The sequence below is a fragment of the Coenobita brevimanus genome, chromosome 77, assembly GCF_032717465.1.
Source record: "Coenobita brevimanus isolate Jiangsu-jjx chromosome 77, ASM3271746v2, whole genome shotgun sequence".
In the NCBI taxonomy this organism is placed as follows: domain Eukaryota; kingdom Metazoa; phylum Arthropoda; class Malacostraca; order Decapoda; family Coenobitidae; genus Coenobita; species Coenobita brevimanus.
The window spans coordinates 18966050-19038138 of NC_137030.1; positions in this window are offsets into that span (position 1 = coordinate 18966050).

The window sequence follows — 72089 nt, forward strand, 5'->3', positions numbered from 1 at the left end:
CACACCTTTCTCCCTCCTTCCCCTTCTCCCAGTCTTCCTTTCCTCCTTCCTCCTAAATGCCCAATCTCCTTAACCTCATACCTTCCATCCCTCCCTCCTTCCTTCTCTCCCTACCTCCCCACGCCATCATCTCTCTCTCTCTCTCTCTCTCTCTCTCTTCCATTACTTTCCTCCCACCCATACATTTATATATATACCTAGCCCTCCCTCCTCACCACATTTTCCCGTCTTACCTCTCTCCCTCCCTAACTTCTCTCCCTTCCTTCCCTCCTCCTACCTGCTTCTCCAGCATTTATTGGGCTGAGAGGTGTCACACGAGGCTAATATTGTCATCATCATTTTGGCTCTATATTTTGGGTCTCTACATTTCCTTCCTACCCGGGGATAACAGGACTTATTTTCACGGTTTTAGTAGCCCGCCTGACACCTCTCCCTTCCCTGTTTATTTCCAGATTTAGTGCGCTCAAATTTTCTTGGGTTTATGACGTTCTCTGTCACCTGACACTAACCAGTTTATATCCACTTATAGGACATCCTTGTTATCGTGGTTTTAGGAGGCTCCATAACACCTCTTCTTTGCCAATATTTTCCCGCGAATATTGTTCATTCACATTGAAATGGCTTTAGCCAGATCACTGGCACCTCTTGCTGAACGCTTCGCTTCTGAATATGACATATTTATAATTTTTGTGTTACAGACCTTTAAAAATCATGCCTAACAGAAAAAAGCATATTGGTAGAACATGAAACTGTATTTTTCCCATGTACATTATCTATACAATAATGAACCATCGTCTGTCTGTATCAGGGTTTATCCATCTACTCCTCCCAGAAACGTGGACCTATTTTGATGAAGCTTTGCAGTAACATTCCCTAAGGTCCCCATTTTTTTTTTTTAAGTTCCGAAAATTATTTTATTTGCAAAATAATTATACTTAACCCGCAATACTTTCTTTTCCGTAATGAAGCCAAAGGAACCAAGTCCAGTTTCTTTGAGCCTTAATGAGCTTGTTTATTCATACATATATTGTTTATTTCAAAGTTCCGAAGAATAAACTAAGGATGACGGACGAAACGAGCGTATGACGTCATGGGCTGCCTTACGCTAATCTACAAAAGAAAAATAATATTGATTTTACCGAGTATGAAGTTGTTAATGTATACCAAGAAATACTAGGGAAACCATATCTCTGCTACAGACGGCTCTCTTTGATGTTGAAAAACCATCTGACATTAGCTAGAATAAAATCAATAACACTTTGATGTGTTCAAGGAATTTGCTTCTATTACAGCTACTGCGAGGAATCTATCTATATTACACAGATTTTTTTTTTTCCTCACATGAAGTGGTTTTAGATGGCTTTAACATTCTGAAGGTGACATGACCATTTAACTGATTAAATATCTGAATGGAAAAATGCTTTAAGTCTTGCCATCTCCTAAGGATTAATTTACATTAGTTAAGAAATTTTATTCGACCATTTATACTATCCCTCAACCTTCTCCCAGGCCTCTCCCTTCCTCTCATTCCCTCCTGTTATGATCTCTATGTCTTAATCATTACGCATTCTCTCCATATGGCCACACCACTTTAACATACCTTGCCCTGCCCTTTCCCTCAGGGTAGCTATATATTCGTATGCTTCCACACCTCGCTCAAACAGTGTCGTTTCACTCCGTCACACCATCTTGCTCAACATACAGAGCAAAGAAACCTTATCTACCTCTACCCTTTTCTTGTCCTGCTATATTCAGAGCCCACACCTGGCATCCATGCAGCATTGTTGGTATCAAGTACCCATCTCTTGAACAGACACTGATCATTCCTTCCACACATTTCTCAATGCCTACTTTTGCTCTCATATCTCTATTCTATCTAATTAATCTCATCTATCTTATACTCCATCAGGTCAAATGACTGGCTTCTCTGTCGTCGATGTAATATGCAAAATGAATATCGAAAGAAGAGGTCTGAAAATATCATATGAGTCAACAAGACGGTCTGCAAACTCATCATTCATCGCCATCGCCTCCTGTCTAACCCTTTGTGATTTTTGGCCCTCGGCCGATTGTGTCTGTGGCAGATTCAGCCTTGTAGACATTGAGCGCACTTCCACGCAGCAATATTTGTACTTAATTGGCCACTGTACACTAACTTATTATGGTAGACTAATGAATCTGGTACTGTTTTAAAGCTGAATAGTTGCCCTTTATCGTAGTATTGTTCGAAAAAGCAAATACGATAGCTAAAAGGCCAATAGAACGAGTAGAAGTCAGCCGAAAAGGAAAAATCGCACACCTTTCCGTAGAAAAATATTTGTAAAAAATAAAGTATTAGAGTTACGTGAAATTTGATAGCACCATGTCAATCTACAGTTAATTCCCTTTCTGTTGATATATAGGTTATGGCAATTTATGTTACTTTTCACGGAGAAAAGCGAAAGCTCTCGGTGTCACGCAGGCAAATATCCATGCTGGTAATACCGATATTATTCATGGTAAGAAGCTATTTATTATGCATATCTATCTGATGTACTCGTCACTGTAAAAACAGATAGTTGGAAAAGGATAAACAAAATGGTGTATGTGGAACAAGGCCAGACAGGAGATGAAAAACAAGCAAAAAGAAAATATTGTTTCGTATGACTCGAATTCTAGTCATCAGAAACTCAACGGTTGGATTTACGATGACTCGAAATCGCGTCATCGGAATCTCAAAGGGCTAATATCCCAATGGTCATGAAACAGGCCATGTATGTATAAAGATGAATAATAATGTGGTATCACGTTCGCCTACCTATCTGCGGTGCATACTAAGGCAGAAGTAAACCTTGACGGGCAGTTAACATAGACGCTGTAGTTCATTCCCTTTAACTTGGATCAAATTTTCATCCTTTTGCAGCTGACTTCATGTGCCTCGGGGGCAGAAAAACTAATCCTGTGGGTCTACATCTTTTCTGTAGCACTTCTTCGTGACTAGTATCATATTTTGGTGTTAATCTATTGTTACAACACAAAATTCAAGATGAAAGGATTGCAGCTTTAGTCCAAGGTAAACAGAGTATTATAGTTCTATATTTCCGTTCATATGTTTCCACACATTTACACCCTCTTCATTCACATTGACGAAATACAGTATAATCGACACAGACATAATCAATGCAGCCCCTCGATACTCACACGCACATCTCCCATTGCAGATACCACTTGTCGACTTCTATATCTCCAGTGTGGGAGAGGATTAGTTCTGGCTACGACTCTCCCTCCCAAGAGAAGGTGAGATCCTGTCGTAGATCTCGTGTGGTATGATACAAGTAACACTACAACTTTCTGACCACTCTGCTTATGGCATCTTTCTTCAATATATTAACCTTTTCTCTTTAGTACTGTATCATTTTCTGTGTCTCGTTTCGTTGCCTAAGTCACTTAAGTAAAATTACAATTTTTATTCTGACAATTTATACTCCTATGTGGCGAGGATGCAAAGCAAGAGACTAACAAGGAGAGTGTATGTAAGTGTGGTGGAGGGGGGAGAGGAAGGGAAAGGCAGAGAATGAGATGGAGGGATGGAGTGGAGAGATATATGAGAGAGGGTGGGTGTGAGCTTGGAGAAGGGCAGTGAAATTACATGGCACAGGGCTACATGGAGATCATTTATTTGCGACCACCCCTTAGGGGTTTCAGGCATCTGGCAATGGACAGATAGACGATGTATAGTGAAAAGATTAGGACCAAGCATAAAATGGCTGTAAACAATATATAATTATCCTCGTAAATTTGATAGCCAATAACCTCAGCCCCCTTGTTCTTCCTACAACTAAACTATTTTACTTTGTTTTGGTTATCTTCTTTGTAGTGAGGGACATGAAGCCTCTTTTTCTCTTTACCCTCCCCCATTTATATTACTCCCATCCTCTCCTTCCTCCCTCGCACTTCTCCCCATCTACCTTCTTTAACTATATGCAACATGACCTCATCCAACAGTACTTTTTCCCTCCCCTGACTATTTCCTCGCTCTCCATCTATCTGCTTCTCTATTCACCAGTTTCCCTTTTTCTCGTTATGTTATTCCCTTCATCTCTTCTTTCCCTCACTTTTCTCCCTCTTGACCTTTATAGTTTACCTGTCTTCATGCTGCAGTACTTCCCCTTCCTTGTATATTTCCTTCCCCTCCTTGTAGTTGCTTTACTAATCTTCCCACTTCCCTCTCCTCCTGTCTAGTAAATAATTCTGTCTTACCTACCTCCTTCAGCCATCTTCTTTCCTTACTACCTGTTCCTGTCCTTTTTCTTTCACACCTGTCTTTCTTCTCTCCTTAATTTTCTCCCTCCTTTAAATCTCCCTCCTCTAACCTGCTTTCCTGATCTTACAGTATTTTCATTACTCACCTCCCTTCACCACTTCCTTCCCCTCCCTCCAGTCCTCTCTCTCTCTCTCTCTCTCTCTATCTATCTATCTATCTATCTATCTCTCCAGCAGACAACCTCGTCATCGGACAACAGGCTTCCTCTTATCTATATTTCCAACGTGTTCCTATGTACTCCCACACTCTCTCCTTCTCTTCCTCTCTCACTTGCTCCTTCCTTTCTATCCCACTCCCTCTTCCCTTTCCTGCGTCCCCTTCCATTTCCTTCTACCCTATCTTCCTCATTTCCTTGCTTTCCCCTTCCTCCAACATCTTCCTTCCTTTCCACCTTCGGCCTTTCTTCCCTCACTCCTTACCCTTCCTCCTCTCATCTCTCATTATCCCCCTTCCCTTCTTCTGTTATTCCTTCCCTTCTCTTATTGCCCTTATCTTTTCATATCTCTTTATCCACCTTCCCTCCTTCTCTCCTTACCTCCTTCAGTCCCTTCTGGCATTCCCTTTCTTCCCTCTTTATCTCCTATTTATTTTCCTAATTTGTTTTCCTTGTCCTTTTCACTATCACTACACTTTTTCTTCCCTGCTACCCGATCTGCTTTGCTTCTTTCCTTACCTTCTTCCATCACTTCTTCTTTTCCCTCCATCTTCTGCTTCCTCCGTTTTTCCTCCTTACTTCCCTTCCTACCTTCTACCTTTCCCTCCCTCAGTACCTCCCTTTCCTCGTACCTATTTCCCTGATCTCCCTCATTTCCTTACCACCCTACCTCTTTCCTCCCACGCCTCTTTCCCGCCCATATTACCTTTTTTCTTCTTCCTTCACTTCATCCTCCAGACCATCCATTCTCTTCTTCCTTACGTTTCCTCCACCCTGTTATCTCTTATCTCCCTCCTGTCCTTACATTGCTTACTCCTTCAACTCTTACTTCCATCTCTCTCCCTCTTCTTTATCAGTTTCATTCCATTTTTCCGAATCATTTTCTATCAATTTTCCTGTTTTTACTCAACCTACGAATCCTCTCCATATCTCCCTCTTCCCAGTCCCTCCATTTCTGCCTTCCTTCCTTCCATCTCTTCCTCCAAGCTGCTTCTCTTACTTTCATTCTTTCCCCATTTTCCTCGGTCTCACACATTCCATCTACCTCTCCCTCCGTCCCTTCACCACCCATTCCTTCTACCTTCTTTTCCTTTCCTGACTCTCTCTCATACCTTTACACCGCTCTTCTCTCCATTACCTCTCCCCTGTTTTCCTGTTCCTCTTACCTTCTTCCCTTCCATTCTCTGTCTCTGTCCCTGTCTTTGTCTCTGTCTGTCTGTCTGTCCGTCTGTCTGTCCGTCTGTCTGTCTGTCTGTCTGTCTGTCTGTCTCTGTCTCTCTCTGTCTCTGTCTCTCTCTCTCTCTGTCTCTCTCTCTCTCTCCACACACACACACACACACACACACACACACTATATATATATATATATATATATATATATATATATATATATATATATATATATATATACTGTATAAACTTATATATATTTAACCCATTGGAGCCCGGTGTCCGGAATATTGGACAGAACTGGGATTTTTCAAGTGTTTGTAAAGTAGGGAACCCCCGGGCAGGGACCTATGAGCTTCGCGACTATGAGCCGATGGACGGAGGGCGGTACGCTTAGTACCCACCAGGCGCCATGCCTCGCCCAGCACCCCTGGGATCCAAAGGGATATATATATATATATATATATATATATATATATATATATATATATATATATATATATATATATATATATATATATATATATATATATATATATATATATATATATATATATATATATATATATATATATATATATATATATATATATATTAATAACAGAACAGAGGAAGGAAAAACAAATCTATAAACTAAAATAATCCACACACCAGATTACAGGTGTCGTCCAGTCATAAAACATCTGTAACAGTTGGACTTGAACAGCCGTAGGTTGAAGTCTGGGGGGAAATCACTCTGGGGAAGCGAGTTTCAAAGAGATGCAGTTCGAGGGTTAAAGGAATTCTGATATGACAGTGTAATAGTCCAGTCATCAGCGCTACCAGTTGCCCGTGTAGCGCGGGGGAAGGCATGGAGAGGTGGCACAATGGATGCAACTTCGTCTGATATTTACTATAAAAGTATCTGCTAAATAATGCGAGGGAGGCAACATTCCTTCTTCCTTTTAGGGAAGGTAGTTCATTTGTGATAGTAGGGCTGTTAATATTCTAGCAGCTTTGTTCTAAATTTTGTCTAGTTGTTTTAATGCAACTTCTCCACATCCATTCCACAAGGGTGAGCAATATTCCAACTGAGAGCGCACATGACTTGTGAATTATAGGTAACTGCTGGTTAACGAAGAAGTTACTAACTCTACAAGAATCCAAGTTTCTTTGAAGCGGTTATAGCAGGTGTTTTAACATGGAAGGTCCAGCTGAGGGCATTGTTATGTGAAACACCGAGAATATCGATGCTTTTAGAGATAGGAATATTGGTAGCATTGAAGGTAATATAGGAATCAGGCAATATCTGTCTATTAGTAAACTGTATATACTGTTTTTGGTTTTACCATCATTAAATGAGACAATGATATTGTGTAGAAAGCAGCGAAGACTGCGACAATAGATACTGAGAAAAGTCAATTGCAGAGTACAGGGTACAAAATTAGCAGGATACAAAACTTAAGCATGAGTAATAAGCAACTGGCCAGCTTCGATGTTGTTTCATTATTTATTAATGTACCTGCTGATACGGCCATTAATGTATTGAGTAATGTACTGTCTGAAGATTAGTTTACCTGATCTCTGTGTTTCTAACTGTTGTTTCACTTTTAGTGATAAATATCATAGAAAAGAACAGAGATGACAGCTGAGTTTCCCCCCCGGACAGTTTTAGATTATTTATTTTTAGAACACCTAGAAACTACTACTTTTAACGACCTAGTTCCTAGAAGGGTAGTTTTGTTAGGTACATAGACGATGTACTTGTGATAGCTCCTCATAGGCTAGATTTGAGCAGGCTTTTAGATTAGGTAAATACTGTAGAGTCGAAAATAGTACGGTATAAAATTTATGGTAGAACATAAGAATGATAATAGGTTATCTTACCCGAATGTACTCTTATTAAGAGAATATAACAGGTTGAAGTGAGCATGGAAGTGAAAAAGTTACTACATGACAGTATTGTGATACCAACTCTAACGTACGGAAGTGAAGCTTGGACGTTGTTGGAAGGACACAAGTCAAGAGTGAGAGCAGTGGAAATGAGTTATTTAAGAGGAGCCTGTGGAGTCACATGGAGAGACAGGCTGACGAATGAGGATATAAAGGAGCGTTGTGGTGTTGATGTGGATGTGATAGGAAGCGTTATGAGGAACACACTGAGGTGGTTTGGCCATGTGGAGAGGATGGAGGGTGAAAGACTGACGAAGAGAGTGTATGTGAGTGAGGTGGAGGGGGAAAGAGGGAGGGGGAGGCCGAGGATGAGATGGAGAGATGGGGTGGAGAGGTATATGAGAGAGAGGGGTGTGAGTTGGGAGCAGGGGAGTGAAATGGCGGGGGACAGGGCGACTTGGAGGCGATTTGTTTGTGGCCACCCCAAACGGGATTGAGACGTCTGGCAATAGATAGATAGAACAGGTTGAAGTTTAAATTTTTTAGGAAAAATATTTCTACGAATGATTATATACATTTTTATTCTGCGCGGATCACAAAACTAAATTAGGCATTGACAGTGGTTTTAATTTTCGAAGCTTGAGTATATGTTCGAAAGAAGAGCTAAGGAGGAATATAAGAATAATTTTAATCCTATCATTGAGATGAAATTCCCTCATTACTTTATCATAAAGGCTAGAAAGAAGGCTGAAAATATGCATACAAGAAAAGAGAGAAGAGAGAAATGTGACAAGAGGATCAATCAATCATTTCCTGTGGCACCCTCGGGGATGCATAGGGCCTCGATGAACTTACACCACCACATCCTATCTTGTGCTAACTCCTCAAGATCTCCCCAACACTCATCTCCAGCTTCCCGTCTCATTGTCCTCACCCACGTCTCTTTTGGCCTTCCTCTACCTCTCCTACCAAGTGCCACCCACCCTGGTGTACCTCGTACTATTCCCTGTCTCCTATACACATGTCCTAGCCACTTCCATCGTGAGAACCTAACATATTCATCGACCGGCTGCACTCCCGTTAATTCTCTAATTCTACTATTTGGTATCCTTTCCCACCACGTAACTCCTAATATTCTTCTAAGTGCTTTTCTTTCAAACACCAAGAATTTATTTTCCATAGTCACTGTGCTGTACCAAGACTCGTGTCCATAAATTAAGATACTCCAAACCATTACCTTATAAAGTTTGATTTTTGTATGCACAGAAAATTGTTATTGTTCCAAATATTTTTAAGCAGTCCCATTGCCTGATTAGCCTTCTTTAACCTTTCCTCGAATTCAAAGTTCAAAGAACCATCCTTGGCTAAATAAGTACCTAAATATTTAAACCTATCAACTTGCTTTACAACCATACCTCCAATTACACATTCCTGCGCATTTTCCATATTCATATTGATTATTTCAGTTTTTCCACAATTAATAACCAAACCCACCTTGCGACCTTCACTCACCAAACAGTCCAACACTCCCTGCATCTCTTCTGGCCCATCACAAATCAAAACTATATCATCTGCATAATCTAAATCCAAAAGTTTCCTGTTCTCTCCCCAAAGTATACCTGCACCTGTTTCTGTTCCAACGCGTTTCATAATGTAATCAATGACCAATATAAATAGTAAAGGCGATAGAACACCACCTTGAATTACTCCGGACTTGACTTCAAACGAATCACTCAGACAACCATCAACCATCACTTTACAAAATGTGTCCTCATGCATGTTCATAATGACCCTCACAAACTCCTCTGGTATTCCATAATGTTTCATGATCTTCCCCATAGTCTCTCTCGAAACACTATCAAAAGCCTTTTCAAAATCAACAAAACAAAGACTTAACGGTACTCTCATTTCATTAACTTGCTGCATCAAATGCCTAACTATAAAGATCTGATCATTGCAACTACGTCCCTTTCTAAAACCAGCCTGTTCATCCCTCAGAATACCCTCAACCACCGGCTCCAACCTATTTATCAACACTCTACTGAAAACTTTCAAAGCTATCGGTGACAAAGAGATTCCCCTCCAATTACCACATTCACTCGGGTCTCCCTTCTTCGGAACTTTAACAATTACACCTCTCCTCCAAACTGATGGTAGTAACTCCGTCACCCATATCTTATTGAATAGCTTGGTCAAGATCATTATTAATCTATCCCCCTCCACTTTAAACATTTCCGGAAATAAACCATCCTCCCCTGGTGCCTTATTATTCTTTAACTGTTTTACTGCTTTCTCCACTTCTGCAAGCCTCAACTCTCCTGTTTCTATATTTAAATCTTCCTGAGCAGACGGTATATCCTCTTCTGGTGGTATTGGTCTATTAAGAACTGTCTCAAAATGCTCTTTCCATCTATTTTTAATATCTCCATCTTTGGTCAATAAATTTCCTTCCCTGTCTCTAACTGGTATTTCCTTGCGTTTACCTGCATTACCACTCAGTTCTCTAATCGATTCATATGCTATTCTTTGACTCTGTCCATCATTTTTGTTTATTAAGATTTCAGTCTCTGCAACCTTTTCATCCACACATCTTCTTTTATCTCTCCTAGCTAACCTTCTTACTTCTGAATTCAAACTCCAGTACGCAGCTCTTGCTAATTCAATCTCTCATGCATCAACGCATTGCATCTCACTCCTCAATTTAGCCTCACCTCTCTTTTTTATCATATCCCACGTTTCCTCTGACATCCATTTCTTTCTCCTGAATCTATGTCTCTTTCCAATCGTACATTCAGCAGTCTCATGCAAAACTTTGTTCACATCCTCCCACATCTCATCTACACTTCTCTCCCCCTCTTCCAACGTTTCCAACACCAAAAACCTATTTCTGCATTCTAATCTGAATTCCTCCTTTTCTTCTCCTTCCCTTCTAAGCTTAACAATATCGTATCTACCAACACCAGATTTTTTCCTTCTTCTGATTTTTAAGTTTAAACCTTATTTTTGCAATGCTGAGTTGATGGTCACTACCAATATCCGCTCCCCGTTTAACATGAACATCTAGCAGAGAACTTCTATGCCTCCTACTGATAGCGATGTGATCAATCTGATTTTTATATTTTCCACACGGCGACACCCAAGTTGTCTTGTGTATATTGCAATGCTGAAAGAGTGTGCCCCCGATGACTAAGTCATTTGCTAGACAGAAGCTTCCAAACCTCACTCCGTTTTCACTCATCCTACTACCAACTCCCATCTTACCCATACATGCCTCAAATCCCTCATTTGAACAGCCCATTACTGCATTAAAGTCTCCAACGCAGATCAAAACATCATGTCTAGGTACCCTTCCTACTCCTTCTTGCAACTTTTCATAAAATGTGTCTTTCCTTTCATCGAGTGCATCATTAGTAGGTGCATAACACACAAACAGACTGATGTTGACATGATTTGATTTAAACCGTGCGTATAACAATCGCTCATCTATAGGATCCCACTCACATAAAGCCTTATTTGCCTTACAACCCAGCAACAATCCTACTCCCTGATAATGCATTCCGTCCTGTCGGCCAGATATCCATAAACGTATACCATCCTCCAAATCCAACTTATCGACTCCAGTTAATCTAGTTTCTGTCAGAGCACAAACATCAAGTCCGTAATTTTGAAAAACCTTCACTAACTCATCGATTTTACCGTCATGATTTAGCGTTCTCACATTCCAGTTACCAATTTTAATTGTATTTTTTGCATTAACAAAGGAATTAGATTGTAATTGAGGCAACCGTGATATTCTTAGCACCCCCTGCCCATTTAAGGGCTGCACGGGACTGGGGGCCATTATTGTTCTTTCAGAGTCCATCAAGGTTTCTTTGGCTAACTTCCTGAACACGTCGCCATTGTGTTGCAGTCGCAGTAGGCAGCTAACTTGCCTGATTGCCCACACCCGAAAGACCCAGCTATGCTGTAGCCAGTCACGTGCCGGCATGCTTCCCAGCCATTTCACTCTCAAGGAGTTCCTCTGCCTGAGAAAGCAACCACCCCCCTGCTCCCGAGGGCTTTTGATCTGTGTAGGTAGAGGGCGATCACTCCCTCACTAGCCTCACAAGAGGATCATGTTACTTAATATCTCAGTAGCTTGTAATGTTTCCCCACTATTAAATAAAGTCGGTATCAGTGTTGTGGGAATAGGTTCTATAACAGTGGGCAACTTACTGAAATAGAAAAAGAGTAGACAGGATGCACGTTGCTGGAGTTTATAGTGTATCTTGTTCAGGATGTAATAAAATATGTGTTGGAGAAACATTTCGAGGTTTAGAGAAACGAGTGATGGAACACAAATATGACATGAAGTGTTTCAATATGAATAATGCGATTGTGAAACATAGGATTGACACAGGCCATAATGCCGACTGGCAAGATCCTGAAATGACTAAATATGTTGATAGCACCATAAAACATAGATGTTATGAGTTCGCCTTCATTGCAAATGTAATATCAACCAAAATAATGGATTATTTAAGTTAGCGAAGCCATTGGCATACCCCTTCACGAGCAGACAGCCAGGTTAGCCACTTAGTGTGATTGTTTATTCGTTGTGTTTAGGTCACCAGCCAGGCTTGGGACTTTTTAAGGAGTGGAGTGTTGTCCACTGATACCATTCCTGAAGAAGCTCTGGAGGGAGAAACGTTGAAATAAACTGGATCCTGTACTCTGCATTTGGCCTTGCTCCTTGTATGAGACAATGTTAGTTTGTCCCCCATTTAGTGATCTTAGTCTTGATTGAAGGAGATTGTTGTACTGAGTTGTGAGTTAGAGATATCAAACTTTGTGAATGGATGTTTAAGTGTGAATGAACTATAAAGTGTTGAGTCATCTGCATGTGAATGGATGAGATTATGAGTGACAGATAAGAGATCATTATTATGAATTAGGAATGGGGTTGTAGCCAGAACTGATCCTTATGGCAAGCCGGCTTTAATTGAGTGGAAATTTTAATATACATCTACTTTTATCTTTCTGTCACTGAGAGATGAGAAAATCAAAGGAACAGAAGATGATAGGCCATTAGAAGGGAGTTTGGATACAAGGGAACGGTGCCACACTCTGTCAAAAGCTTTAGAAATATCAAGGGCTACTGCATGACTGATGGATGGTATGAGTCAAGAGATTGAGTATATCGGCAGTGGATCGATCGTGGCGAAAACCATGCTGTCTATCATTAATTAAGCTGTTGGATTCAGGATATTTAATTATATGCCCATTAATTACGGTCTCAAATACTTTAGCAAGAGAATATGTGATAGCTGTTGATTTGTAATCAGAGGGGTCAGAGGAACTTCGTTTCTCCGGAGCTGGGTGGATCTTGGCTTCATTCCAAGAATTAGAGAATGAAGATTTTTTTTTTTTTTTATGCGAGGAAGAAGGAACCAAAGGCTAGGAGCCCGCAAACAGTTACGTCCAAGAAAAAAACAAAACATATACAAAAGAGAGACAAATTCAAGATCATTTCGAGATGCCAGGACACACTGCGTTTGAAAGACTGTAGATCATAGGAAGTAGAAAATACAGACAGAGGGAGACAGTTCCAGAGCTGACCTGTTGCATAAATGAAGGACTGGGAGTAACTGTTAACTCTTGCATTAGAGAGTTGGACAGAAAAGGGATGAGAGTTTGTTGCTAGACGGGTGCTAAGCACCCGTAGTAGAGGTGGAGGGATGCAAGTGGACAGTTCAGAGGAGCAGTGACCATGGGAGTAGCGATAGAAATGAGATAACGAGGCAACAGTGCAGCGAAGAGACAGAGGTTAAAGGGAGCCAGTAAGAGGAGGAGAGTTAATGAGACGAAAAGCCTTTGCCTTCATCCTATTGAGAAGAGCTGTATGTGGGGAGCCTTCCCACACGTGAGAGTTGTACTCCACACAGGGGCGAATAAATCCCGTGTATAAAGTCAACAACTGTGCAGGGGTAAAGAAGGTACAGAATCGGTTTAGCACACCTAATCTCTTGGAAAGAGATTTTACCAGAGATGTAATATGATATTTCCAAGATAAATCCCAAGTGAATGAAACCCCAAGCATGTTCAAGGATGATGCTGAATTGAGCTGGATATTATTAAACATTAGTGGGTACTCCTTTACATATGAATGTCTGAATAATTTAGCTAAAACAGAAGCAACTTCTGGGGAACACTTTCAAAGTAATAGGAGGAATCACATCTGGACCTGGAGCTTTACTGGTTGGTAAATTAGTGAGAATCGTAAGTGGAGCAATTTCGAGAGAGTCAAGTTCCAGTACAGGGACGCTTTGGCTGATTTCCTCTAAGGTAGAAGTTCTGGCAAATATACTGGCAAGGATGTCCACTTTACCACATTGTTCATTTATAGTGTTACCATCTGAAGATTTTAGTGGGGTAATAGGTGATGACTTATTAAAGTTATTACTGAAAAAAATTGAGAGTTGACCAGAATATTCCATTGTTCTTAGGACTGTTTAATACTTTGGATGCTTGCTTGTGAAGAAAATCTGATTTAGCGAGAATTATTACTATTATTAGTTGTATCTTTATCTCTTTATTTTAAAATATGCATTTAGTTATTGTTGCTTTTTGGTTTATTACTATTTGTTACCCGTCCCCGCCCCGGAAGGGCTCGAGGACGGGTATTTTTTTCACTCAGTTTGTCTGTTTGTTTGTTTCTTTGTCTGTCTGTCTGTCTGTCTGTCTGTTAACAACTTTACGCGAAAAGTACTGGTGTGATTTTGACTAGTATTACAGGGATGATGGGCTATGACTTTCTGATCACCTGATTAAATCTTCGGCCAAATTGGGCCAAGGCCTAGGCAGTAGGGCCAGAAAATGTAAAAAAACAAAAAATGGGGGGGGAGGTAAAAATCGTGTTCTCGCCATAACTCCTTTCAAATTCGTCATATCGACATGAAACCAAAACCTAAAGGTTCATCTTTCAAATCTTCATCCTATAACATGCCTCATTACATCAGGGGGGTCACCCCCCAGTTAGCGATAAGGGGATCAGTGTCAGGTGGGTCGGGCCTAAAATTTCAAATGGGCATAAAATCGTCAATTTTCTCCCGATATACTCCAAGTTTGATCTGTGACATATTTGACTAGATATCCTGCTGTGTTTATAAGTCAGCATTAAAATGACTGCCGGGGACGGGTTTGCTGTGCCTTGGCACCGCTTCTTGTTTATTTATTGTTTATTTGTTTATTTATTAGTAGCAGTGGTAGTAGTTGTAGTAGTAGTAGTATCAGCAGTAGTAGTAATAGTACTAGCAGTAGTACTATAATTATTTATTATATATTATGTATATTATATTTTTCAATATACAAGGAGAGAGAGAGAGAGAGAGAGAGAGAGAGAGAGAAGTAATCTCTCTCTCTCTCTCTCTCTCTCTCTTGTCCTGCCATCAAAGCTTTTTTCGTCCTTACTTCTCTTTCCCATCCTCCTATCTAAGCTGTTTTCTCCCTTCCTTCTGTTTTCTCCCTCCCCTCCCGCTTCCTTCTCACTTCCTCGCGCTTAACACTCTCCCTCCACTTCCTTCCTCCTTCTCTTCCTTCACCGACCTAAAGTAAAAATTAAAGCTTATTTTTAGTCTCAATCCTAATCTTGATCTTAAGTTTAAAGTTTCGCTTAACATTAAATAATTCTTCATAATAATTTTAAGAACATAATACTGATATTAAACTAAGTCTTATTCTTAATCTTAAAGTTAATCTTAATCTTAAACTTATTCTTAATTTTAATCTTGAACTTAGTCTTAATTTTGGGCTTAAACATAAACATATTCTTAACTTTCATTTAAATCGTGAACATACTTAACTTTCATGTGGGGATAACTAAGCCCACCCTCATACTTAAAGCGAAACTCTCTCTCTCTCTCTCTCTCTCTCTCTCTCTCTCTCCTTACTTTCTTAATTTCACATCCTCCATACAGCTTTATCTCTCTCTCCACACTTTCTTTCTCCTTACCCTCCTCCCAGTCTTCCTTTCCTCCTTTATCCTAAATGCCCAGATCTCCCTCCCTCCGTATCTGTTATCCCTCCCTCCCTCCCCATTCCACCATCCCTTCTTACCTTCTGTCTGTCTGTCTGTCTGTCTGTCTGTCTGTCTGTCTGTCTCTCTCTCTCTCTCTCTCTCTCTCTCTCTCCATCCACCAGTCTCCCTTCCTTCACTTTCCTCATACCCATACATTTATATATATACCTCGCCCTCTCTCCTCACCACATCCTCCCTTCTTACCTCTCTCTCTCCTTACCTTCTCTCCCTTCCTCCCCTCCTCTTACCTGTCTCTCCAGCATTTATTGGGCTGAGAGGTGTCACACGTGGCTAATATTGTCATCATCATTTTGGCTCTATATTTTGGGCCTCTAGATTTCCTTCTTACCCGGGGATAACAGGACCTATTTTCACGGTTTTAGGACCCCCCTTGACACCTCTCCCTTCCCTGTTTATTTCCACATATATTGCGCTCAATTTTTTTTGGGTTTATGACATTCTCTGGCACATGATCTTATCCAGTTTATATCCTCCTATACAACTTTCTTATCGTGGTTTTAGGAAGTTCAATGACTCCTCTTCCTTGCCAGCTTTTCCCCCTACATTTTTTTTTTTTTTAATAACAGAGCGGAGGAAGGAAAAACAAATAGGGAAAAAAAAAATAATCCATACACCAGATTACTGGTGTCCTCTATTCATAAAATATCTGTAACAGTTAGACTTGAACAGTTGTGGGTTGAAATTTGGAGGAAAACAACTCTGGGGAAGCGAGTTCCAGAGAGATGCAGTTCGGGGAATGAAAGAATTCTGATAGGCAGAAGTTCTGCAATATGGCTGAGTGACATTCCAGTCATGAGCGCTACCAGATGCCCGTGTAGCACGAGGGAAGGCATGGAGAGGTGGCACCATGGACGCAACTTCGTCTGAGCATTTGCCAAAAAATATCTGTAAAATAATGCAAGGGAGGCAACATTCCTTCTTACTTGCAGGGGAGGTAGTTTATATGTAATGGCAGGGTTGTTAATGATTCTAACAGCTTTATTCTGAATTTTGTCTAGTTGTCTTAATGCAACCTCTCCACAGCCATTCCACAAGGGTGAGCAATATTCAAGCTGAGAGCGCACATGATTCCTATAAATTATAGCTAACTGCTCATCGGTGAAGAAGTTACGGACTCTGTACAATAATCCAAGTTTCTTTGAGGTGGTTTTAGCAAGTGATCTGACATGAGAGGTCCAGCTGAGGGCACTGTTAAGTGAGACACAAAGAATTTCAATACTTTTGGAGATGGGAATATTAGTAGCACTGAAAGTAATGTACGAATCTGGCATTATCTGTCTATTAGTAAACTGTATATATTTAGTTTTACTAGCATTAAAAGAGACAAGGTGTTTTTGTCCCCATTCACTGATTGTAGATAGATCTTGATTTATGGAGATGGCTGTACTGAATTGAGAGGTAGAGATATTAGACTTTGTAAATGGATGTCTGAGTGTGAATGAACTATGTAGTGTTGAGTCATCTGCATATGAGTGAACGGGATTGTGAGTGACAGATAAGAGATCATTAATATGAACCAGAAATAGGGTTGGCGCCAGAACTGATCCCTGCGGCACGCCGGCGTTAATTGAGTGGAAATTCGAATATACATCATCTACTTTTACTCTTATTTTCCTGTCACTAAGATAAGAAGAAATCAAAGGAACAAAAGACGTTAGTCCATAGCAAGGGAGTTTGGACAGCAGGGAACGGTGCCATATTCTGTCGAAAGCTTTAGAGATATCAAGAGCTACTGCATGAGTTTCTCCAAAAAGATCAATTGATTGATGGATGGTATGAGTTAAGAGATTGAGTATGTCAATGGTGGATCTTTCGTGGTGAAAACCATATTGTCTATCACTAATTAAGTTGTTGGATTCAAGATGTTTAACAATATGATTATTAATTAAAGTTTCAAATACCTTACCACAAGAAGATATGACAGCTATTGGTCTGTAATTGGAGGGGTCAGACGAACTTCCTTTCTTCGGAAGTGGGTGGATATTGGCTTCTTTCCATGAATTTGGGAATAAAGATGTACGTATGCATAGTCTGAATAATTTGGCTAGGACTGAGGCAAGTTCAGGGGAACACTTTTTCAAAACAATTGGCGGAATTCCATCTGGGCCTCAAGCTTTGTTGGTAGGTAAATTGTCTAGGGTGGATTTTACGAATCTTGTCTGTATTTTAAGTGGGTCAATTTTGGCAGAATCAAGTTCCAGTACTGAGACATTCTGGCTGGTATCATCTATGGTAGAGTTTCTTGCAAAGGTACTAACAAAGATATCTGCTTTCCCACGTGGGTCATTTGTAATATTGCCATATGAAGATTTTAGTGGGGGAATGGAAGATGACTTGTTAAAGTTATTATTGAAAGAATTAAGAGTTGACCAGAATATTCTATTTTCATTAGGGTTGTTAACCCGCCCCATCCCGTCAACGTATGGGTACGTTGCAACGATTTGCATTTGCCAGTCCCAGCGACGTACCAGTACGTCGTGCAATTGCAAGGTCTCTAATTTGCACAATTTTCAATTTTCTCACGTGATTTTTCGTATGTATACACGGGACACCTTCCTCTATTCCTCTACAAGATGCCAAGCAGGGACAATGCCTTACACTGCATAACCTCCCCCCTCCCCCCTCACGACATTGTCTTGGCAAAGGACCTGTTACCAGTGACCTGACTAGTAAAGATATTCAGGGCCAGAGTGATTCCCCAATCGATGACAATGTGGAGGACAATGTTTACATAGCATTAGAAGAAGAAACAGCCAGAAATAATGATCAGGTAATGTGGCAAAAATAGGTCAGGTATGGTGATTAGTTAGTGAGTGAAACAATGCTTATAATGCCTTTATTACTGCTTGAAAACCAATATACTCTCATACTACATATACATTCGTACCAAGTAAATAAATAAATACCATTTATGAGTGGATAAAATAGTTACCCTCCCATAGAACTCGTTTTCTTTGGTGCCAGCATGTTGGAAAACCCACTCAGGTAAGGAGGAACTCCTACCTGGATTGGGCACTTTAAACCTCAGGTGAGCGATTTCTCTATGAATTTTCGATATTTCTCACCAAAAGCGAAGGTTTTAGCCAAAAAAAAAAAATCGAAAATACCTCGGGACTGGGGGATGTCGGAGGTGTGGAAAACCTCGGGACGTGATGGGTTAAGTAGTTTTGATGCTTGCTTTTGAAGAAAGTTTTATTTAGATAGATATAATACAGCTTTTGCATGATTTCTAGCAATTTTAAATTGGGAGAGTGATTCAGATGTTTTTGATTTTAAGTAAGAGTTATATGCTAATGACTTTTGGGCTGTTGCTCTGGCACAATTGCCATCAAACCATTTTGGAGAGTTTGATCATTTAGTGAATTGTAGACTTGGTATGAATAAATCCATACCAGCCAGTATTAAGTCGCAAATGTGGGACTGGGTAGAACTGAGATCACTAGAGAAGAAAGACTGCCATGGAACATCAGCAAGATAATATCTAAATCCATCCCAGTCTGCCCTGTCAAAGTGCCATCGGGTCACCCTGACAGGTTCGGAATGGGGAGGTGTAGGAGGGTTAACTAATGGGGCTTTGATGAGATTGTGGTCAGAGCATCCAAGTGGTGACAGTACCTCTATCCTGTATTGATCTGGATTACTTGTCAAGAATAAATCCAAGAGATGGGCATTATGGTCAGGATTATCAGGTATTCTTGTTGGTTGCTTTACCAACTGGGTGAGATTAAACGATTCCGCAAACAGCTTGCACTCTAGACCAGCGTCGTCAGTCCGGGCAGAATGCAATAACCATTCAACATTGTGTATGTTAAAATCACCCAAAATGGTAATTTCATTGCCAAGGGCAAGGTCAAGGTTACTCAACTGAGTGGATATGGAATCAAATACACTGGGTTCCGAAGAAGCATTGGGGGAACGATAAACTACACAGATATATTTGGTAATGTTTTGGCAATTTAATTTATATAATGAGTAATCAAAACTGGATGAAGTGAAGTTTAAAACAGTATCAACTGCATATTGGGATTTGATATAACAACAGGTGCCCCCCTTGTTTCGAAAGTTTGTAAGGAGATGGTAACCGGGAAAACAAAATGGAGATATATCGGTAGAGGGTGAGATTTGTGGTTCTGTGAGGAAAAGGGCCAAAGGGGATATGGACTGAAGGAAAAAATGAAATGAGTTTAAATTTGTGGTAAGGGCGCGGATGTTGGTAAAGAATAAGGCTGCATCGTCACCTCTTCGCCGACGAGCATTCCTGGAAATAGTAACAGTCGCTGCCGGCACAGTCGCTTGATGGCGACCGGGAGGACCCTGTCCTCCAGCCCTACCCTGCCGGTGGTGGCAATCCGAGGTACCACCTCATTTGATTGTAAGATTGCAGCAGCCATTACTAAAGATGTGAATAGAAGGTGTGATATGTTATGTGCATGTAGTGTGGTGTAGACAGTTGAAGGTAGAGGTATTATGAGAGCATGCTGGCCTATTCTCTGTGTAAATGAATGCACTGAAAATGTTCAGAAAAGGGAGATGGTCAGGATCAAGTCCTGAGGGCTGGTGAAACGGGAGCTCCAGCTCTCCCTATCACCAGCTTGCCATCAACCTCGGGAGTACTGCCCTGTTCGACTGGTGCTACAGTCTACTCCTGTACATTCATATTAAAGTGGGTTTAGCCAGATCCCTGGCACCTCTTGCTTAAGTCTTCGCTTCTGAATATGACACACTGTTAGTTTTTGTGGTCCAGACCTTTATAAATCATGCCTAACTGAAAAAAAAAGAAAAGAAAAAGAAGTTTATTGGTAGAACATGGGACATTAATTTTCCCTTGTACTTTATCTGTATCAGGGTTTAGAGAGCTACTCCTCATAGAAACGTGGATCTATTTTAATGAAACTTTTCAGGAACACTCCCTAAGGCACTATTTTTTTTTTAAATAAGTTCCGAAAATTATTTTATTTTCAAAATTATTATACTTAACTCTCAATAGTTTCTTTTCTGTAATGGAGCCAAAGGAGCCAAGTCCAGTTTCTTTGAGCCTTAACGCAAGCTAATTTATTGGTACATATTTTGTTTCTTTCAAAGTTCCAAAAAATAAACTAAGGGTGACGGACGAAACGAGCGTATGACGTCATGGGCTGCCTTACGCTAATCTAAAAAAAAAAAAAAGTTGATTTTTCCGAGTATGAAGTTGTTTATGTATACCAAGAAATATTGGGCAAAGCATATCTCTGAGATAGAGGACTTTCTCTGATGCTGAAAAACCATCTGACAATAGCTAGAATAAAATAAAAAAAACACTGTGGATTCAAGAAGATTACTCGTAATTCGATTGGAGCCACTGTGAGGAATCTACAGTATATTACACTGAAAGATTCTTTTTTCTTACATGAGGTGGTTTTTGACTGCTTTAACATTCTGAAGGTGGCATGCACCATTGAAATGATTACATTTCTGAATGGAAAAATACTATAATAATTCTTGCCATCTCCTAAGGATTCATTTACATTAGTTTAGAATTTTTTTTCGACCATTTATGCTATCCTTCAACCTTCTCCCAGGCCTCTCCCTTCCTATCATTCCCTCCTGTTATGATCTCTATGTCTTAATCATTACGCATTCTCTTCATGTGGCCACACCACTTTAACATACCTTGGCCTGCCCTTTCCCTCAGACTAGCTATTTCTGCTTCCACACCTCTTTCAGTGTCGTTTTACTATGCCACACCATCTTACTCAACATATAGAGTTAGAAACTTCATCTATTACCTCTACCCTTTTCTTATGCTCTTACATTCAGAGCCCACACCTGGAATCCATGCAGCATACTCGGTAACAAGCACCCATCTCTTGAACTAACAGTGATTTATCATTCCACACATTTCCCAGTGTCTACTATTGTTCTTATATATCATGTCTGATATCTGCCGTTACTCCCATCTATCTAATACTCCATCAGGTCACATGACTGGCTCCCTATGTCTTCGATGTAACATGCAAAACAAACATCTAAAGAAGAGGTCTGAAGATACCATATAAGCCAACGAGACGGCCTCCAAACTCAGCATTCGTCATCAGCACCTCCAGTCTAATATCCCAGTTGTCATGAGACAGGCTTTTTCGTCTTCCAAGGTGCGAATTCCTGTGATGATGAATGCAGCTGACCCTGGCACCTGGAGTCCACTTGCTGCTCACATTATTCTCAGTTGCATGTCGCCTCTAATTTATGATTTCTTATAGGGCCAAAATGTGTGATATGAATAATATTCTTCACTTCATGGGCTTTCTTCCAGGAGGAATAAAATCGTATGACTACATTATAATGAGGCCCAAAAGCCACAGTTTTTTTTATGGGGGTCGGCAATAACCGGTTTGGTTCAGTGGAACCAGATGCCTCGAATTTAACTATCTTACTCTTGTCCTTCCCTTGAACCCACTTTGTACGGGACAACTTTTGCAGGCTTTCAGTGTTTGGCTCCTTGTTTCGGCTTAGAAAAGGCACAGCAGAATCAAACAAGAGGGAGAACTTAGCGCCATACTCACGGGTCCACCAAATGATTTAAAGGCAGAATATTTGGCCCTGTCCTGTGACCTTGAACTTCGAGCAGTAGTTCTCAGTCCAATACCTTCATCCTTTCTCTACGACAAGCCTCCCACAAAGACTGGTTTAAATCTGTTCAAAATTGTTGAAGATGGTCTTGTCATATGACCTTGACTTTTGACCTTCCCTGTGACCTTGAAATTTAATTGGCTGTTTTCAAGATCAAATTATTCTCTCCTTACCCTGAACCCCTCCAAAATGTTTATTCAGTGTCAGATAAAATCTCTGTATGCTGATCTTACCTTGCGACCTTGACCTTTGCCCTATATTTGTCTCAAAAACTATAGGTCAACCCCTAGGCTGCCCTGACTCGTCCACCAGGTTAGATCTAAATCGAATGAGACATGTTTTCGCGGTTTTGTTAAAACACACACACACACACACACACACACACACACACACACACACAGGTCAAGTTTTGGCTTTATCCTGTCACCGTGGTGTCTGACTGTTCCCAAAATTGACTCATTCATTCCTGCTTTACCCTTAACTGTTTCCCCAGTTGCGGTTAAATCGGATAAAAACTGGGTGACCTCGATAGGTGAAACTTTGACCTAGACTGCGACTATGACTTCCTATTTGTTCTATAATACAGTAAGTCAGCCCCTTGACCATCCCCCTACACCACTTAGTTTAGTGTTCACACACACACACACATATTATATATATATATATACATGTCATAAAGACTTTGTATAAACTTGTAGTGGAGTTTTGTAGATCAGTTATATATATATTGACTTGTGGATGAGCGGTTGTTATACGTGAGTAGCTTTGTAAGTAGATAATCTTCGTTCGCATTTTTCATGCAATGACAGGAGAGGTAAAGAATAGTATGGGACTATTTTTATTAGTCTTGGAAATATTAACGAAGTCTCTCACACACGAGTGAAGTAGAGTCCCGCGAGCTACCTCCTCTCCCTCTCTCTCTCTCTCATCCATGTTGCTAAGCTACTCCCTGCCGGTTCTATGGCTAGCCTCCTTCTGCGCTCTGCTTCCTAAATTCTGGTGTAGCAGGGGTCGTGTCACGTGTGTTACACTGTGGTTGGAAAGTTCTAGAAACCTGTGTGTGAGTATGTGTGTATGTGTGTGTATGGTCACGAGGCGCTGTCGTGTGCCTATAAAGCATTCCTTGAGTTAAGAGTGTGTAAGCATGTTTAGCATTGCTCGATTCTCGCAGACACAATACCTTCTCATCATCTGACTTGCTGCTTCTATCTGTCTTTCTATCTATTTATTTATCTATTTATCTATTATGATTTGAAAATTATAATATGGACTCATAACACACACACACACACACACACACACACACACACACATATATATATATATATATATATATATATATATATATATATATATATATCATCCATCAGACATAACTAGTCCACTGCTGAACGAAGGCCTCCCCCAACCTTTTCCACGAATTCCTTGACTGAGCCAATCGTTGCCACGTTTTCCCTGCAAATTTCTCTAGCTCATCTCTCCATCTAATGTCTGGCGTTTTTCTGCTACGCTTACATTCTCTTGGTGTCCAGTCAGTCAGCCTCTTGCTCCATCGGTTATCCCTTATCTGCCCACCTCCATTTCTGTTCTTTTATAACTTCTGTAATATCTTTGATTTTAGTCTGCTCTCTCACCCAAGTTGGTCTTTTCCTGTCTCCTAAAGATATTCCCAAAATTGACCTTTCCATTACTCTCTGAGAACGGATTAAATTATTTTCCATTGATTTTGTCAGTGTCCAGGTCTCACAACCATACGTCATAGCTGGAATTATACATTCGTTATATACTTTTCGTTTCATACAAACTGGCAAGCTACTTTTCATAATGTCTCTATGTTTACAGAAAGCTTTCCATCCAATTGTAATGCGTCTTTTTATTTCGCTATCATGATCTTTCGTTAATTTTAGTATTTGTCCCAAGTAGTTGTACTCCTCAACTTCTTCAAGAATTTCATCGCTTATTCTGATGACGCTCTTAGGTGTTTGTGGATTAAACATACTTTAGTTTTACTTCGGTTCATCTTCAGTCCTACTTTCAGACTTTCTCTGTTCACGTCATTTAACATTTCTTGCAATGCCTCCTCTGTTTCTGAGATTAGGACAATGTCATCTGCAAATCTTAAATGGTTTAGCTTTTCTCCATCTATGTTCAATCCTTTGTTTTCCCAGTCTAGCTTTCTGAAAATACTTTCTAGGCATGCTGAAATAATTTTGATGAAATTGTATCTCCCTGACTCACACCCTTCTCAGTCTTTTTTTTTTTTTTTTTTTGAGTCCTTATGTAATTTAACTGTAGCAGTTCCCTCTTTATATATGTTTTCGAGCAGGTTTACAATGTTCTCATTCACTCCTTGTTCTCGCAATGAATTTATAATTGCTATGTGCTCCACTGAGTCGAAAGCCTTTTCGCAATCAACAAACCCTAAGCACAGTGGTTTATTATATTCTATAGTTTTCTCAATTAGCTGGTTCATTGTATGTAGATGATCAATGGTCGAATACCCGCTTCGGAATCCTGCCTGTTCACGAGGTTTATTTTCCTCCAAAATTGTTGTTATTCTGTTAGTAAGGACTTTAGTGAAGAGTTTGTAAATGACTGACAATAAACTAATGGGTCGATAGTTACTAAGATCTTTTGAGTCACCTTTTTTGTAGAGTAAAATAACTATTGCATAACACCATGTTTTGGGAATTTTCTTCTGTTTTATACAGTGGGTAAATAAGTGAGCAAGCCTATTTTGTACTTCTACTCCGGCATCCAACAGTAAATCTGTTACTATTCCATCTTCTCCCGGAGCCTTCCCTCTTTTCATATTTTTAAGCTAAATATTTACTTCGTCAGGTTTTACCTCAGGTATTTCACTTGTGTCAACTGAAAAGTTAGCTATTGGTACTACAGTCTTTGATGCATACAGTTCTTTGTAAAATTCTTCAACTCTCTTCACCATCTTATCTCTGCATTTAATGATTTCACCGTTTTTTTCTATCAGTGATGTCATTTGTTGCTTTCCTAGTGCCATTTTACTTCGGACCTGTTTCAGACTTTTCCCGTTTTTGATGGTTTCTTTGATCTGATCCATGTTTCTCTTTCTTTTTTCTTCTCTTTGTCATTTCTTGATAACCTTATTTAATTCTCCTCGTTCTATTTCGTCTTTCTTTGTCTTTACTTTCATTTCCTTTCGTTTTTCCATAAGCTCGAGTGTCTTTTCTGAATACTTCTTGGTTTTGGTTGTATTAGGTTTTCCTACCACCTCCGCTGATTCATTTAGCACTTTTGTTAGTCTGTCATTCAGCTCATCAGTGTCACATTCAGCATTACTTAGAGCCTGAAATCTGTTCCTGATTTCCATCTGAAAGGCTGCTTTGTTTTCGTTTACTATTTTTGGGCAAATCTTTTTATCTTTAATCATCTTCCTTTCATTTCTGTAATTGAATCTGGCTGTGCATATATATATATATATATATATATATATATATATATATATATATATATATATATATATATATATATATATATATATAATGGACCCAGGATCGAATCCAGGCTGGGGCAGGGAACAGTTTGAGGGTTTGAATTTCATAAAAGCAGACTTTACTGGTCTACCAGAATACCCGCCGACATGTCATAAAAATACTTCCGCTAATACCAATACACCAGTCCTGTATGAGACAGCCCTAGGATGTATTGAATATGGACGGTGGATGTTAGCGCCGAAATTGTTACATGTAGAGGTGTATGGTATGTAGGAGGACTATTGGGCCTTGGAAGCAGGCTGTGAAGCCTATGCCCAGAGTTGGACACATAATATATATAGATAGATATATAGATACTGTAGATAGATAGATTGATATAGATATATAGATAGATATAGATATAAATAGATAGATAGATTCACGTCGAGTACAACATAATACCCTCTCATGCTTCGTTTGCTTGGATATGTTTAACAAATTTTAACAAACATGACAAACGCAGAGCAAGAAAGATGCTTTCCGATAAATCCAGAGCATCAGTCTTTATTATCATAATCATCATCATCATCAGCACCGTTTTTCCCTAATATTATGAATGATAAGTGTAGTATCCTGAAACAGGATAAAAGCAGAACAAACAATAGGAAAACCTGTCATCTAAATGAGGGTGATGCACACACACACACACACACACACACACAAAGTAATCTCCACTCTGTGTCTCTATATTTCTATAGGACGAAGCAAGATGATAAAAACTCTAAAAAAGATCAACCCCACCGAAGTTATGGGCCGGAACTAACCTTGCCACAAAAGCCTGCCCACACCCCACACAGTTCCCTCCCCACACCAACCAGCCAGCCAGGGTAAATGGTGGAAAACTGTCGGCCAGCCTTTGTTGTCTGCAATTTTCCAGAGTCGTTTAGGTGGGAATAAATATACATGGAAGAAGATTAGACGGCTGGAGAGGAGGAAAGAAACCGTATTCCTAAATCTATAAATTCCATCTAAAAAGATGAGTTAAACTGTGGGAGGAAGGCGGAATATCGTCAATATTTAAATTCCACGAAACGGTGAGGGGAATTTTGGGGCTACATAAGAAATAACTGCACAGAATAGTGAAAAATTTCGATTAAAAAAAAAAAACATCTGAAGGGAAATAAAGCTGCTGGAGAGGACTAAATTCCATTTAAATTTTTCATATATTCCTTTGAAGTACTAAGAAAAGTTTCGATATTCGGTAAGAGGACGGTAATGAATATACTGTGTTATTTTATAAATATTAATAATGAAATTATAAGATTATATTGTTGTAGAGCAAAAATGCATTGGTAAATCAGTATTTTCTGTAACTGAAAAAAAAAAAAAAAATTAGAACATGGCAGCTGCACGAGGCTTACATGAGGGAGTGTTAGTGCCAACTTTAACATATGGATGTGAGACTATGGTGTGGCATGAAAATGAAAAGTCAAGAGAGAGAGCAGTCGAGATGGGACTGCTGAGAAATGTATGTGGAGTACAGAGAGTAGATAGGGCACGAAATAATGTGATTCGTTAAAGATGTGGAGTGAGGAGGTCTGTGGAAACCAGAATAGAAGACTGTTCTAGATGGTCTGGTCATGTGGAGAGAATGGATAACCGTAGAGTGGTGAAATAGGTATATCTGAGCGAATCTGAGGGAGGGGGCGAGGTAGGCAAAGGAGAAGGTGGCGGGATATGATGGATAAGTGTGTGAGGAAGAGAGGTATGGAAGTCGGTGAGGTTAGGGAACTGACAAGAGATCGAACTGGCTGGATGAATGTTTTGAGAAGTGCATGATCAGGGATTTGTCACCTCTTTTTAACTTGACAATGTCCGTATTGACTCTATCGGATACGTTTATGTGAAGCTGCAGAATAGGGTGAATGTCTTTGGCGTATCAGACTGAGTCTGGATTCCGCGAGCTTGAATGATGAGTGAGTGGAAGGGTGGACAATTGATATGGGCAAACCTGGGCTGTCTGGACGTTGCTACTCCTCTCCCTGCCCTCGGGTGGGAAAGAGGTCCGGATGATGATGATGATCATGATGATGACGATGATGATGATGATGATGATGAAACATTATATTTCAAGAAAAAGAGAAATTTACATTTTTTTATTTGTTTTTTTTGAACGGAGGATCACACTAATCAATCAAAAAAAAAAAAAAAAAATAGATATCCCTCATATTTAAGCTGGAGGAAAATCTGTAAGTTCTGAATTATACTGAACTTAATGGGATTCAGGTAGGCTGCTTAGATGAGGAGAGAAAATACACCAATACACTGGATGATTAGAAAGGAAGAATATCCTTTTCAATGTCACTTCGTCGTCGTCGTTGTTGTTGTTACTTAGCCCCGGTCTGTCAGAACTAACCGATCCGTCGGCCACAAGTAAGCCACTGCTTCTGTGGGGCCGTCCTATAGGTGCAGTACAGTACAGTGCATACACTGTGTAGAGACCGAACGCCCCCTTGTGGCAGACAGCATCGTGTCAGGGTTGGGCCAAGGTCTTTCCTCACGACGAGATGCAGGCAAATATGAAATATGACTCCCGGGTGGACGCAGCAGTTCCTCCACCCATGGTTCACAGCGCCACAGCTTGGAGGCTCATCATCAGCCGAGTCCTATTCGTAAATTCATAAAATCCCTGAGAAAAAAAGAATAAATAATAATATGGTGTTTGGGAATTACGCTGTGAAGTGGAAATATTTGGTCTTGATTTTTTTCAAATAAAGTGCGAATGATAAAAAAAAAAAATTATTGTTTATCTTTTATATCGTTAAGAGTAGTGAAACAGATTTTGAAAATATACTGAATTTTGAATAAAAAAGTATTTGGAATATATATATATATATATATATATATATATATATATATATATATATATATATATATATATATATATATATATATATATGTACAGTATAGGGCCATCTGTGGGAAGGAATTACACATGCAGGAGTATACGTCTGGTGAAGCGGAGGAAGCCGCATTCGTAATAAAAAAAAAAAAAAAAAAAAATCCCTTGAAATAATTCTATAAAATCTAGGAGCTTAGATGTTGCCTACATGTAGTGACTAGAAGTACTGTAATATTTTGTAAGTATTAATACGATTTTTATATTTAACCGTGGAAGTAGATGAAATTGCATTCTTATCAATTATTCTACATTGAACTTGTAGCTTGAAAACTAAGTTTTAGAGTGGAAAGAGGTCCCGCAAATATGTAAATGCTAAAACTACTACCAAGTTTGGAAAATACTTAAAAATAAAAGTTTTCGTGATATTTGACATCTGGAGTCGTAAACATAAAAAATAAACTGGAAGTTTGATAAAGATAAATGTTACAACTACTATGATATTTGGTTAAATAGAATACGGGAAGGAAATAGAGAGGCAGACCAATAAAAAAGTTGGAAGGACAAGGGACTGGTGTTTAGTAGGTAAGAGGAGGATAGTGTGTTGTGGGTGGAAGGGCTGTTACTGAGATGCTAAAGAGGTAAATGGAAGACTTTTCACTTAACTTACTTCGCCAAAGATGCGACAGAATGAAGAGAAGACTTTTTATTGGACTTACTTCGCCAAAAATGCGACAGAATGCAGGGAAGACTTTTCACTTAACTTACTTCGTCAAAGATGCAACAGATTGCACAGTGTAAGTAGGTGGATATATATATATATATATATATATATATATATATATATATATATATATATATATATATATATATATATATATATATATATATATATATAAAAATATATATATATAAAAATATATATATAAACAAATATATATATATATATATATATATATATATATATATATATATATATATATATATATATATATATATATATATATATATTGTTTTACTGAACAGAGAAAGATAATGTACACTTTAAGTGAGAATACTAAGAGTCACTACTGTCCCGTAAAGTTCCAGGTTCAAAACAAAAGAGTTAGGTAAAATTACAAGTTAAAGTTTAATGCTCAAACTAACAACAAAACATTCAGGACTCATAAGGATAATGTAATGGCAAAAACAGGTTAAATATATGGTTAACTGCAATAGCCTCTATTAACACGAAATTAGCATGAGTAAATTTATCTAAGTCAGCCCTGATGAAATGAAAAACACTGGGTAATGCTCAGTTAATGCAAGATAAATAATTACAGATACAAACTATTATTACCACTGGCTGACGAAATGAATTCTACACAATTTACAAAAACTTTCCAGGCCTAAGAATTAACCTTATGCTATACAGTACAAGAACGAAATGCAATAACACTTATACTCAAATCACACAGCTGCTAGATGGTTGGAGACTTCCTGAGAAATTCACAATAATAATAACTGTACAGGGGAGGACAGAGATGTGAACAAAATGAGGAGCAGATCTAAGTGGCAATGATGCAGAGACTGAGCTCATTATATAGGGGCCAGCAGAGCTTGATACAACTTGTAAGAAGGACGCGCAAATGAAGCCATGGGGACAAAGAGTTGACAATCCCGCACTGAATAACAGAAAGGACGACTTACTCTACTATAACGGTAGAAGGGGGGGACTGAGGCAGAACACGCTCGTGATCAAACAGGCAGCACACTGTACGTTAGAATTACACAAAGGATGATGAAATCATAGGCTATGTAACACCTCCCCACAAAGAAAAAGAAATTTACAAAGGAAATTTCTTATTACTCTAAAACAATCTGTATATGGCATTACAGAACATGCAAAAGTCTTTCCTAATTTTACAAGACATGAGATCTCCCTAGCACGTTCAGTCATAGGTACAGCTCCGGACAGATGAAACGGCTACACCCCATCCACCAGCGACTTGGTTTGGGTCTCAGTGGTTCTGGTAACAGTTGCAGTTGGAGGGAGGGGGGATGTGGGAGGGTGAGGAGGGGAGAAATGTGGGCGGAGTTATATAGGGGGTAGTGTGGGAGGGTGAAGAAGCAGCACAGTCTGGCTGGTGGGAGGGGGAGACGAATGGTTGGGTAGTGGAGACGAGTCTGGTGGAGGGTAAGACAGGTGAGTGTGATTAGATGAAAAGAAATTACAAAAAATGAATTATTATAATATCTGCTGCATATATTGCATTTTATCTACTAAATAAAGACACTGTCTATTATTCACCACCGTATTTGGGTATCCTACTCATTATTATTATCCTTTGGATATTAGGCAATAAATAAAGATATTGGACGGTCTTTCGGACCCGAACCAATTTTTTCATAACTTTTTTCTTCAGCTATTTCCGTATTCCTATTATCCCTCGTGCTTGAAGTCCCCCTTTTTACCACTTTCTCCTACGCCCTACATTTTTTTTAGGCATAAGGCAGTTTAACTTTCTCTTTAAATAACCATTATTGTCCACAATACTCCTTTCATTAATCTATGTAATTACCTGTTCTCTTTCAATATGCATTTGTCTAATAATGGGTGTTACACCTTAATTGGCGCCGCTATTTGACGTTTTGAATAAATTTGGTCAAAATTTACGCATATATTGCAGTCTCTCTCAAGTAGGCTGGCAACCTCACACATCCTCCCCCCTGCTTTCTCCTTCTCTCGCTACCCGTTCCCTCCTTTCCTTTTGTAGTACTGTTTATCTATTCTTTCTCATATTTTTAACCTCATTCCTTCTTACAAACTTTTAGTGCCATAGGAATTTCTCCCTTATTACCTACAGTCCTACTACATGAAAGTGGAAAAAACTGCCATCGGGAAAAGAATAACTGGAAATTTATGGCGAAGGTTACGATATTAGTTATTTAGAATGAAAATGTTGGCAGATACGCATTCTTGACGTGATTATCGCAGCCACAGCATTTCGCCTTCATAAAACAGAAGGACTATAGGTTTCATGCATTACCTCCTTACGTCCAGCATTACTGTGCAGAACGCCATGTATAACACATTAAGGACCACAAGGACAGTACTGGTAGTCATCGTGATTCTCATGAATCTCTCCATAGGCTATTGAAAACAGTGCTTTATGCTCAACTTCAGAATTATGTTCTCATCATGGCAATGATAAGTAAAGATAATAAAAACAATATATACAACCAAATTATCATTTATTATACAACAAAGCTCAAACTGCCTCCGTGCTACCTGTGATGCAACCCTGCTTCGTGCAATACTCTTCTCATAGTCTTTTCGCTGATATCATGGTCTGTGCATCGGTTTCTGTGGCGTGTAGTGCACCATGGTGGTTTCCGTGTGGTAGGCTGCCATGCTAGTTAGTGTCCTCTGCTTTACCCAACACAATAAATTTTAGATCAAACAGTGTTGTTCATGGTTATTAATATATATATATATATATATATATATATATATATATATATATATATATATATATATATATATATATATATATATATATATATATAGGATCATGTATTTAATTTCATCAGGTTACATGTGATTGTGTGAGCTGGTTACACCCTTGAGACTGCAGCACGGAGGCAGTTTGAGCTTTGTTGTATAATAAATGATAATTTGGTTGTATATATTGTTTTTATTATCTTTGCCTATCATTGCCATGATGAGAACATAATTCTGAAGTTGAGCATAAAGCACTGTTTTCAATAGCCTATGGAGAGATTCATGAGAATCATGATGACTACCAGTACTGTCCTTGTGGTCCTTAATGTGCTATACATGGCGTTCTGCACAGTAATGCTGGACGTAAGGAGGTAATGCATGAAACCTATAGTCCTTCTGTTTTATGAAGGCGAAATGCTGTGGCTGTGATAATCACGTCAAGAATGCGTATCTGCCAACACTTTCATTCTAAATAACTAATGTCGTAACCTTCGCCATAAATTTCCAGTTATTCTTTTCCCGATGGCAGTTTTTTCCACTTTCATGTAGTAGGACTGTAGGTGATAAGGGAGAAATTCCTATGGCACTAAAAGTTTGTAAGAAGGAATGAGGTTAAAAACATGAGAAAAAATAGATAAACAGTACTACAAAAGGAAAGAAGGGAACGGGTACAGAGAGAAGGAGAAAGCAGGGGAGAGGATGTGTGAGGTTGCCAGCCTACTTGAGAGAGACTGCAATATATGCGCAAATTTTGACCAAATTTATTCATAACGTCAAATAGCGGCGCCAATTAAGGTGTAACACCTATTATTAGACAAATGCATATTGAAAGAGAACAGGTAATTAAATAGATTAATGAAAGGAGTATTGTGGACAAATATGGTTATTTAAAGAGAAAGTTAAACTGCCTTATGCCTAAAAAAAATGTAGGGCGTAGGAGAAAGTGGTAAAAAGGGGGACTTCAAGCACGAGGGATAATAGGAATACGGAATTAGCTGAAGAAAAAAGTTATGAAAAAATTGGTTCGGGTCCGAAAGACCGTCCAATATCTTTATTTATTGCCTAATATCCAAAGGATAATAATAATGAGTAGGATACCCAAATACGGTGGTGAATAATAGACAGTGTCTTTATTTAGTAGATAAAATGCAATATATGCAGCAGATATTATAATAATTCATTTTTTGTAATTTCTTTTCATCTAATCACACTCACCTGTCTTACCCTCCAGCAGACTCTCGTCTCCGCTACCCAACCATTCGTCTCCCCCTCCCACCAGCCAGACTGTGCTGCTTCTTCACCCTCCCACACTACCCCCTATATAACTCCGCCCACATTTCTCCCCTCCTCACCCTCCCACATCCCCCCTCCCTCCAACTGCAACTGTTACCAGAACCACTGAGACCCAAACCAAGTCGCTGGTGGATGGGGTGTAGCCGTTTCATCTGTCCGGAGCTGTACTTGCCAGTATCCCTTTAACAAATCAAACTTACTTATGTACCTAGCCTTTCCGATCTTGTCTATGCAATCTTCCACGCGAGGGAGAGGGTAAGTGTCTGTTTTGGTTATCTGATTAACACGTCTGTAGTCAATGCAAAGCCGCTGTGACCCACCTGGCTTAGGGACTAGAGTGACAGGAGAACTCCACTCGCTCTAACAGGGCTCAATCATCATGTGGTCCAACAGGTAGCCAAGCTCCTTCTCGATGAGAGGAACTTTCACTGGGTTCACACGATAAGGAGGCAGTATAATTGGCTTTGCGTCTCCAACATCGACATCATGCATCAACACAGTAGTTCTTCCTGGAGTGGCACGGAACACTTGCGGGTACTCCTGCAGTAATGCCGAAAACTCCTGCCTTTCCTCGGGAGGTAGATGAGAAAGCTTAGTCTGGAGATCATTCATGACATCAGGATTCTTCCCCAAACTATCACTCAGGCTCATACTGCATGGGAAAGCTTCACTTGCAGACTCGGGTGGAACAGCTACAGTGCAGACTGAATTATTTTCGTCCCGCCTGTGATATAACTTTAGCATGTTGATGTGACATAGTTGCTTGTTCTTTCTACGATCTGGTGTGGCGATGACATAGTTGACATCACTGACTTTCTTCTCCACGAAATAAGGACCACTAAACTTGGCTTGAAGAGGTTGCCCATGAACTGGTAGCAGAATCAAAACCTGATCTCCTGGCTGAAAGTGGCGTAACCTGGACCTCTTATCATACCAAGTCTTCATCTTCTCCTGAGCAGCTCCTAAATTCTCTCTCGCCAGCTGTAAAGCAGTGGACAGCCGTTCTTTGAACTTCATCACATACTCCAGCAGGTTGACGTCATCTTCCTCCGACAGCCAGCATTCCTTGAGTAGCTTAAGGGGTCCTCTTACTTCATGGCCAAACAGTAGTTCAAAAGGTGAGAAGCCCAGTGATTCATTTGGAGATTCTCTTGCGGCAAACACAACGAAAGGAAGACCTTTATCCCAGTCTTTCTGATGTTCCAAACAGTATTTCTTGAGCATCGATTTGAGTGTTTGATGATATCTCTCCAACGCTCCTTGGATCTGGGGATGGTAAGCTGAAGACGTGATCTGGGTGATGCCCAACTCTTTCAGAGACTGCTTGAAAACATTCGACATGAAATTACTTCCCCGGTCTGACTGTACCTCCTTGGGCAGACCAAACTTTGTGAAGAACCCTAGCATTTCCTTAACCACGTTCTTTGCTGAGATATTTCTAAGTGGAATGGCTTCAGGATAACGAGTAGCCATATCAATCAGGGTCAACACATAAGAAAATCCTGAAGAAGTCTTAGGAAGAGGTCCCACAATATCCACCAACACACGGGTGAAAGGCGCCTCAAAAGGAGAAATGGGAACTAGAGGTGCAACCTTTTCGGTCTGATTACACTTCCCCACAACTTGACAGGTGTGACAAGACTTACAATACCAGGAAACATCCCTGAAGATACCTGGCTAGTAGAAGTGTTTCAAAATGCGTGCCACAGTCTTCCTCACTCCAAGGTGTCCTGCCAAACTGGAATCATGAGCCACTCTAATGATATCCTGCCTACAAACACGAGGGATGACAACTTGATGTACAACCTCCCATTCACAGTCGGCTGATGCTGTTGGGGGTCTCCACTTTCTCATAAGTACTCCTGACTTTACATAATAACAAGTAGAAGCACCGGCTGACTCTTCTTCACTGTAAGCAGAGTTAGCTAGACCTTTCAACTCAGGGTAAGCAACCTGCAACTCAACCAACTCTTGACGAGACAAATTATCAACACTACGGGGTACTGCCTCATCTGGTGAGTGGTCGAAATTAGCAAGAAAAGTGTCAGATAGGATAACATCATCATCATCATTATCCTCTAAATCACCAGTAACTTTAGACTTAGCCCTAGTGACAGCACATGCAGGGAACACATCAGGGACATCACAATCATGGGTCGCAGCCACTGGCTCACCAGACAACTGAGGAGCTGGGCACACTTGACTTCCACCAATATCATTTCCAAGTAAGAAAGTTACACCTGACATTGGGAGTGTCTCAACCAACCCAACCATAACGGAACCATTAACAAAACCAGACTCTAAATTCACTCTGCACAGAGGGACAGAGAAGTAATTATTCCCTACACCTTGTAAGATTACAGTTTCATCAGAGGAATTAACATTAGAGCCTAGAACACTGGTCAGCATAAGGGATTGGCAAGCACCTGTGTCACGATATATTTTAACTGATTTCCTGTCATTACTGTCCAGAGGACTGACAAAACCATCAGACAGGAAATTAGCACATGAACTCTTGAGAGTGTCACCCACGTTACTGCTCAAAAGAGGAGCTCCATCATGAGAATTTAAGTTACCCCTCAAAGCAGGTTCAGTTAACTCAGTTAAAGAATTATGGGAACTCTCAAGGGTGGACACTAGACCAATTGACTGAATATTTAAAGACTCCTTTTTGTTCACATCACGCTGTCTCCTGAAACATATCTCCGTAGTATGAGCAAGCTTACTACAATAAGTACATTTACTTTTCTGAAATCTAGAGGTGAAGCTGGTATTTACTTCCTGAGAAACATCATCTTTATTCTCTTTCCTGTTACCTGTACTCTGAGTAGAGGCAACGTACTTACTCTCAGCTTTCCCTTTTTCTTTAGAATATCTCTTGTGAGTGAGAACATACTCATCAGCTAAAACTGCAGCATCAGACAAATTATCTATTCTTCTCTCATCAAGATATAGGCTTACATCTTTATAAATACACCTCTTGAAGTCCTCCAGCAATATCATCTGCTTAAATTTACCAAAATCAGAATCCACATTCTTAGAATTTAACCACTGCTCTAACAGATCTTCTTTGATTTTTGCATACTCAACATGGGATTGCTTATCTTGCTTGTAAGTTGTCCTAAATTTTACTCTATAGGCTTCAGGAACAAGCTCATAGGCCTTAAGAATCAAGCTCTTAACTACATCATAATAATCAGATTGATCCTGAGGCAAAGATGCGTAAGTTACTTGAGCTTTACCGGTGAGAACAGTTTGAAGGAGTACTGGCCAATACTCCTTGGGCCAATTAAAACCTGTAGCTACCCTCTCAAACAACTGAAAATACTTTGTTAAATCAGATTCATTAAAAGGAGGGACAAGTTTAACATTTTTAGCCACATCAAAATCATCAGAGCTAGATGATCCAGTTCCACCTTGTTTCATGCGATACTCATGGTCTGCCTGAATCCTAGCAAGTTCAATTTGTGCCTGAGCCTGTACCTGTGCCTCTTGAATACGAGCATTTGCCTCCTTAACATCAGCCTCCTTAGCACGTGCTTGAAATTCAGCTTCCTTCACACGAGCCTCCTGCAGGGCTAGCTGTAACTTAGCTAATTCAATCTGCGTTTGCTCATTTGGAGGAGTTATGTTAAACAAGCTTTCATTAATCATGTCAACAATTTGATCTTTAGAATGATGAGAGCGAACAGCAATTCCCAATTGTTGAGCAACGAGCTTAAGTTCATTCTTTGTTCTGTTTTCTATATCACACACTGTTTGCACATTTGACAAATAATCTTTGGCTTCATCAAGTGTAGTAATAGTAGACATCATGAATAAGTAACAGTCACAAAAGATCAAGCAATATCCTTAGGATAATATCCTGAATATCCTGATAAGAGGTCGCCAAATTTATGTTACGGAACAGAGAAAGATAATGTACACATTAAGTGAGAATACTAAGAGTCACTACTGTCCTGTAAAGTTCCACGTTCAAAACAAAAGAGGTAAAATTACAAGTTAAAGTTTAATGCTCAAACTAACAACAAAACATTCAGGACTCATAAGGATAATGTAATGGCAAAAACAGGTTAAATATATGGTTAACTGCAATAGCCTCTATTAACACGAAATTAGCATGAGTAAATTTATCTAAGTCAGCCCTGATGAAATGAAAAACACTGGGTAATGCTCAGTTAACGCAAGATAAATAATTACAGATACAAACTATTATTACCACTGGCTGACGAAATGAATTCTACACAATTTACAAAAACTTTCCGGGCCTAAGAATTAACCTTATGCTATACAGTACAAGAACAAAATGCAATAACACTTATACTCAAATCACACAGCTGCTAGATGGTTGGAGACTTCCTGAGAAATTCACAATAATAATAACTGTACAGGGGAGGACAGAGATGTGAACAAAATGAGGAGCAGATCTAAGTGGCAATGATGCAGAGACTGAGCTCATTATATAGGGGCCAGCAGAGCTTGATACAACTTGTAAGAAGGACGCGCAAATGAAGCCATGGGGACAAAGAGTTGACAATCCCGCACTGAATAACAGAAAGGACGACTTACTCTACTATAACGGTAGAAGGGGGGTGGGGACTGAGGCAGAACACGCTCGTGATCAAACAGGCAGCACACTGTACGTTAGAATTACACAAAGGATGAAATCATAGGCTATGTAACAATATATATATATATATATATATATATATATATATATATATATATATATATATATATATATATGTGTGTGTGTGTGTGTGTGTGTGTGTGTGTGTGTATATATATATATATATATATATATATATATATATATCTATATATATATATATATATACATATATATATATATATTGTGTGTGTGTGTTGTGTGTGTGGAGAGAGAGAGAGACAGAGACAGAGAGACAGACAGACAGACAGACAGACAGAGGCAGACAAACAGACAGACAGTCAGAAAGTCACAGAGAGACAGACAGAGACATAGAAAGATTGATAGACTGACAGACAGATAAACAGATAAACGGATAGACAGAAAGAGACAGAGAATTGTTGCTAGACACACGGGCAGGAAAATAGAGAATTAGTTTTGTTGACTGACTGATTGACGGCTAAATAGGTAGGCAGGCAGACAGACAGAAAGCCAAACAGAGAGACATTAACAGATATACGGTAGGATGACAGTTATAGATAGTCACATAAAGATACGGTAGACTGGATAAACAGATACACAGGTGGATATAAATAAATGAATAAACAGACACCTAAATGAATAAATAGTTAAATAATACACAGATCAGTTAATCTATAAACACATATTTTGGTAAGTGTTTAGGTAAACAGAAGTCCGATGAATAAAAGTCCATATAGAAAAACACAGATACGCAGAGTCTATCTATCTATCTATTGCCAGACGCCTCAATCCCGTTTGGGGTGGCCACAAACAAATCGCCTCCAAGTCGCCCTGTCCCCCGCCATTTCACTCCCCTGCTCCCAACTCACACACCCCTCTCTCATATACCTCTCCACCCCATCTCTCCATCTCATCCTCGGCCTCCCCCTCCCTCTTTCCCCCTCCACCTCACTCACATACACTCTCTTCGTCAGTCTTTAACCCTCCATCCTCTCCACACATGCCGCATACAAAGATCCCTTAGCATGGAGGGAGAGCCCTCTCAATGTCAGGAGAGGGAACAGCTCCCTGAACTTCTTCCAACCACTCCTCACTCTAGCCGCAGAGCTAGCTCCTGCCCCGCCTCCTGCACATGTCTCCCAAATAACAAAACTCTTCCAACACACTCAAGAAACTCACCAGCAAGTTCAATCCTTTCACGCTTGGCAATATCGACATGCTCTCCCTGACACACAGCACACATGAAATCAGCATTATCTCACAGTCTGCCTCTAATACCACTACATCACTTATGCACCATTTATCACAAACACTGTACATGATGGAATTACTTTTGTGCAATAGCATGTGTAATACATTTTCCAATTTAGGGGCCTTTGCCCAAACTGAAGATTATGATGTAATTGGCATAAGAGAATTGTGGCTAGATACTGAGCAAAGAGATTTTCTTGCAGAGTTTAATTTACCAGGATATCACATTTTCAATAGTGAAAGGAAGAGCAGAGCAGAGGGCAGTGTCTATCTATCTATCTATTGCCAGACGCCTCAATCCCGTTTGGGGTGGCCACAAACAAATCGCCTCCAAGTCGCCCTGTCCCCCGCTATTTCACTCCCCTGCTCCCAACTCACACCCCCCTCTCTCATATACCTCTCCACCCCATCTCTCCATCTCATCCTCGGCCTCCCCCTCCCTCTTTCCCCCTCCACCTCACTCACATACACTCTCTTCGTCAGTCTTTCACCCTCCATCCTCTCCACATGGCCAAACCACCTCAGTGTGTTCCTCATAACGCTTCCTATCACCTCCACATCAACACCACAACGCTCCTTTATATCCTCATTCGTCAGCCTGTCTCTCCATGTGACTCCACAGGCTCCTCTTAAATAACTCATTTCCACTGCTCTCACTCTTGACTTGTGTCCTTCGAACAGCGTCCAAGCTTCACTTCCGTACGTTAGAGTTGGTATCACAATACTGTCATGTAGTAACTTTTTCACTTCCATGCTCACTTCCCTGTTTCTTATCACTGATTTCAAAGAACCAGCAACCTTTCTTCCCTGCTGAACCCTTTCAAGCACTTCACCCTCCAAACCTCCATCCTTACTCATCACACTACCCAAGTACTTAAACGTACTCACATTTTCCAATTCCTCACCAACCAACCTCGCTGTACATTCACTGACTTCACCTCTCTCAAAGACCATCACTTTACTCTTCCCTACATTCACCTTTAGATTCTGTTTCTTACACACTCTCTCAAACTCATCCACCAAGCCTTGCAGCTCCCCTTCGTCTTCACTCAACAACACAGTATCATCTGCAAACAACAGTACAGGGAGTTTCCAAACACTATCCTCTCTCACCAGGGCCACTCCAACATCCACTACCCTACCTTGTACCTCTTTTATTACCCCATCCATGTACAGATTGAACGCAGAGTAAGGTGACATAAAAATGTTTCGAAATTACTGCGGGTTATCGAGTGGGGGTAATATGATTTCGAAAATATGTAAATTCAAGGGAAAATGGCTGTCCAAAATTAGGTTGTCGGGTGGATGGAATCAAAAGAAAAATCTGCGTGTTGCAAAATTGCCCTCAAATTTAGTTGTGGGAGTGATTCGCTCTAGTAATTCTATAAATGCAGCAATGTAAACAAAATATACGTGTGTGTGTGTGTGTGTGTGTGTACTTTTACTGAGTGTGTAGTGAAAGATATTTGTTTGTAAATGTATGTAATGACGTTTCACAGGAGGGTGATGGTGGTAAGGCTAAGGAAGGAAAGCATTTAAAATCCTCCCCATCCCCTTTTCTGTTTCGTTTATGTACAATTTCATGGATACAAAAGAAACTCGCGTTCCTTGTTGATTGTTCAGTGAAGGATATTTGTTTGTCAGTGTTTGTATTAGGGGATCCCAGGGGAGTTTCGGGGGATGTGGCATAGATTTGTGCCCCACCCCCGTCCGTTTTTGCAAATGTGCACTATTTTATGACAAAAAATAGGCGTATCCGTTGGTTTATTCATTGTACAAGTAGAGTGAGAGATATTAGAATGTGTATGTAGTGGCGCAACCGTAGATGTGACATGGGCGGGTGAGATTATGGAATCTAGCTCCCTCTCTTTTCAGTTTCGTAAGTGCCTTGTTTTATGACATGTGGAACTGGGAAAGCATACGACAGAGTGACACAGAGGAATTATGGGAAGGTGTTATGTGTGGTGTGGAAGGTAAACTGCTGAATTTTAAAAGACGTTTTAAGATAGCTACTACAGTGTTCAAGAATATATAAAATGATGCCTTAGATGATGGATTAGTGTCAACACTGGAGAGGAGCAAGGAAGTGCCATGGCCCCATAGTGATTTTTTGTTGTTTATTAAGTTGACAGAGACATTAACACAGGAGTTAAAGAGATGGGAGTGTAACTTGTGATAAATAGTGAGGGGTAGAATATTTCAAGTCATAGGAACACAGATATTGTGTTCTGGGCCTGCAGGCTGCTTGATTTAACTTGAGGGATTTTTTTTCCCCTGCTGAGTTCACATACCTCAGTGACAGAATCAGCCACTACTATCGTCTACGTCTTCTCCATAACATTTTCGTGACTAGCAATACATCCTTGTGGTACACCTCCAACCACGGCACAGCAGTCAAAATGGAGAAATGATAAATTTATGCCCAGCTGAAGTGAACAGAGTATACATCCCAGTGTCACAACAGGACTAAGACCCTACACACTATACTCGCCAAGGGGGTAAGACTGGGCTAGACAAGAGCTTTAGTGTGTATCCTAGTGGGCGAGGGACGGAGGTGGAGGAGCGAGGGAGGAACGCTGAAGGAGAGGTGATAAATCATTCACGTATAGTACTGTATAGGAAATGGTGAGGGTGGTAGTGGCAGAAGGAGGAAGGGAGGAAGAAAAGAGAGAGAGGAAGGAGGGCAGAGCAGAAAGGGAAGGAAGGAGGGGGAGAGCGAGGAAGGTTAGAGGGGAGAGAGAGAGGGAGGACGAGATTTACGTAGATATCCAGACTTCACTGACTTTATCGTCCAAATTAGTGGTACGGCATTAATGTCAATATGAAGACTTACTTGATAACTTAAGAACAAAAAAAAAAAAAAAAGAAAAAAAGAAAGTAAAGAAGGAGACAGACAGACAGACAGACAGACAGACAGAGAAGAGGGATACACGGACATAAAAACAGAGGTAGACAGAAAGAGAAACAGAGACAGGAAATCTAGACATGAAACGAAGGAGGAAAATAAGGAAGCCATACAAATCCGGCACACACATTAAGTGAACGAGAGGACAAATTGGCGAGGAGGGGAACAGAAGGAAGTAGAGATTATAAAGGAGGCAGAGAGGAGGAAGGGAGAGAAGAGGCAGGGAGAAAAGGAAGGAAAGAAGGATAATAAAGGAGACAGAAGAGGGAGGGAGAGAAGATGAATGAAGAAGAGAAAGGAAGGATAATAAGTGACATGCGGACGAAAGGAAGGGGAGAAGAGGGAAGCAGGGAAAAGACGGGGAAACTGCAAAAGGGAAGGAAATGATGAAGGATATTAAGGACTGGAAGGAGGAGGGGGGAGACGGAATAAGTATACGCACAGATGGGACGATATTGTTCTGGATAGGAGAAGAGAGGAGAAGAAAGAAGAGGGGAGGAGAGGAGAGGAGAGGAAGAGAGAATATACTAAATGAAGCGGTCTGAAGTTCCCGGATCTCTTAGTTTTGTAACTGTTTTCTATAATTCAGTTAAGGCAAATCGTTCTTTACAAGAGGATTAAAACAAACTCGATTATCTATTTCACTGTCACGGTTGAATAATTCGTTCTGACTGTACTTTTGTTAATGTCATACAATCTTATCAAACTAAAATAAACAGCTCACAGTCAAACAGTAATTGCATTCAGTAAATTCGGTTTACAAGGAGTAATAAACGTCATTTCTATGCCCCTTTGGCGTCCTTGAACTGGTCTGTCACACTAAAGCAAATAATTTCACAGGTACAGATTCATTTGCTTTTAACAGGCGCTCGGAAATTTATGTTGAATATCGTGAAATTTTTCCACCTTGCTCACAAGCGTTCGCTTATGCATGTGTAATTTATCACTCCCAATGCCTGCCTTGCCAACCAGCATGGTTTACGTCTGCTGGCCAGTGATGGGAGGGTAAGCCCCTCGGTCTGGCAACTACCCTAAGGCCTGGTCGTTTGCTCACCAGTTTAGCGTAAAATGAGTCGTGTTTGAGAGACATCGTAATGCACTCTTCCAATTACTCACTCATAAGCACTCCTGGTATTTTACATCTTGACCCTGAAAACATTCCTCGCTACGCAGTTCACATGCCGCTGCAGGGGGACTGGGATACGTACACATTCTCTCTCTCTCTCTCTCTCGCACACACACACATATACACACACACACACACACACACACACACACACACACACACACACACACACACACACACACACACAAACACACACACACACACACACACACACACACACACACACACACAAGCATATACGTGCGCATGTGTAAGTACAAAAATACTGTTGCACATTGCATTTGAACATACGCCTTCATGCGAGCACGCACACACACACACACACACACACACACACACACACACACACACAAGCATATACGTGCGCATGTGTAAGTACAAAAATACTGTTGCACATTGCATTTGAACATACGCCTTCATGCGAGCACACACACACACACACACACACACACACACACACACACACACACACAAAATGCACAGATAAGCACGCTTAGTTAAATATATGAGCAACTAAGCATATGTGCACAAGCAGATATTATCTTCCAGCGTACATACTCAGACACAAACAATAAAGAACACACATAACTACACACATTAACAAACGAACAAACAAACAAATGAAACTGCCATAGGCAGAGCGCTTTTTTTTTTTTTTTTTTTTTATGCGAGGAAGAAGGAACCAAAGGCCATGAGCCCGCAGTAACAGTTCTCTCCAAGAGAAAAACAAAATACAATAGAGAGCCAAATTCAAGATCCGATCATTTTGAGATGCCTGGACACACTGCGTTTGAAAGACTGGAGATCATAGGCAGGAGGAAATACAGACAGAGGGAGACAGTTCCAGAGCTGACCTGTTGCATGAATGAAAGACTGGGAGTAACGGTTAACTCTTGCATTAGAGAGTTGGACAGAAAAGGGATGAGAGTTTGCTGCCAGACGGGTGCTACGCGCCCGTCGTAGAGGTGGAGGAATGCAAGCAGACAGTTCAGAGGAGCAGTGACCATTAAAGTAGCGATAGAAAAGAGATAAAGATGCAACAGTGCAGCGAAGAGACAGAGTTTGAAGGGAGTCAGTAAGAGGAGGAGAGTTAATGAGACGAAAAGCCTTTGACTCCACCCTATTGAGAAGAGCTGTATGTGGGGAGCCTCCCCACACATGAGAGTTGTACTCCACACAGGGGCGGATAAAACCCCTGTATAGAGTCAACAACTGTGCAGGGGTAAAGAAAGAGCGGAGTCGGCTTAGCACACCCAATCTCTTGGAAGCAGATTTTACAAGAGATGTAATATGATCTTTCCAAGATAAGTCCCGAGTAAATGAAACCCCAAGCATGTTCAAGGATGATGCAGGATTAATCTGAATATTATTAAACATTAGTGGGTATACCTGTGGAAGACTTTGTCGGGTTGATAGGTGTAAGAACTGAGTCTTAGAAGCATTAAAGACAACCATATTATTTTTACCCCAGTCAGAGATATGAGCCAAGTCAGACATTAGGTGTGCCATACCCTCATCCCTTGTTTCTTGAAGTAACTGTTGAGATGGGCGTTGCGGGAACCGAATGGAAAGGTGAAGGGTGGAGTCATCAGCGTATGAGTGGATAGGGTTAGATGTACAGCTTAGAAGATCATTGATGAATAAAAGGAAGAGAGTTGGAGATAGGACAGAGCCCTGAGGAACACCACTGTTGATAGATCTAGGAGAAGAACGATGGCCGTCTACGACAGCAGCTATAGAACGACCAGAAAGGAAGCTAGCGATGAAGGTACAGATAGAAGGATAGAAACCGTAAGAGGGCAGTTTGGAAATTAAAGATTTATGCCAGACTCGATCGAAAGCCTTTGAGATGTCAAGTGCAATGGCAAAGCTTTCGCCAAAGTCCCGAAAGGAGGATGACCAGGAGTCTGAAAGGTAGGTGAGAAGATCGCCAGTGGAGCGTCCCTGACGGAACCCATACTGACGATCGGAAAGAAGGTTGTGATAGGAAAGATGCCTTAAAATTTTTTTATTAAGAATTGACTCAAAAACTTTTGAAATACAGGACGTTAAAGCAATTGGACGATAGTTGGAGGGTTGGGAGTGGTCACCCTTCTTTGGGACTGGCTGAATGAGAGCAAACTTCCAGCAAGAAGGAAAGGTACAAGTTGACAGACAAAGGCGAAATAGTTTGCCTAGGCAGGGTGTAAGCACAGAAGCACAGTTCTTGAGAACAACAGGAGGGACCCCATCAGGCCCATATGCCTTGTTAGTACTGAGGCCAGTAATGGCAGAAAATACATCAACTGAAGAAACTTTAATGTCAGCCATGAGGAAGTCAGAGGGGGGAAGTGATGGAGGAACAGCACCGGAATCGTCTAAGGTGGAATTGGAGGAGAAAGTCTGTGCGAAGAGATCTGCTTTATCAGTAGAAGAAATAGCTACAGAACCATCAGAGTAGAAAAAGAGGAGGGAAGGATGATGAGGTAAAGTTGTTAGAAAGATTTTTGGCAAGGTGCCAGAAGGAGCGGGAAGAATTCGAGTTGGAGAGTTGAGAGCATTTAGTATGGATGAAATTATTTTTAGTAGAGCGAAGAACAGACTTAGCACGATTCCGGGCAGAAACGTAAAGATTATGTGATTCAGGGGTGGGTTGGCTCCGGTACCTTTTGTAGGCCTTCTCCTTGTTGCGGACAGCATTAGAACAAGCGTGATTAAACCAAGGCTTTCTTGCGTTAGTCAAAGGATATGAGAAAGGAATGTATGCTTCCATGCCAGAGAGAATAACCTCCGTAATGCGCAAGGCACACTCAGATGGCTCACGGCCATGGAAGCAATAATCATTCCAGGGAAAATCAAAGAAGTACTGCCTGAGGGCCTCCCAGTCCGCAGCTCCAAAATGCCAGAGACGACGTTTCCCTGGAGGGTCCGCAGGCCGTACTGGAGCGATAGGACAGGTTAACGTAATAAGGTTGTGATCGGAGGAGCCCAACGGAGAGAAAAGATTAATAGAGTAAGCAGAAGGATTAGTTGTGAGGAAGAGGTCAAGTATGTTGGAGCTCTCTCCAAGGCGGTCAGGGATACGGGTAGGGTGCTGTACAAGCTGCTCTAGGTCATTAAGGATAGAAAAGATGTAGGCTTGTTCACCAGGTGGATCCGTGAAAGGAGAGGAGAGCCAAAGGTGGTGGTGAACATTGAAATCTCCAAGAATGGAGATTTCAGAGAAAGGAGAAATGGACAGAATGTGTTCCATCGTAGAAGTAAGATAGTCGAAGAATTTTTGATAGTCAGTAGAATTAGGGGATAAGTAAACAGCACAGATATATTTAGTCAGAGAATGACAGGAAAGCCGAAGCCAGAGAGTGGAGAATTCAGAAGAATCAAGTTCAGGAACACGAGAGCAAGATAAGTCGTTGCGTATGTATACACAACAGCCACCTTTGGCTTTGAAATGAGTATAGAGAAAGTAGGAGGATACAGAAAAGGGTTTGCTGTCAGTTGCCTCAGACAGCTGAGTCTCCGTTAGAAAAAGAAGGTGAGGTTTAGAAGAGGAGAGGTGGTGCTCAACAGAGCGAAAGTTAGATGAAGGGCCGCGAATGTTGCAGAAATGAAGAAGAAGAGAGTCAGACAGTGGTTCCAGGCACCTCGAGTCGTCATCGGGAGAGGGGCAGATGGCGGGGGCATTTATGGTCCCCCCCCCTGGGGACTCCGAGGCTGGGTGAATTGATGCCATTTTGGTAAATTTTGAATAGGAAGTGTAGTGTGTACTGTGCATGTAGTTTGGTGAAGATAGATAGAGAAATTTGTACTGGAGAGCATGCTGGCCTACTCTCTGTGTAACTGAGACACTGAAAAAGTTCAGCAAAGGGGGATGGTCAGGAACTAGTCCTGAGGGCTGATGAAACGGGAGCTCCAGCACTCCCTGTCATCAGCTTTCCATCCACCTCGGGAGTACTGCCCTGCTCGACTGGTGCTACAGTCCGCTTGCCTGATGGATCTAATTTTCTGCTTAGTTTACACCTCAGGTAGGTAGTCATGTGTCTGCTTAGTTTTCACCGGCGTGTAGGCAGTAATTTGGAGATTTTTTTTCTCGCGCCTCATTGAGAGGTAGAGGATGGGTTTAGGAAGTTAGAAATTTGAAAGAAATGGTGCCTGGGCCGGCCACTAGGTCCCGACGATTTCCGAACCCACGGCCATTGAGGGGTTTCAACTCCCCACCCAGGACAGGGCCTTTGACCGATTTTGTTGAAAATAAAAAAAAAAGGCTTCCAGGTCTTATGCATATCTACCTTCTGATCCTTTTCTTTTTGTCAGAACGATTGGTATGTGGAATAACTGAAACAAAATGGAGAGGAGAAAGTGAGAGAAAGGGAGTATGGATAGGGTATATGTGCAGGAGTAGGTGAGAATGAAAGGGCAAAGGAAGGAGTATGTACAGTTGTGAGTAAAAGATGGAAGAGGAGCATAAGACAGTACGGATCAGTTGGATCAAGGATAGTGTGGGTAAAGTTGGAATACAAATGTGGGCGATTGTATGTGTGTATGCGCCAACGCAAGATCGTGCTAGAAGAGTGAGAGAAGAGTTCTGGACAAATGTAGAAGTGTGCATGGAAAAGTTTGGAAGGAATGAGAGAGTGTTTTTGACTGGTGATATGAATGGTAAAGTTGGGAATGTGAAGGTGGATGGAATTGTTCGTGAGTGGGGTGTGCCTGCTGAGATAGATAAGAATGGCAGTGCGTTAGTGGACATTTGTGCTGGGAGGGGGTTGGTGATAGCCAATACCCTCTTCAGGCATAAAATGATCCACAGGTATACATGGCGAGTGATGAGAAGGGTGGGTGGTGAACTGATTGAAAGGAAGGCAATGATTGATTATGTGTGTGTGGATGAAAGGATGCGAAGATGTGTAATGGATGCAAGAGTTTATAGAGGTTGGGGAAGTGGACTTTCTGACCACTACTTCGTGGTGGCCAGAATTAGAATTCAAGTAAAATGGAGGAATAGAAAAATGGAAGGACGAGAGGAAGGAATAGTTGCAAGGAGAGTGGAAAGGTTACAAGAGGATGAGAAAAAGGCAGAGTATAACAGAGAAGTGGAGGAACGACTGGGCAAATATGAATTGGAGCAGATGGGAGACGTGGAAGGTGTGTGTAAGATATTTACAGAAGCAATATGTGCAGCATGTGATGTGGTGTGTGGAAGGAAGAGAAGACGGAGGGGGGTGCAGGGAACAGCGTGGTGGACTGAAGAGGTGAAAGAGGCTGTGGCACAAAAGAAGAAAGCATACAATGAATGGATCAGAATAGGGGCGTGGAAGAAGTTGAGAGGCGGAAGAGAGAGTTATATGTAGAAAGGAAGAGAGAGGTGAAAAGATTAATAAGAGAGAGTAAGAAGACAGTGGATGAGGAATTTGGAAGGAATTTGAGTGTAAAGTGGAGGGACTGTAAGAAAATGTTCTGGAAAGAGGTGAAAAGAGTAAGACAGGGTGGAAGTGAAGTTAGCAGGGGAGTGAAAGATAAAAATGGTAGATTACTAGTGGAGAAGGGAGAAAAAGTGAGCAGATGGAGAGAACACTTTAAGGAATTGTTGAACATAGAGGGTGGAAGTAATGCGAGTATAAGTGGCTGGGGAATGGCTGGGAGAAGGAGGGAGGTGAGAAGACAGGAAGAAATCAGTAGGATAGAAGTTGTGGCAGCAATGAAGAAAGTTAAATCGGGGAAAGCCCCAGGAATTGATGGAGTGTGTGGTGAAATGCTGAAGCATGGGGGAGAGATAGTAGTAGAATGGATGTGGAAGATGCGCAGATTGGCCTGGGAGGAAGGTAGAGTCCCGGTGGATTGGAAGTCAGGTATAATTATTCCCTTGTACAAAGGAAAAGGGGAAAAAGAAGTGTGTGGTAATCATAGGGGCATTTGTCTTCTTAGTGTAATAGGAAATGTGTTTGGTAGGATACTTATTGACAGAGTTAGAGAAAGAACAGAGAAATTAGTTGGAGAAGAACAGGAAGGCTTTAGGAAGGGAAGAAGTTGTGTAGATCAGATATTCATTCATAGACCTTTAGTGGAAAAGTTTCTAGAGAAGGGAAAGAAGTTGTATGCGGCTTTCATGGATTTGGAGAAAGCATATGACAGGGTGGATAGACAAGGATTGTGGAAAGTGTTAAGAATATATGGAGTAGATGGGAAATTGTTGAATCCTGTGAAGAGTATGGACGATGGTGCGAAGGCTGCAGTGCGTGTGGAGGGTGAACTAAGTGAATTTTTCTCTTTGAAAGTTGGGTTGAAACAGGGATGTGTCATGTCTCCATGGTTGTTCAATCTGTACATGGATGGGGTAATAAAAGAGGTACAAGGTAGGGTAGTGGATGTTGGAGTGGCCCTGGTGAGAGAAGATAGTGTTTGGAAACTCCCTGTACTGTTGTTTGCAGATGATACTGTGTTGTTGAGTGAACACGAAGGGGAGCTGCAAGGCTTGGTGGATGAGTTTGAGAAAGTGTGTAAGAAACGGAATCTAAAGGTGAATGTAGGGAAGAGTAACGTGATGGTCTTTGAGAGAGGTGAAGTCAGTGAATGTACAGCGAGGTTGGATGGTGAGGAATTGGAAAATGTGAGTACGTTTAAGTACTTGGGTAGTGTGATGAGTAAGGATGGAGGTTTGGAGGGTGAAGTGCTTGAAAGGGTACAGCGGGGAAGAAAGGTTGCTGGTTCTTTGAAATCAGTGATAAGAAACAGGGAAGTGAGCATGGAAGTGAAAAAGTTACTACATGACATTATTGTGATACCAACTCTAACGTACGGAAGTGAAGCTTGGACGTTGTTGGAAGGACACAAGTCAAGAGTGAGAGCAGTGGAAATTAGTTATTTAAGAGGAGCCTGTGGAGTCAAATGGAGAGACAGGCTGACGAATGAGGATATAAAGGAGCATTGTGGTGTGGATGTGGATGTGATAGGAAGCGTTATGAGGAACACACTGAGGTGGTTTGGCCATGTGGAGAGGATGGGGGGTGAAAGACTGACGAAGAGAGTGTATGTGAGTGAGGTGGAGGGGGGAAGAGGGAGGGGGAGGCCGAGAATGAGATGGAGGGATGGGGTGGAGAGGTATATGAGAAAGGGGGGTGTGAGTTGGGAGCAGGGCAGTGAAATGGCGGGGGACAGGGCGACTTGGAGGCGATTTATTTGTGGCCACCCCAAACGGGATTGAGGCGTTTGGCAATAGATAGATAGATAGATAGATTGGTGAAGAAATGTGGCCTGTAGGGTGCAGAAAACAGATAGACAATAATACGGAATGACCAACATGCTTGCCGAATCTTTCGATTCCGGCAAGCAATAAACAAGCTTGCGTATGCATGGACATATGCGCGCGCACACTCACAATGTACAATCACCATTCCTTCCTCTTCCATCACCATCATTCTCCCTCCCCACTCCCTCCTTCTTCCTGCCCCTTTCCATCCCTCTACCCTGTTGCAGTCATCTTCATAAGCAGTTCAGGATGGAGGCACCATTATACAGCATCGAACTGAAGAGATTAACCTTGTTTATCCAATCCATCAGCCGACTCCACTCTACCCGACTTCCCTAACAGGATAAGTTAATGACCGACCTTTTTTTTTTAATACCATTTTTTTTTTTTTTTTTTTTGGTACTTTCCTCGTAACTTCTTTTTCGCATCTTTTCATTTTTTTTTTTTTTTGTCTTTTATTTTGTCGCTCTGCTCTGTGAGCTTTGGAATTTTGGGACCGTTTTTCCGTTTTCATCTTATTTGTCTGCTTTTAATCGTTTTCATATGAATCGCTGATTTCCTCTTTCATTTCAATTAGTTTCCATTTAGTATTTTTCATATGTTCGATTATGGGAAAGACTTGATTATCCGTTCCCTGAGACCCATCATTACTTCTATGTGCCATGCTTTTTCACAATTCACCACTTCCGAGCTAGTACTCATAGTACTCGAAGTCCATACTGAATACAAGTAAGGGCTGTCTCATTTAGGAATTTTGTAGGCCTCTAGTGGTATTATCGGCAGTGTTTTTATGAGAAATCGGTGTGTCACGTGGAAGATCAGTAAAGTCTATCCATTGCCAGATGCCTAAATCCCTTTAGGAGTGGCCACAAACAAATCGCCTCCACGTCGCTCTGTCCCTATCCATTTCACTGTCCTCCCCCAGCTCACACCCCCCTCTCTCATATACCTCTCCACTCAATGCCTCCATCTCATCCTCGACCTCCTCCTCCCTCTCCCCCCATCCACTTCATTCACATAAACTCCCCTCGTTAGTCTCTAGTTCTCCATCCTCCCCACATGGCCAATTACCTCAGTGTATTTCTAGTAACGCTTTCTGTCCTATCCACATCCACAACACAACGCTCCTTCACTTACTTATTTGTCAGTCTATCACTCCATGTAACTCCACGTGCTCCTCTCAGATATCTCATTTCCACTGCTCTCACTTTTGACTTGTGCCCTTCCAACAAGGTCCAAGCTTCACATCCGTACATTAGAACTGGTATCAGTATTATCATGGAGAAACTTGACTCTCATGCTCGCTTTCCTATTTCTTATCACTGCCCTCAAAGAGCAAGCAACCTTTCTTCCTTGTTGCACCCTTTCAAGCACTTCATCTTCCAAACTTCCATCCTTACTCATCACACTGCCTACAGTAAGTACTTAGATGCACTCACATTTCCTTTTCCTCAACAATTATTCTCACTGTACGTTAAGTGATTTCATTTCTCTCGAAGACCATAACTTTACTCTTCGCTACATTCACCAATTGATTTCGTTTCTTACACACTCTCCCAAACTCGAGTCGCTAAGCCTCGCTGTTCCCCTTCGTCTCCACTTAAGACAGTATCATCTGCAGACAACAGTACAGGAAGTTTCCAAACGCTGTCCTTTCTTACTAGGGCCACTCCAACATTCACTGCCCCACTTTCTACTTCTTTTATAACTTATCCATATATAGATTGAACATCCGTGGAGACATGACACACCCCTGTTTTAGTCCAACATGTGAGAAAAATTCACTCAGTTCACTATCCACATGAACTGCAGCCTTAGCACCCTCATACATACTCTTCACGTCAGTTACTAACTTCCCATCTACTCCATATATTCTTAACATTTTGCACATTCCTTATCTATCCACCCTGTCATATGCTTTCTCCAAATCCATGAAGGCCACATGCAACTTCTTTCCTGTCTCTAGAAACTTTTCCACCAAACGACCGAATGATAAATATCTGATCTACACGACCTCTTCCCTGCCTATAATCTCCCTGTTTTTCTACAACTAATTCCTCTGTTATTTTACTAACTCTGTCAATAAGTATCCTAGCATATACTTTACCTATTACACTAGAAAGACAAATGCCTCAATGAGTACTGTACACTTCTTTCTCCCCTTTTCCCTTGTTCAGGGGAATGATTATACCTGATTTCCAATCCTCCGGGACTTTACCTTCCTCCAAGATCAATCTGCACATCTTCCCTAGCCATTGTACTACTATCTCTTCCTCATGCTTCAGCATTTCACCACACACTCCATCAATTCCTGGAACCTTCCCCATTTTGATTTTCTTCATTGCTTCCACTACTTCCATCCTACTGATCTCTTCTTTCCTTCTCATCTCTCTCCTTCTCCCAGCCATTCCCAAGCCATTTATACTCGCACTGCTGCCGTTCTCCATGTTGAACGGTTCCTTAAAGTTTTCTTGCCGTTTTCTAACTTTTCGTCCCTTCTCGACTATCAATCTGCCATTTTTATCTTTTACTCCCCTACTAAATTCTCTACCACCCTGTCTAACTCTATTTAACTCCTTCCAGAACATTTTCTTACATTCCCTACACTTTTCACTCTATAATCTTCCAAATTCCTCATCCATCCCCTTCTCACTCTCTCTTACTAATCTTTTCACCACTCTCTTCCTCTCTACACATAACTCTGTTCTCCGTCTCTCAACTTCCTCCATGCCTCTGCTTTCCATCCACTCGCTATATGCTTTCTTCATATGTGTCACGACTTGTCTAACCTCTTCATTCCACTATGCTGTTCTTGGCACCCCTCTTACATCCTCTCTTCACCGCACACACCACCTCCCATGTTGCACAGCTTTCTTCTGTGAATATCTTGCACACACCTTCCACCTCCCCTATCTGCTCAAAATCATATTTACCTAATCGTTCCTTCTCTCATATATTCTGCCTTTTCTTCATCCTCTTGCAACCTTTCTACCATCGTTGTATGGAGTACTTCCTCCTGTCCTTCCCTCCTTTTATTCCTCCATTGCACTTGACCTTGACTTTCACCAACACCAAGTGATGGTCAGGAAGTCCACTCACCTAACCTCTGTATGCTCTTGCATCCATTACATACCTTCTCATTGACATCCACACACAGATAATGAAGTATTCCCTCCCATTCATTTAATTCACCACCTGCCCTTCTCATCACTCGCCATGTATACCCGTGAATAATATTTTGCCTAGAGAGGTCATAACCCCTCCCTGAACAAATGTCCCCTAGAGCACTGCCATTCTCATCACTTCTGCAGGCACACCTCACTCACCAACCATTCCATCCACCTTCACATACCCTACTTTTACAATCATATCTCCAAACTTTTCCATGCAAACTCCCAAATTTGCCCAGAACTCTTCTTTCAATCTGCTTCTACCATCTTGCATTGGCGCATACACACACGCAGTCACCCATGTTTGTAATACTTTCAGTCTTACCCACACAATCCTTGAACTAACTGACCCATACTTTCGTATATTCTCACTCCATCTCTTGCACACGACAGTATATACACCCTCTTTTTCCCTCTCATTTTCACCTACTACTGTGCATATACCCCATCCATACTTCCACTCTCTCGCACTCTCGCCTCTCCATTTGACCTTTGTTAATCCCCATATGTTCACTTTTGTATCCTCAAGCACCTGGACAATCTCTCTCTCTTTCGCCTCATCATTCGCAGGCCTTACATTCCATGTAGCCCTCCTAATCATGTCCTTTGTTCAGTCCTTGGTTGCCACCCATTTGTCTATCCTGGTCAGAAACTTCTTGTTTGTATTTTTTTTAGTCGTTTTCCAGGAACGGGCACTAACCCTCCACCAACCCACTTGTTGACATGTAGGAAACACGTATTGGTTGTTTATAAGGTTACCATCTTGCGTATCAAATGATTTCTTGGTTTACAGGAAATCATTTGGCTTGCCACTCAATATAGAGCTTCCTCGAAATAGAGTACCACTACACTGAGTGGGTGGATGATGGGCACCCCTACTGACCATCAGTAAAGGCAGCTTAACCCACGGCGTCCCGTCGACGTACTTCCACGTCCTCACGTTTTGTCACTGCCAATCCCGTTGACGTACTTCAACGTCCTGCAATTGCAAGGTTCATAATTTCCACAATTTTCAAAATTCGCGCGAGATTTTCGATTCGCCCACCTACCCAAGCCTCCCCTACCTGCTGCCAGGCGGGCAGCATCCCAGACCCCGCGTGACCTACGCTCACCCTTGTCTCGGTCACTCACCTGTTAGCAGTGACCCAGGTCAGACATGGCGCGTAAAGGTCTCTCAGATGACGAAATACAATCCGCCCTGGATGCCTTCACTGGAGATAGTGATTCTCCACTTGATGGTGATGTGGTGGATCGAGGTTATGTGCAGCCTGAGGAGGAAGTAACAAGCAGTGATGAGGAGGTCCCTTCGCCCCGGAAAAAGCGGTATGTCACGTATCGTAAGGCAAGAGAAGGCCAGCCTGCACCCAAAACACCTGCATGGACCTCTCTCCATCCCCTAGAGAGAGATTCTGATGAGGACGAGAATGAGGATGATGACGATGACAGCGGCCTAGGACGTGATGTTGCCTCGTGGTTGGGGAAGGAAAAAATCTCACCCCGAGGATCAGAAGGTGGGGCGAGAAGGCAAATAAAGTATGGCCTAGTGTTTTGTCTGGGGATGGCAAAAGTGGTGTGGTTGGAGTGCGGGGTGAAAGGGAAAGTGGTGTGGCGGGAGCGAGGGGTGAAAGGGAAAGTGGTGTGGCGGGAGTGAGGGGTGAAAGGGAAAGTGGTGTGAGGGAGGCAGCACGAGCACGTGGTGCACGTAGGCCTAGGGGAGAGGAGGTGGAGCCACTCCCCAGCACGTCTTTCGCCATACAATATTCCCAAACTTCTTCCCCACAGCCCCAGGATGTGGGGAAAGGAAGGAAAGGGAAGGGAAAGGGTAAAGGAAAAGGGAGAGGGAAGAGAAGTGCGAGTGATGAAAGGCGCCGCTCTCCACCTCCCCCACCACCACCAATGTTGCGTTGTGCCTTCAGCCATGTTTCAGAGAGTACCATAACTTCCTACACTACTGAAACTGTGTGGGATGGCGATATGATGCTCAGTATAATGGTAAGGCCAGTCAGTATGTGCTAAGTCTTATATAAACTTGAAACGGGTGTAATGTTTGCAGGAAAGTAATGTATAAGTTGAGAAATAGTGTAAGTTGAACGAAGTGATATCAAAACTACACCCACTGTATAAATCTGCGAAAATATGACGCTCAGTATAACACTCTGGTCAGTAAATATGTGATAGCAAGAATATAAAGTGGAAACGGGTGTAATGTTAGCAGGAAAGTAATATATAAGTTGACAAATAGTGTAAGTTGTAACAATTGATGTCACGAGTAAACCCACTGTGTAAATCTGCAAAAATATTACACTCAGTAGAACATTCTGGTCTGTAAGTATGTGATAGGAATGATATAAAGTGGAAAAGGGTGTAATGTTAGTAGGAAAGTAATTTATAAGTTGAATACTAGTGTCAGATGAAACAAATGATATCGCGATAACACTCACTGTGTAAATATGCGATAATATGACGCTCAGTAGAATAGTAAGGTCTCCAATTATGTGATAGCAATTATATCAAGTGGAAACATGTGTAATGTTAGTGGAGAAGTATTATATAAGTACAAAAATAGGTTGTAAGTTGAAATAATAGTCATAGTGGCTTCACCCTCTGTGTTATTATGTGCTATTATTACGCTAAAGATTATCGTAAGGCCTGAAACTATCTCAAAACAGTTCTCTAAAGTGGAAAAGTGTATAATGTTATTAGGAAAGTATTATGTAAGTTGAAAAAAAACAATACGAGTTGAAACAACAGTCACAGCGAGTTCACTCACTACGTAAATATAAGCGCTAACATTACGCTAAATGTTATTGAAAGGCCTGTGAATACGTAAAAACAGTTCAATAAAATGTAAAATGGTGTAATGTTATTGGAGATGTATTATGTAAGTAGAAAAAATGATATGTATCATGATTCAGGAATGTTAGCGATTCATCGTGACCAGTCTGCCCGATTTTGCTCGGTTCGCACGATGGTACAATGCTTATTTCAGCTATATTATTGTATAAAATCTAATTTACTCTTGTATCACATGTTTTTATGTTTGTAATAAATACATATCTACTTACTTTCATTGGTTTCCCAGACTTATAATACCATAGAAAATGTGAGAGCCTCAGACCACCTACAGAGAACCCGGTACCAGGTGTGACGAAGGTATACCTGTTTAGGCAACTTATGGACCCCGGTGAACACTTTCTTCGTGATTGACCATTGTTTCTGACCAAAAGCGAAAGTTTTAGCAAAAAAAATTTGGGTCCAAAAATGGTCGGGACTGGGGGGTACCAGTGGTGAAAAAGTGGTTGGGACGGGGCGGGTTAACCCGCCGCGTGCCGGTTATTTTTAGCCCTATGGGTCACTCCAGTGCCGGCCATTTTTTAACCTTTTTTTTTTTGGCTAAAATGATAGATTTTGACGTGGAAACAGTGAATCTCACCATTAAAATGCTCACTGAGGCTCAGAAATCAGTTTTATTGAGTCGTGAATACTCGTGTACAGGTATAGCAGCTCTCTCACGCTCACCACGTACGTGAGAGGAAGCCGTTTTCTGTGTAAGGTATACTGAGATATTTATGCTGGGAAAGTATAGCAATGTTCAGTACACTTTTCTGATTGCTTATTACTTCAGCATCTATCACAATTTACATGTCTTTCTCACTGTGAATCCATTATCTTACACTTACTTGATGATAGGTACAACTTGACTTCATTATGTACAGTCCTGGCACTTACAAGAAGGTATTTACAACTTGACTTCACTATATAGTCCTTACACTTACAAGAAAATATTTACAACTTACACTTACATGAAAATATTTACAAAATGCCTTCACTATGTACAGCACTGGGTGAGGAACAAAGGCAAAGTGAGGCAGAGCAAGCGTGAGGGGGGGAGCGAGTGAGTGTATGGCCTTGACAGCCTGGGGGATGGTAGAGGAACAGTTACCTTACATGCCTGTCAATTTTTACCCGTGAATCTTGAAAAATATAGTCACAGTGAACTTTTTATTTTAAACCATTTTAAAACAGCACTGGCACTGGCCACAGAATTATGTCAGACCGTTTTATAACGGCACTGGCACGCAGCTGGTTAAAAAAAAATTCCAATACTTTAACTGTGAGTCTCTTGATCAAGTTTACTGTCTTTTCTCTTTTAATTTTTTCAGTTTTAGTTTTTCTAAAGCATGCAAACGATGAGTCCGATTTTTCTTGCTGTGCCCTGTTCTATTTTCCCTTTCAACTGTATACGTATTTCTAATTGTAGTCGTGGCAGCTCCTATTTTATTTTTCTCTTCCTCATCCTTTCTTTAAGCACCATAGTCCAGTGATGTATATTTCATTTTATTTTCATAAACACAAGAAAATTAAATTCAAATAAGGCAGGACCTCTATTAGTAAATGTGTTGAAGGTTATATATGATCACTGCTGTTTGAAAAGACTCTTCTAAATTTAATAAAACTATTGAAAGGTACTAAAACTATAATGTAAATTACTTTCTATATTTCAAAGGGTTAAGTATTGCCATGATTTCCAGTTTCTTGTTTGGAGTGAGTGACTTCCTTTTTCACTTTACTCTTGCTTTATATTTTTCCCAGAACTTATATTTTTCCTTCAGAGTGTTGTTAATGAGTCTTGCAATTCCCCTTCAGTTTATGCTTTCCCCCCCCCCCTCTCTCTCTCTATAACTATCCATCCATCCATCATGCAATCCTACGTTGCCCCATGAGGAACGTAGGAGCCCGGGGCTAGGCAGTTGGTCCTGACATTTAAGATGAGAGTGACCAGCCTCACTCATCCCTGAGTGGCATTACGTGAACAATATACCCCAACCACCCCTTGGATATAAACATTCACCGGCTCAATCCGATTGGAGCACAATAATCATCCACTAAACCAACATGTGCCAAAATTTGGTTATATGGTTATCACCCAGCTTAGTAAATGGTTTCCTGGTGTACAGGAAACCATTTGGCTTGTCACTCAGTGTAGTGTCACCCATAGGCAGAAGAAAGAGGAAAGAATGAAGGAATGAAAGACAGAAGAGAGAGTGTAAAGTCACCCGTAGGCAGAAGGACGAGGAAAGAATGAAGGAAAGAAAGATAGAAGAAGATGGAAGGAAAGAAGGATGGAGGAGAGGACAGGGCAGACACCCGAGAGCAGCACTACAACTACCTACATAATTCTGCCTTAATTTTCTCCCAACAAACTAAGAGCATTGTGTTGATAATCCTTTCATCTCTTATTCAGTATTAGATATTTTCCTCATACACCACGCCTGAAAAAATGCTACTTCCCCTTAGGTAAACTAGAGCTTCCTGATTACAGCCTCGTGTACCTAGCCTAATAAGAGCTGTGTGAACTGAGCTTTTCTTTTAACAATAAACATTTTTAATTCTCTCATGGTGGGGCCAACTCTAGTATTCTGCTCCAGCTAACGCAAGACCATTTATGTGGCTTAAGAGGACCAATAGCAGCCTTAGTGTTCATTTACTGAGCAAAATGATTTGTTTATATACGAGTATATATATATATATATATATATATATATATATATATATATATATATATATATATATATGGTAAAACACACACAAACAAATACATACATTGCAACTCACTCTCTCTCTCTCTCTCTCTCTCTCTCTCTCTTATCAAGACTTATCAAGAAACTATCTTCATAGACCTGCGGGAAACCATTGCAGTCAATTTTTATATGTTTCTCTCTTTGAAACTCATAAGCTACGTGAAATTGTTTTATAGAAATGCCTCCTTATGGCCACTAGTGAACAATGTTAAATAATCAGCTGATGCACGAACTGATGCAACATCTGACATAATCAGCCCGTTATATCAAGCAGAGCAATTTTGTATTTATAAAGTCTCTAAAATTTCTCCGAAATTGAACATTGCCTAATAGTCAGTTGGTGCTTTAGCTGACGCAACAGCTGGCATGTTAATTCACCTCAAAATTTCAAGCTGAACAACTTTGTATTTCATAAGCATTTCCCTGAGAGCTCTTCAAGAGCAGATATTCGAACGTTCCTTGAAGGGGGGGGGGGCGGTTATTCCAATCATAGACCTGTCGGCTTCGCCGCAGAGTAAAAGAACGGACGGAAATTGTTTGAGAAAAACAACGGAAAAATTTAATGATCCAAAGTGCCACGGCGAGCTTCTCATATCTTGCGTGTAATTACGATAGAATAACAGTAAAAGAAGCTAATAATACAGACCAGCAGTAACACCAACACCAACAGCAGCAACGATAATAATAACTGCAAGGAAAAAAAAAAACAAGCTCCTATTGTTCTCCTTAACGTTACACATGAGACACCGTTATGCTTTGCGCCTACCCACTTCCCTTAGAGCAGCACCCTCTCAGCCGCCATCCAACCCTCATGGAAGTTCATTGTAAAAATTACAAGTATGAACATCCTTTAACATATTTACACTTTATCAGTAAAGAGGCGGCTCCACTACCTGGTTATATAGACATCGCTTACGTTCTTCCCTCTTCTCCGGAAGGAAGATGGCGGACTGCAGGAGAAAGACAACACCAATATAATCATTGGGGAGCAAATTTCCTTAGCCTGTTAAAGGTGAGTTAGGTGCAAGTCTACGGACAGATTGGTTGCTACGGGATATAGGAGACAATATTTTTACTTACCTACGCCATTAGCAGCACCGCCACAAAGTTCATGACTGTCACGGAAAAGAAAGTGTCAGGAAAAACTAGTAACATGTGGGTAGGTTCTTGTATGTTATTTATGCAGATCCATTCCAAGCTACCGACATGAAAGGCAACTGTGTGTGTGTGTGTGTGTGTGTGTGTGTGTGTGACAGAGAGAGAGAGACAGAGAGAGGGAGAATGGGAAAGGGGGTGAGCAAGTGTGTCAAATCACCTTTACACAAGAGATCTCAAACTTGCACTAAAATTTTATAGCTCAGAGATAACAGAAGCCATAGCACTTAGGAAGGGCTGTGGACATAAAGGTAGAATTGATAATATAAACGCACACGCTGCTGGAGAGAGCTTTTGTATGAGGGGAAGGTAGGGAGAGACCTTCCTCCGTGTTTCTCTCTCTCTCTCTCTCTCTCTCTCTCTCTCTCTCTCTCTCTCTCTCATACACACACACACACACACACACACATACACAGGATCGGTGTAAACATCTGGTCTGGCTTTCAGGACAAAGGGAAAAATTGTTATCCTTCTACAAGACCCTCCCAAGGACTGTAGGGTGATGCGACGTTGTTTCTTTTTTCCGTCTCTCTCTCTCTCTCTCTCTCTCTCTCTCTCTAACATCTGTAGTAGGAAAGGTATTGAAAGGTATAGACGCACATAGGGTTGTAGATCATCCAGAATCAAACCTGTTACTCTATGACTCGCAACAGGCTTTTAGACTGTATAGCGTTTGCCCAGATCGAGTCAGTTCTTTCAGTGCATGCTCTGCGAACATGACCAGTGTCGGGCAAGTGACATTCTTTATTTGGGCTCCCAGAATACACTTGATAAACTACCGCACTGAGAGAGAGAGAGAGAGAGAGAGAGAGAGAGAGAGAGAGAGAGAGTTACATAGATACACAGACCTTAGGGTCCCAACGAGGCAGTCAGGCCTTAACACTAATACAGTGCTATAACCATAGGAGCAGGAGAAAAGGACAGCACAGCAGAAGGCTTTCTCCCCCACGCTCCAGACCCTCCGGCATTTGCCGTACAGGAAACTAGAGAGGAAATAGTACCTTGCAGGACTGAAAAACCTGAAGAAATTTTATAGGATGGGCCGAAAGTAGAATAGTATGGAAATGGAGAATTTAGTCATACAGCCACATACTTACTATAGGCATGCACTTTTTTATAACTGATTTTTTTCTGAATGCGAAGCAGATGCATAGAATGTTTATCTGTTATATTTGCCCAAAAATATTGTCTATGTTGATTACTAGTTTAGGTGTACTGTGTTTAATCAATGGATGAATGTAGACGCGAATATGCAGTAATTGCTCTGTCCTAACTAAACGATACCAATCGCGTCGAGATACATGTCCAGTCTCTTTTTAAAGATATTTATGGTGCCAATTCCAATCACATCCACAGGGAATTTATTCCATTCATTTACAACAGAGTAAGTGAAGAAGTTTTTGGTTGTATCTAGATTAACCTTCCTTGCTTGCTAGTTCATACCATTTCCTCGAGTTACGGTCTCGGCAATAACTGTGAATAGCTTGCTTGAATCAATATTACTGAAGCCCTTCAGAGAGAGAGAGAGAGAGAGAGAGAGAGACCCGGACGAGTCTATTTCAACTACGTAATACAGGGTGATTCAGAAGAAACGTTACCCATCATAGAATGGTCTTGAAATAACGGAAAATTGGCTATAATTCTGTTTTCTTTCAACAGATGGATCCTTTGGTATATACTGGTGAAACTCCAGCAACATTTGGCGAGTAACATGTCCTGTGTGCTCTGAGGGAGTACTTTGCATTCAACCATAGCAAAATGATGTTTTCCCAAGAGCAACTTGACGAGAGACTAACTAGGGCTTCGCCCTGTCTCGTAATCACACATTTCACCGCACTTCTTGAAGAGGATGAACGTCACTGCTGGTTTCAGCAAGACGGTACCACATATCACACGTCAAGTGAAACAATGGCCTTCTTATATGATTTTTTTGGTGACCGACTCGTTTCCAGAAACTTGTGGCCTACAAGATCGTCGGATCTAACATCTTCCGAATACTTACAGGGGGGTCACATGAAAGGAGTAGTCTATCAGACAAGTCCACACACAGTGGAAGAACCGAAGGTCATGATTAAGAAAGCAGTTGGAAACATCACTGTAGCAACCCTGAACAGAGTCGGCTAACGTGGTAAAAAGGGTACGAGCTTGCATTCACGAGAAAGGATCGCACTTAGTGCATATGTTGTGATTACGAGCTGCTATTGCTTTGTAAACACTGCAAATAGGTTCTGCCTTTCATGTCTTAATGCATATATATACAGTCTATAATTATACATGCAATAATTATAAGATGTTTTGGGGGTAAAGTTTCTTCTGCATCACCCTGTAGCATACCACATCCTATCCAGTGGAAAGTTTTAGAAAATCTTTAACACATCGTTAAAGTCACCACCCAAGAAATGTAACGAGTGTAGAGAGATATGACATTCAGAGACGTAGAAGGATGAAATACTCATACATGATCATTGATGCCGTTTCACCTCGTGCCGCTGACGCCTCAAGTGCAGTGCAGACACAACATCACTGAATTTCTCTTTGCAACTCAGCATACGAGATGATTCAATTTGGTGTGGAATATGAAACTGACGTTGACATGACACCTCTCCCATGCGGCGCAGTTAATGCTCAGGTTATCATTCATGCCCTCTCTATCAACATTAAGAGAAGCAGATAGTGCCTCTGAATTTGAAAATGTGTATAATTTACTTATCTGTTCCCATTTACTAACGGACATCAATAAACATGAACACACATTAGCAGACAGGGGAGAGTACATACTAATTAATTCGAACTTTGAACACTGTGTCTTTCGCCTGTGGATCTAGATAAATATCAGATGGTGCGTGACTCTCTCCCATTAGGCACAGTCACTGATGAAGTCTGGAGCCAGTGGCTATGACCCAGCCACGGTCGCGCTTTTCCATACAGCAAACACACATTCCACCTTCAAAGCCACTACATGGCTACAATACCGTACAGTGACCTTGATTCCTGAAAATTCACTCACGCAGATTGTATAGTCACCCTACTCTCTGAAAATTTGCTTTAAAAACCAATCATGAACGGAACTATTTGTTTAATCACACTTACCAAGCAAAAGCAAATGGATGGAATCATTTTAGCACCAAAGGTGCCCTGACTCTATCAACAGAACGAAAAAATGTCATTATCGTTATTGGTTGACGCGGAACTCACACGCCAGGCAGCCAACCAATCCTCCCTTCCTTGTATTCACGCCGTGGCTCTTGTGCTGTGTAATAAAGTTTCTATCCCGGAGTCAGAAATTATAGGGTCCAGATGCCCGTCAAGTGCTGGTTCCAGGCGAGGGGGAGCTGCCGCCATTGTTCACGGGGGTTTCAGTGGTTTCTCTGTGAGGGACTGTCGGAGCATTGACACAGTCCTACGTAGGTATGTGAGTGTGTGAGAGAAGTATGTCTGCTAGGGGTGTGTGGGTTTATCAGGGGTGTGTGGGTGTAGCTGGGTAGATGTGGGTGTGGTAGGGGTGTGTGGATGTGGTAGGAAGTGTGGATGTGGTTGGAGAGTGTGGTGTGGCTGGGTGTATGGGTGTGGTTGGGTGTGTGTGTGTGTGGTTGGGTGTGTAAGTGTGGATGAGTGCGCTGGTGTGGTTGAATGAGATGGGTATGTGTGAGTATGGTTGAGATGTGCTGGTGTGGCAGGAATGTGTGAGTGTGATAGGAATGTGTGGGTGTGGCTTGGTGTTTGGGTGTGTTTGGGGGTGTGTAGGTGTGGTTGGGTATGAATGGGTGTGGTATGGGAGTGTGGGTGTAGTAGGGGTGTGTGGGTGTGGTATGGTATGTGTGCCTGTGGTTGGGTATGCCTGGGTGTGATAAGAGATGTATAGGTTGCTTCAGGTGCGTGGGTATGGTAGTGATATGTTGGTGTGGTTGAGTGTGTGTGGGCGTGGCAGGGGTGTGTGGGCGTGGCGGGTGTGTGTGAGTGTGGCAGGGGTGTGTGGGTGTGGCTGGGGTGTATGGGTGTGGTCGGGTGTGTGTAGGTGTGACACGGATGTGTGGGTTTGGTCTGGTGTGTGGATATGGTAGGGGGTGTGGATGTATCAGGGATGCGTGCGTGTGGTTGAGGTGCACAGGTGTGCTAGGGGCGTGTGGGTGGGTGTGGTAGGGGGTGAGTGGATGTGGCTGGTGTATGTGGTAATGAGTGTGGGTGTGAGGAAGGAAGTGTGGGTAGAAGGGTGTAAGCGTTTGATGAATGTGTGGCCGAACAGTGCGGGGATGTGGTAGGAAGTCGGGGTGTATCAACAGGGTGTGAGCTGAAAGGTGTGAGGGTTTGATGGGGGTATAGTCATAGGATATGGGAATGTGACAGAGATGTGTGACTAAAGTTGTGGGTTTGTGGTAGGGGTGTGGGGAAATAGGATGGTAGTTGGATGTGCACTAGGGTGGTGTGGGGGTCTGAGTTATGCAAGGGATAAGGAGGAGGATGAATGGAAAAGGAACGATAAGGACAGGGTGTGTGGTAAAGATGTGTGGTAGGGGTGTGTGGGGGGAAGATGAGGGCACGGAGTTGTGTGTAAGGGGTTTTGGGATGTGACCGAGAGGTGCGGTAGGGGTGTGGGTGTGTGTAGTGGTGTGAGGGAGTGTGATAGAGGCAGAGTAAGGATGTGTGGATGTGTGGTAAGGTTATATGAAGGTGCGTAGGGGTGTGGGATGTAAGTGATGGGTATGGTAGAAGCGTGTGGGAGTGAGGTAGATTTGTGTGGGTGTGGTAAGAGTGTGGAGGGGCGTAGGTGGGGTGTGGGAGAATAGGGAGTGGAGCTAGGAGTGTGTAATAGGGATTTGAGGGTGTGGAAGGGGATGGCGGGTGTGGTCAGGGGGGTTGGGGTTGTGGAATTTAGTAGAGGTGTGAATTTCGCAATGGAGGAGAATGACAGGAGGAGAGGAGGAGGACTGTGGGAAGGAAAGGAAATGTGAGGGACTGTAGGAAAAAGGGAGGGAGGGAGAGAAGGGAAGACTGACAAACGAGGGAGAGGGAAAGGGAGGGAGAGATTTTACGAGGTGCAGTGAAAGGGAGAGAAAGACGGCAGGAATAGGGTCTGTTGGAGAGAGATAGAGGGAGGATATAGGGGGGAAAGAGAAGAGTGGGAGCGAGGGGGCAGGAAGAGAGAGGAGAAAGGAGTTGAATATGCAAGAACTGCTGGAGGACAAAGGGGTTCCAAGGAGTAATATAAAGTACAGATAACAGGAAACAAAATACTGTGTGGGAAAAAGGCTACAAAAGACGAAAACTGTCCTTAATACCACTAGAGTTTAGACTATCCGGCAAAAAAAAAGAAAAAAGAGGAAAAAGTTAGAAATAACACCATGTTTCTAAAAGAGAACAAACATGGAGAAAGAGGAGAGAAGGGGGGGATAGAAGAGAAAGAAGAAGAAAGAGGGAAAGACAGAGAGAGACTGGGAGCGGGAGGATGAGAAAGGACTGAGGAGAAGAGGGACAGAGAGGCTGAAGTGGGAGAAGGAGTGACAGAAGGAGAGGGGGAAGGAGAGACAGGAGAAAGAAAAATAAGATATGAGGGTCTGTGGGAGGGAAAGAAATGAGTGAGAGTGATGTCAGGATAAAAAGGAGAGAGAGAGAGAGAGAGAGAGAGATACAGGGGGACAGGAAGAGATGGAGTGGCGGGAGTATGCTTGTGATTTATGCAGTAGGGGATCATGCAAGGGGTGTCTTGCAGGAGGGGAGAGGGCTGAGAGGGAGAACGATGTTAGCAGGGTGGGTGGGCGATATTTAGAGCGAGAGGGAGAGAAAGAAAAGAAAGGAGAAGTATGAGAGGGTGGAAGGGGAGGTATAGAGAGGAGGAGAAGATGGAAAAGGAATGGAAAGGAGCAGAGAAAGGAACTGAGTTAAAGGAGGGGAAACTGAAGCGAAGGGGAGGTAGCATGGTGTGGTGCTTAAATAGAAGAAGACTCAATACGATAGTATGAAAGAGACCAGGAATAAAATACTGTATATGTCTCAAGTTTGTGCATAGTTGTAGGATGGATTAGTTAGGTTACCATATAAATAAAATAAATCTTTTCACTACAAGGACTTTTTCTTAATGTAAATATAGTGGTCAGGCAGGATAAAAAAAAAATCTAAAAAGTGTCATGATAGTAAAAACGCTGAAGAAACTCTTTCGTCATATCGTCAGGGATTAAAAAGGGGTTCATGGGAGGTGTGATGGAACATGAGAGATGAGGTGGTGAATAGGAGGTGTGATGGTACATGGCAGGTACAGTGGTGCATGAGAGGTGTGGTGGTGTATGGGAGATGCGGTGATGCATGGGAGGGCTTTAAATGTAACGTGGGTTTGACGTGAGTGTTGGGAGTTGTGTGTGTGTGTGTGTGTGTGTGTGTGTGTGTGTGTGTGTGTGAAAGTTACGCAAAGTGTAAGAATATAAGGCTGGCAGGAGAAAAATTTGTCCTTTACAAGGAAAACTATAAAACAAAGAAAATTGAAGAAAGAACTATCTTAAGTCAAGATCCTTTCATTTCGAGAGGTTTGTATTTTGAGCCTAAACGACTGGAGGTTATATGCAGTGGTGAAAGCGGGCTGAGGAAGACAGTTTCAGATAGAAAAGTACCAGTTGACTCTTGCATTGCAGACGTTGAGAGGAAAGAGGTATGTGAAATCTGTGCGGTTTGAGGATTTGTATGGTGTGAGGTGTGTGATGCATTTGATTCAGATGTGTGAGGTATTAGGAAGGAGGTTCATGTGATGGGAGGTGTGACCTATAAAATATGAGGTGTTTGGTATGAACTGTAAGTATAAGAGATATGAAGAGCGTGATGTCAGGCGTGTGAGGGGGAAGAGGGCGAAAGGCATGTGGAACAATGTGAGTGGGAGCCTGGCATGAATTTAGTGGTGTGCGTCATCCCGGATGTGAGGGTGTGAAGGTGGGTGGGATGTGGGAGGGAAAGTATGGGAAGGTGGGAGTGGGAGGATGTGAGAGGGCGGGTGCAGGAATGTGAATGTGGGAGTAAGATTATGAGTTGTGGGAAGGTGAGAATAAAGGAGAATGAGTGTGGCAGTAGGAAAGAAAGGATACTTTAACCCTTTTGTGTGTGTGTGTGTGTGTGTGTGTGTGTGTCTGTGTCTGTGTGTGTGTGTGTGTGTCTGTGTGTGTGTGTGTGTGTGTGTGTGTGTGTGTGTGTGTGTGTGTGTGTGTGTGTGTGTGTGTCTGTGTCTGTGTGTGTGTGTGTGTGTGTGTGTGTGTGTGTGTGTGTAATGCAGCCGAACTGGAAAAAAGGATTTCGATGAAACGTTTGCTAATGGGTCACAGATGAGTTAGTTTCAATTTCATGTCGACTGAAATTTTCTACTGGAACCTTTTAACCGCTAATTGTCCTCACTGTTTGCAGGAACAAAGTATTGGGCAGGGAAGCACTTGCTTCTGCTTTGAAGCATAAATTATTGATCTTGAATAAAGCAAAGCGCTATGGAAAAGCGACTCTCATTTGAGCATTTGATCAAGTGCTGAGCTGCCTGATACGGCCGCGATGTGTTTGTATATACTGAAGGATATATATTACCCCTTCAGTCTGAAGAAGCTCTCATATACTGAATAAGTCATCATCAAATATTACCTATGCTGAATTAAAGAGTCTGAAGTCACAACAGGTTCCGGGATTAAGAACAGTAAAAGAGTGGCAAGCAGAAAATCCAGTCGCCAATAATACTGTGAGACGAAAAATAGATGTTGCAAGAATAATAAAAAAGCTGAAATAAATAAATATGGAAGGAATCTGAAAAAAGTCAAATACACACACACACACACACACACACACACACACACACACACACATATATATATATATATATATATATATATATATATATATATATATATATATATATATATATCCGAGTGAGAGAGAGAGAGAGAGAGACCATAAAAGCCGCTACCATCCGCCCATCTCCCGGTGATAGCCAAAGGAGAAGCATGGAACCACTGTCTGACTCACCTCTTGTTCATTTCTACAGTATGTGCCTTTCCTGTAATTTCTTTTTGTTGAACACCACCTTTCTCTCCTCCAAACCTCACCTTCTCTTCCACATTGACACCCATCTTTCTGAGGTGACTGATAGCATACCCTTCTCTGTATCCTCCTTCTTCCTCTACATTCACTTCAAGGCCAAAGATGGCTGTTGTTCATCTGTATGCAAAAATATATAGTCCTCTTCTGTTCCTAAAACTGAATCTTTTGAATTCTCTACTCTCTGGCTTCGGCTATCCAGTCATTCTACGACTGAATATAACTGCGTTGTGTATTTATCCTCTAATTCTATTGAGTATGAAAAATTCTTTGACTATCTTACTTTAAGATGGAACGCATCCTTTCAATTTCTCTTTTTTCTAAAATGTCTATTCTAGGTGACTTATGCCACCTTTGGACCTCCTCTCCTAGCACTAATCCTCCCAGTGAACAAGTTTACATCTTTGCTATCCTTAGCGACCTAGTGCAGCTTGTACAGAACGCTACGATTATATATGACTTCCTTGGAAAGAATTTCAACATATCTGATCTTTTGTTGACAATTAATCCTTCTTCTTATGCTCTTAGTCTTTTCTCTCCACTGGGCTCCTCTGATCAAAAACTTATCACCTTAACCTGCCCTATTGCTCCAGAAAGATCTGAGGACCCTCTTTAGGATCGGTGGCTGTGGCACTTTGGAGATGCTGACTGGGAGGCCCGCAGGCAATGCTTCCTTCATTTTCCCTGGAATGATGATTATTGCTTTCATGGCTGCGAGCCATCTGAATACGCCTCACACATAACGGACGTTATTCGCTTGGGCATGGAAGCATAAATTCATTTCTCTTCTCCTGTGATTAATAATAAAAATAAATGGTTTTATCACACGTGTTCTAGTGTTATCCACAATAAGGGGAAGACCTCCAAAAGGTACCAGAACCAACTCATCCCTGAATCTCATCTCTTTTATGTCTCTGCCCAAAACCATGCCAAGTTTGTCCTCCGATCTGCTAGAAATACTTTCGTTCATACTAAATGGTCTGACCTTTCTAACTCCAAATCCTTCCACTCCTTCTGCCACCTTGCCAAAATCCTTTCTAATAACTTTACTTCATCATCCATCCCTCCTCTTTCCTGCTGTGATGACGCTGTAGCTGTTTCTTCTACTGATAAACCAGAACTCATTACTCTGACTTTCTCTCCAATTCCACCTTCCTCATGACTTTTTCGTGGCTGACATTAAAATTTCTTCAATTGATGTACTTTCTGCCATCACTAGCCTCAGTACTAACAAGGCATATGGACCTGAGCGGGTCTCTCCTGTTGTCCCCAAGAAGTGTTTCTTTGCATACACCCTACCTGGGTAAACGCTTCACCTTTGTCTGTCAACTTGTATCTTTCCTTCTAGCTGGAAGTTAGTTCTCATTCAGCTGTCCCGAAGAAGGGTGACCATTCCCAGCCCTCTAGCCTTCGTCCAGTTGCTTTAAAATCATAAATTTCTAAAGTTTTCAAATCTATTCTGAACAAAAAAAAAAATAAATAAATAAAGCACCTTTCCTATCATGATCTTGTTGATCATCAGTATGGGTTCTGCCAGGGAAGTTCCACTGGAGACATTCCCACGTTTGGCATTGCACGTAACATCTGAAAGGCTTTTGATCGAATTCGGAATAAATCATTAATTTTAAAACTGCTCTCTTACTGTTTCTATCCTTCTAATTGTGCCTACATCTTTAGGATCCATTTTGGTCATTCTGTAGCTGCTGTTGTAGACGGCCACCAGTCTTCTCCTAGAGCTGTCAATAGCGATGTTCCTCAGGGTTCTGTTCTATCACCATCTCCCTTCCTCCTGTTCTTCAGGGACCCTCTAAGCTGTACATATTACCCAATCCGCTCGTACGCTGATGACTCCACCCTTCACCTTTCCATGTGCTTCCCGCGGCGTTCATCTCAGTAGTTACTTCAACAAACAAGGGATGGCGCTATGTAACACTTAATATCTGACTTGGCTCATTTCTCTGACTGGGGTAACAGTAACCTTGTTGTTTTTAATGAATAAAAAAATCATTTCTTACATGTTTCGACCCATCAAAAGCTATCACGGGATTATCCTTTAATTGTTAACAATATCCAAATCAATCCTACATCATCTTTGAATATATTTGAAGTTTTATGTTCTCGGTAAATATCTTCGAAAGATCATATTACCTCTCTTGCTTCCAAGAGATTAGGTATGCTTAGCTGACTCCTTGCCTTCTTTATCTCTTATGCATGGGGAGACTCCCCACATACAGCTCTTCTCAACAACTTGGAGTAAAAAGCTTTTTGTCTCATTCACTCTTCTCCTTTTAACGGTTTACTTCAACTTTTGTGTGTTAGCCGCAATGTTGCATCTTCATCTCATATCTATCGCTACATCAATGGCCATTTCTCTTCTGAATTGAATGCTTACATCCATCAACTACTACGGACGGCGTGAGGGACCCGTCTAACCAAAAACTCTCATCTCTTTGCTGTTCAACTCTCTAACGCAATAGTAAACCGCTACTCCCAGCCCTTCAAATATGCAACAGGTCAACTCTGGAACTGCCTTACTCTCTCTATTTCCTATTGCCTATGACTTCCAATCTTTTAAAGGCAGTGTGTCCAGGCATCTCGAAATGATCGGATCTTGAAACTGGTTCTCAATACATTAGCTTATTTTTTTTTTTGGGGGGGGAGGTGAGAGGGAATAATCTTCCGGGCTTCTGGCCTTTGGTTCCTTCCTCCTTGCATTTATACAGATAGACAGATAGATAGATAGATAGACAGATACTGTATATATACCCATAAGAGCCACATTGTTTGTTTGTCCTTCAGTCATGCCCAAACCAAGAGAGACACCCAGACCCATATATATTCTGAATCAGGGTGACCCAAGGATGGTTTAAAGGGATCAAAATTCAGATCTGGGTCATTCAAGGTTACTGGTAGAGTGTTTGCCTTTTTCGCCCAGGCAACGCCAGGTACCACTGCAGCCCAAATTTTGGCATGGAGACTCACATGACCTCCAGTTCGGACATAGGCAATGTGAAGTTGACCTCCAAGGTCATTTGAGGTCACCGGTAATAGTAAACAAGTGAGCACAATTACTGTGCGTTAGTCCGGGAAAGCTGAAATAGAAAGTTCCTGGACCTCTTATAATCCCTCTTCAAAAGCAGAAGAGGCATATGGTCTTGCTGGAGTAGAAAGAAAGATTGAACTAGAATAAAAAAATAGGATTAGAGTGTTCGCCATTTTAGCCCGGCAATGCAGGGTCCCCTTGCTAGTATATATCAATCAATCAATCAATCATTTCCTGTGGCACCCCACGGGATGCATAGGACCTCGTTGAACTCTCTTCGCCAATATTTGTCTCTTGCCATCTCCTTCAGGTCCCACCAACACTCCTCTCCTGCTTCTCTTTTCATTGTCCTCAACCAGGTTTCCCTCGGCCTACCTTTGCCCCTTCTTCCTCTAGCAGTCCACTCTGGCACATCCTGTATTACACTGCCTTCTTTTCTATATATGTGCCCCAGCCATTTCCAGCAAGACAGTCTCATACTCATCAACTGGTTCCACTCTCGTAATATCCCTTAATCTTTCATTTGTAACTCTATCTTGCCACTTTACCCCAAGAATCCTTCTCAGTATTTTATTCTCAAATCCTAATACTTTCTGATCTGTTGAACTTGTACTGTACCATGACTCATGCCCATAAATTA